This window comes from Ammodytes marinus (assembly GCF_949987685.1).
Source record: "Ammodytes marinus genome assembly, chromosome: 21".
NCBI classification, from domain to species: Eukaryota; Metazoa; Chordata; class Actinopteri; order Uranoscopiformes; family Ammodytidae; genus Ammodytes; species Ammodytes marinus.
In genome coordinates, this window is record NC_137225.1 from 4,750,814 (window position 1) to 4,818,656 (window position 67,843).

Here is a 67,843-nt window from a genome sequence, read left to right on the forward strand (position 1 = left end):
TCAAACAATGGAGTTTTTGGTTTAAAAGAGTTGCTTGACATTCATACGCTTATTAGATTTCTTAATGAGTTTTACATGACATAGATACACCTCTCATTTTCTGTATGCTTAAAAGATTTTAGTTAGCTAAGGTGACATGTCTACAATTAAATATAAAAGCTATCTAAGCTGATTAGCTTAACTCACCAGGAAGAACTGGTTAGCTTTACAACTGTCTTAGCTAAGCAGAAGCCTTGACCATTTAGCCTGGCTCTATCTTTGTTTAATTCATACGTAAGAATGATATGTGTCTGACTATTGCTAAACCAGATGCAGAGGTCCCTATCTGCTACCTCTCAACCTGCTTCCAGTCTTTATTCTAAGCTAAGCTAACTACTGCTTGCTTTAATTTTCTTTTCAACTCCTATAACAAAAATACAAAGTAGACTGATAGGAGGGTGGTGCTGCCCAAAATCACCCATGTGTTACAGGTCAGATATACAGCATAGAGTGGAAAGTGTGCCAACCAACCCCGGTCTCCCCTGATGGGACATTCTCTGTAGCAACTAAAACATGTCAACATTTCAAAAATATTGCTCAGGAGCATTAGTATTCAGAAGTGGGTAAAAGTTATTAACTAATAAGATGGTGGAACAATGGTACGTATGAATTTGGAGCAGGTAAAGAAACCCTGGGGTTCCAAGACCCCAAACAGAACAGTATGTTTAAGTATAGCCTTATGTTCTGTGCCTATTGTTTGGTTTTTCACATTTTCGAATTCTTGTATTTGTTATTTACTCGGATATTGCAGTGCAAGCAAGAATGTATTATGTCTTTATAAAATTCAATAACGATCATAACAAACCCAGCAGCTTGTAATTGATGTATTTATTGTGAGATGGGGAGTCATAAAAAAATGAACAAAAGAAAATAGAGAGAGAAAACATCCAAAAAAAAACAATCACTATAAAAAGATGAGGGTGTTAAAGGCGAGGGGCATATAAAAGTGGGCATGGTCTTGACACTGACATATAAAGTAACAAATTGGCACAAATAAAAACATAAAAACTTACATCAATATTATTTTGGCTTGGCAAAAAGGATAATTTGTGTGGTTAAGGATAATCCTTCAATAAAACAGCACACACTCATGCTATTAGACATACTATTAGTTTTCAAAAGTTCAGTAGCTTCATATTAGAGAGGGGAGAGAAAACTAAACCAACATGAGAATGGATGCAGATAGGTCACAGGTTCCAATTTTCAGGCTTGCAGGGTGCGAGTTTCTTTTTTTTTCTCCAAGAAAAAAAAAAACATAATTTTTGTTTGTTCGAAAAACATACTTCAGTATATCGGAGTCTCATTTATCCAGGCGTGTAGTTATTTGCCTTTGAATCATTTTTTCCCCCATACTAAAATATATTATCGTATTAATACAAACTACAGTATTGTACACTACATAGTGTAATAAATAACCATAAAGAAATATAAAAAATAAGACACATAAATATAAAAGTTCTCTATGACTAAACAGACATACCCATCTCCTTGGGGGTGGGGATAATACTGCCATTGCTGAAAACATACAGTACACACAACAGAACATACAACAACATAAGAGACGAACAAAAATAATACTGACAGGTAAGAACATGGTTGAATGAAACTCCTGGGATTTATATTTGCCTTCATTTTTGTTACCCGGAGAGACGTCTGAGCATTTCAAGGTGTGTTAAACAAGTGCACTGAATAAGCTTTGAAAAAGGCAGGACACAGTTAGAACAATTAGAAAATCATACTTCATCATCATGGGAAGAAATGTGCATTGAAATTCTTTTAGTCGCTCAGATTAGAAATAAAAAAGCAATTTGTCAACAAAAAAAATCTATGATACATGAACATGTGGTGGGCTAAAACTCTACTCTCTCTTTGTGGTGGCCAGCCAAAGTCAACAGTATTCCGGCTTATAAATTCATCTGGGTCCCGGCAATACCTGATCGGAGCTGCTAAGCTTCAACAGCAATATTCAATGGCACTTTTGATATGCATGTTTCTCTTGTTCTAGTTAGATTAGTTTTTTTTGCATATGGGTCGGAGTGGGGGGGGGGGAGGTAAAGGGAGGGTCAGACAGCTTTCTACATCCCCTTTCTGCTCGCTCTGAACATTTAAAGCAACAGTAAGAAGTTTTTGAAAAACACACTTATTTTTCTTTTGATACCACTTAATACTTGTACGATACCAAGGAAAGAAATAACCGTTTTTCCAAAAATTGTCAAACTGTTCCTATAAAACACTGATTTGTAACGAAAACTTTGACAACAATGTGTCTAAAAGGAACTAAATGAGTGAAAAGAGCTGCCCCGCTCTCCGTTGTTTTTTTCTTCTTAAGGCTCACAATCCTATAAACAGAACATCACAAAAAGAAATGTTATGCTAACATCTGCTAGCGGGATCGGCGTGGTCTATCTAGTGCGGTAATACTGAAGGGTAGACAACACAACTCAACTGCTTCATCCATAGGTAAACCAAGCCACTTGTAGTGCACGGGATTTGTTCTCTCATATTTTCCTTCCAACTTAATAAAATACTGACTTTTTTTTTTTTCGTTTTTGTTCATTGGCAATAAAAAGGTATAGAAATATCTCCCAACTGTACAACTTTTTAAAGGTTAAAATATGAGTGATAAAATTAGTAACACTGATAAAAACAAATGACCCAAGGTGTTTTAGTAATAAAACATTATCTAAAAGGTGTCGGCTCTAGCTTCCAAAGTCTGTATAATGCATTTCCTTCATTTGTTAAAATTCGTGTTCATCTTTTTTTCTTTACAAATGGATTTTTTGTTTTTTCTCTTAACAGTGAGAAATCAATCTCCTGTGGAAAAGTCACTAGTATTTCTCTTTTTTTTCAGGCACACCTGGGATTTCTACACAGTAGTGAACTGAAGCTAAGTGTCAGAGTGAGCGGACATCGTCTCCTTGGCTCCTCCCCTTCCAGTGAGGGGAGGAATCTGATTGGGTCTCTGGGAGGAGTTGGATTGCCCTGTAAGTCAACATCTCTTTCTCCTCCTTACTTCTAGTCTCCAGAGACTGTGTTCTTGTCTGTCTCTTCAGTAACCTCGGCCTCTGCTTGTCCCTCTTCCGTCACACCTTCTTCCTTATCCATGGACTCCTTTTCCATTTCCATCGACACAGTATCCATGGCCTCCTCCTCCTCTTTCTCCACTTCCTCCTCTTCCTGAATGATCGCGAGCACTTCCTCCTGCCTGGTGTCGGCTTCCTCTTCCTCCTCTGCCACTTCCATCTCTGTCTCCTCCTCTCTTCCTCTCTCTACCTCTTCCTCCTCCCTCTCTTCCTCCTCGTCTTCCTCCCCTCCCTCGTCCCCGATCTGCACCACCTGTATGTCCTTCATGTCCACCACACCTTCATCCTCCTCCTCCTCCTCCTCTTCCTCACTCTCCTCTCCTCGGCTGCTCCCTCGTTCATCCAGGTCTGGCTGTGAGGAGGTGGGTGTTTGTGGACCCAGGATGTGCTGCATGATGTCGGCCCGGGTAGCCTCAGTGGTGTCGTCCTCTGCGGGGCTGTCACTGCCCGCTCCCCCTCCCTGGCCCTGGGCGTTCTCCTTCTTGCAGTAGGAGTAGCGGTGGTTCATGTGCTGCGAGTAGGAGCCCGAGTGGGAGAAGCGCTTGCCGCACTTGTCACACTGGTAGGGCTTCTCTCCCGAGTGCAGCCGCATGTGCTCGATCAGGTGGTGCTTGTGTTTGAAGGCCTTGCTGCAGATGCCGCACTCGTGTGGTCGCTTCCCTGCGAGAGAGAAAAGATCATCGTGTGTTTATTGTCAAGAGGGTATATTTTTATGTTTCGGTGTTCTGATATATTTATTACTGTTATCATTATTATTGTTAGTATTATTTTTATTACTATGACATGTATTTTATTATTCATTTATTTATTATTTTTCATTGAAGGTGGATCGATTCTGGAGAACTTTGTCAAAATCAGTGAATATCTCTCCTCATGGTCTGCTACCTGTCCGACTGTGGTAAGTGAATGTTCAATTATTTAGAACTCAAGGTGTATGGTTTATTTATCTGTACCTTTCAACTTCATTTTCATTCATGTTCATTCACTTCAATGTCTGACGAGAAAGGAGATTAATGAATACTGTATGTAATTAAAATTTTGGACATGATCATACTTTCCCCTATATTGTTACCCCCCCCCCAAAATGAAATAAAATAAAAAAACTAATTAAAACCTGGACACAAAAGAGAAGAGAAAATAACTGTAGTATGAACATCGCTGTAAAAGCCATAGAACAAAAAAAGGCACAGGCATTGGGAGGAGAGCAACAAGCAACCGTGGTTCAATTGCGGTGAATTCCCCTCACATTGTTGTGTTAAAGGTTGCGAGGCCCATAACAGTATCTATAATCAATGTATCCAGGGAGAATGTTTCAAAACAATACAACACAATCACAGCAATGTGCGCTTGAAGACCTTCAAGGAAACTTTATCCAGACAGGGGAACAGCGAGTCTTCACCTAGGGATGAGGTCACTTGGAGCTGAGAGCTGTGGTTGCGGGCCAGGTATCAGAGTAATAAAGAAAAAGAAAAAGAGGAAGAAACTGAAACGGCTCTCAGAGAGTTGACCTGCACTTGGCTTACGGAATCATCATCTCGAAGCGCTCCAAATCACTAGCAGAGCCTCGCCTGTTGCAACATTCCCCCTGCTTCACACACGAGGAGCTGGCAGTGCAGAGGTGGGGAGTTGGCGGAAAGAACTTCTCAGACCTCTTCTGTGCTATGTTGAGTAATACCTGCTGGAATGGAGGTGTCCACCCTTTTTCTCTTCGCCGTAGCTCAAAAAATCCCCTTCGGTTCACACACACACACACACACACACACACACACACGCACACACACACACACACACACACACACACACACACACACACACACACACACACACACACACACACACACACACACTGACTCATCCTTTCCCAGGACCCAACAGAGTGAGTGATGCTGGTGAGACAAGTTCCTGTTCTGCTTTTTCTTTTTAGAATTAATACACAGTCCATCTGGTTGTGACTTTTGTCTGTGTTTTACGTCAAGGCCCTGGGGGGGGGGGAACTCATGAGACTGTGTGTATTTACCTGTGTGTTCGTATTTGTGTCTCAGCAGAGAGCTGCTCTTCTGGAAGATCTTGTCACAGAGGTCGCAGGCGTACATGCCGCTGTCCGTCTTCTTCATCTTCTTCCTCTGAGGACCAGAGTCTGAGTCGTTCTGGTCGTCCATGGTGGACAGGCCGTCTGAGCCGGGGTCTGGCCTCTCCTCCTGGACAAAGAAGAGACATCACACATGTATTGGTGAGTTTAAAAAGCTTCAAAGGTTTTGTTTTACACAAAAATTAAAAAATAAATGAATACTTCAGAATAGTCCCAGCATTAGTGATCCACTAGTGCGTGTGTATTACAGGAAATGATGCCGTGTCATATCCTACTCATAGCTCTCACCGGAGGCGGTTGTGAAATTGCAAAAAAAAAAAAACACTTAACCAATCTTTTTCCTTGGCCTCAAACATAATCATATTGTCCACTTATGAGCACACGTAGAGTTTCCCCATGTTCCCTGGAGCTGGTAAAACCCATCCACTGATGCAGTGAAAGAGAATGTGAGGCAATATTAAAGGAGAGGAAATATATACACAGCAGGGCTCTTACTTTACAGGGCCGGGTCTATGCCAATCCACTTAACACAAAAGTATAATACAACAACAATAAATCAATGGGGGCCGGCAGAGGTGTGCTGTTTAAACAGATTCCAGCAGATCAATAGGGGGCTATGCAGCAAAGTGCAGCCTCATGTCCTCCTGGTGACAGCACAGGCAGATCACTCACACACCCACACAGATCTACATCCATCTTTACAGGCCCATTCCCTGTCTGCACAATGGACAACTATTAAGGGCTATCCTTTTTACAAAGCACTGGATTCTGACATTTCTATATATGAGTTATTGATTAGATTTTGCATGCAATGGTTTCAGGCTATCTGTCATGTTCCGGAGCTTATGAACAAAATGAAGGAATGATCTGGACTGTAGGGTTTGACTAAAAAGAGAGAAAAGCCAACTGGACTCCAATCCACTCAAAATGGCTTCCAGATTGGACACTGAGAATGGGTTTCAGGGTCAGGTATAAAATAAAATATAAGAATAACATGATGCCTTGTACACAGTGGGCCAGAAGTAACGAAAGAGAATAGACAGGGTGAATTAATGGTTACATATTATGCTCACTTTCAGGTTCAAAATGGTACTTTTGGTTTTGGTCTCTTTAAGCCCCGCCTTCCAAAATGCCCAGTCTGCTCTGATTGGCCCTGAATCTAACTGCTGGTTTGAATCTAACGAGTCTAGTTTGACAGTTTGAGTTATTGTTTGCATACCTTCACTCCATTCAGGTGGATGGTTTCCTGTGTCTCGGTCCCCGCCGGACTGCTTGCTGTAGTGGTATAAGTGTAGGCCAACTGGGGGATCAGGATAGTCGTTTGTTTGTTGTTAGTGGCTAGTGCCCTTAGGCATTGCATTGTGGTGACAATGTCGAGGGGTTTGGCACTTGTCTGGCTGGCGTACAGTGCGAGGGGGCTGCTGCCCATGGCTGAGAGTGGCGATGCCTCTTTCTTTGTGCAAGTTAAGTTCAGGGGTTGATCCACAATGGTAGAGCCGGAGGAAGGGGAGGGCCGCAGGCGGGCTTTAGCCACCGCTCTCTCTGCTTCCTCTCTGGCAGGCTTTGGCAGCGACAGGTCTAGGGGTCCTTCAGTGCTCTGCTGGGCCGGGACAGGACCTCCAGCTGTCAGGTTTAGTGGTGTGGGTGAGGCCGGCGAGCAGTGGGCGCCATTGACCTCTGCTGGGGTAGCTTCTGTGGGGCTGTCCTGGGTCATATTGGCCATGTCCTTCCCTGGAACCAGAGACACCACGCTGTTAGCTTCACAGGTGTCCTCTTCCTCCGAAGGAGGTGTTGGCGCCCCCAACGATATCTGACCCTCCTGCATTTTGTCAAACCACTTCTTAACCACGTGGACAGGCAGGCTGACTGAGTCGGAGATCTTGGCCAGCTCGTCCTTGGTTGGTTCTGCGTTTAAGGCAAAGTAGGCCTTGAGTAGGGACAAGAGGTTCTTGGGATGGTTGCAGAGTCCTCCCCCTGACAGCAGGGCAGTGACAGCAGACTCAGACTTATCTAGGCCTACTCCATTCAGACCCACACCGTCCTTCTTGCAGTGCTTGAGGGCATGGAGTGCTTCCAGCCCGCCGGGACAGTTATCACACAGGAGACAAGTCTTAGTGGTCTTTTCCTCTTTCTCTTTAGTCTCAATGGGCCTGGTGCATTTCATGGTGAGATCTTCTGGGAGTTTCTGGGACTTGAAGGAGTCAGTGGTGGTGTGAGCTGTTGAGAGGGACTCAGGCTCCTCCTTCAGGCTCTGGGCTGTGAGCTGGCCCTGGTTGGGGTCCAGACTGTAGTTTATTATGATCTTTGCATTCCCATCCTGACCCACGATAGGCAGACTTATGGCTGAGAAGAGTTGCTGCTGCGGGTGATGGAGTGTTCCAGTGGTTAACCCTGAGTGCATCTGGCCCTGGGCTTTGGCGTTGTTCTCCAGCACCTGGCGTATGACATTACCGTCCACCGCCACTTTGAGGGCATTCTGCAGGTCTGCCAGGTTGATGCTGATGGGAGACATCAGCCCCATGGTGGGCAGGACCACGGCCTGCACTGTGCCCTGCATACCAGCGTTCATGGAGAGAGGGGACTGCATGAGCGTGGGCTTGTACTCGTAGTCCACGGGCTCGCTCTTGATCTGGGTGATGGGCAGCTGCTCCTGCAGGGGCTTGCTGTGCTCCAGCTTGTCTCTGATCTGGCTGCAAAGGGCCGAGGCCGTGGGAGATGAAACCTGCGTCTGGGCTTTGGCGTTCCCAGAGCGCGCCCGGCCGTTCACAGAGATGACACTGATGCACTTTTTACTGCTGATGTGGGAGCTGTAAGAGCCTGAGTGGGAGAAGCGCTTCTTGCAGTTGGAGCACTCATAGGGTTTCTCTCCTGGATGGATGTGTAGAACAGACAGAGGGGAGAGAGAGAGAGAAAGAGTTTCCATTAGTGAATGAAGCTAAATGAGCAGTGTGGCAGGTAGAAGCTCTAATGCATGTCAATGATGCTTAAACGCTGATGTAATGGCACCGTTGGGACATGCCCATCTCTAATTGCTGTCCCAAAAGAAACACATTATGGCGCATTAAGGAAGAGCACACAATGAAAGTGAAACACCATGAAGGATATCCAAACACAGGGAATTGGCTGAAACATAAATAAAACATAAATATTGGTTCAACAGACACCAAAACATCTGTGGCCAGTGGAGCATCATGGCACAGACGTACACATGGCCTGCTGACGTGCACACACACACACACCCATACACACACACAGAATGCTGCCATGGTGACGGGGCTGTCCACTCACCGCTGTGGATGCGTAGGTGCTCCTTCAGATGGTGCTTGTATTTAAATGCTTTGCCACATTCAGTGCACTTGAATTTACGATTGCCTCCCGACTGTGGGATGTGTCTCTGTGAGGAGGGGCGGAGGGGAGGACATCAGTGAGACACACACAATGAAAACACAACCTTTGAACTGCTACTAATTCATGTCACAGTGTCATTAATCAATCGGGGGGCAAAGGCTCATGTTTATCTAACGTGTTTGCAAGCGAGCTAATACAGACACAGGACCCGAGCTTCCAGGTAGGTTTGCATAATTTAGAATCACTTTGTCATCGTGTAATTACTACAACACTACAGAGAGTGTAGTGTGCCACTGAGACCAAACACAAGTCATCTAGCAGCACTGAGTGTTCGAACGAGAGCATGTCTACTGTAAACTGATACATAAGGATATAAGAATACTAAACAGTGGCAGAAAATATCTTTAATATAACATCTTAAAATATACAGCTCTGGGAAAAAAAACACTCCAAATGTTCAGTGTCTCTTGTTTCTACCAACATTTCTACCAAATTCAAAAAAATGGTCTCTTCATTTTTTTTGAACTGTTGACTAGTTTTCCCACCACCTGGTTTCAGTCAGTGATGCAAACAGTTCACGTCAAAGATTATACTATATTACAGTGCCAGCTGTCAAAATAGGATTCAAAGATTCACGAATGATATAGCTGCATGACATATTTATATCCAAGAAATGGAAGTTTGCTAAAAAAAAACACATGTCCACATACAACCTAGAACAATAAGAAACAAAAACCTACAAATGATCAGAACACTAGTAGGTATCGGGGGAATGGGGGATTTTTTTTTAATCCAAGTCGTTTTTAATCATTATCCGGTCCTGACTGGTTTTTGTCAGTCAGATGTTTACCTGCTCCCGTCCGCCCTTGTGCACCGTCATATGCCTCTCCAGTTGAGCGCGGTAGGCGAAGCTGTAGCTGCACTCTGGACAGTTGAAGCTCTCCTCGGTCTTCTCGTGGCGATACTTGATGTGCTCCTTCAGCGAGCTGTAGCGCTTGTAGCCGCGCGCGCAGTACGGACAGGTGAGTAGCTGGGAGAAGGAATCAGGAGTTCCTGGGGTGAAGGGAAAAAAAGAGTGTTGTAATGACATATGTGAGAGTGAAGGTAAGAGGGGAGGAGAAGAAGGGGGGGGGGTGTAGTAAACACATGGTCAACAGGGAGGGCTCTTTGATGTTACACAAGGCCATGCCACAGTGTCACACTCCTCTGCTATTCCCACCCCCACCCCTCCCCCCACAGGTAAACAGCACCCAGGTAACCAAATGGATAAAGGCTGATTAGCGGTCTGTACTAACGCCTTCCTGTCAATATAAAAACAGCAAATAGCAAACAGGACTGGGTTTGATCTTTTTATACAAAGCCCCAGCCATTACAGCTTCCACGCGTCTAGAAAATTCCATCATTTGATTGCCCATTGTGCGTTTAGAAGTGCTTCAAAAACACCCACGCATGGAAGGGAAAAAAGAGAGATCTGGGCAAACAGCAGCCTGCCTGGCGGTTAACAGAGGGTCTCAGTTGCCCCGGCTCCCACACAGGTAAAGCATTACTTTGTTAACAGGTGATGTATTAAGTTCCCCCTGTGGGACAGGTGAAAGTGCCTCAGGATGGGAATGCACACACACATTATCGCCCAGGTAGCTGTGAGTCAGACAGAGCTCACACAGACGTGACAAATTTACTCAGGTGTTGCAGTTTCTCTTCCTCCCCCCTCCTCCTCCCTCTCTTTTTTCCCTTCCCTTGGTATATAGCAGGTAAAAGCCAAAAGCCCGGGAGCAATAAAGGCCCCCAGTGTGCCGCACTTAACAAATAGCGCTGTGTGTAATGATGTCTCAGAGTGGTGTTAATGGGGTAGAGTTAACACCTGAGGTGGGACGGGGAGCAGGTAGAGCCGTGCCCCAGGGGGATGTGGGTAATTACTGGGTAGGTGCAGCAACGGTGTGAGAGCTCAGTGACTGGGAGCACTCGGGTGGAAATAGTGGAGTGTGTGTGTGATGTAGGGACACACCTCAACGTGCTAGTGTGCACTAATTATGAAGACATTAACGACATTTAAGGCCAGAAACTGCAGGCAAAAACATGTTTTTTTCAAGCACTAATACATTCTAATATTTTTTTTGCTTATAATATACTTTTTTATTAACAAAATGAAAAAAAGATGTTCACTCCCACCTAATCATTAATCTAGATTTTTGGCTTTTTTTTTAAAACGTGCAAATTTAGGATACATATTGTTTAGTAAGATATCGCCAAGTTTGAATATTTATTCAAAGATTTCTAAACAAATTGGAACATAAAAAAAAATATTGCTTTAATGTAAGTATTCAACTGCCAGTAGATGATGATATCTATAACCCTGCAGTGTCTCGCCTTCGGGCAATACGTACAAAACGCACATCACATTTTTTTTTATTTAGGAAAAGTGACTTAGACAGAAATGTTTTTGATGTTGTTTGCGTGGTGATGTCTGGTACCGTTCTCGTCGTGCACGCTGGTGTCGGGCGTGCCCTGGCGCTGGGGCTCGTCCTCCGGGGCTTCTGGGTAAATGACGGCCGTGTCTCCCTGCTGGAGCATCTCCTCCATCAGGGCGTCTGTGCTCCCGTCATCCTCACCGTCTGACACACCGTCCTCCTTCACTGTGAAGGGACAAACACACACACACACACACACACTGGTTAGTGTCTGTATGTATTATCCATTAGTACCCTGTTATTTCAAGCCTTACATGTTTTCTATCGACGTAGGCCGTACATATGAAACCTTAACCTTTGTGTATGAAACGTGATAATTCAATAATGTGACGGGAAGCGTCGTTATAGCTGAACCTGATCTTACAGTCCAAGCCCTTGATCATGACACTGTCACATGCCTGGAATGAGGCATGCAGTGCTGGGGGGAGAGAAAAAGAAAAAAGAATCAAGCATCCTGAATGCTGTGGTTCACAATAGGATGAGAAAAAACTAATTAGCATGAAAGGCCACAGGCTACTGCATGAGCATCACACGCTGAATAGCTAGCCTCTATTCACAATGTTATGTAAGGTACTTGTTTTGACTGGGACTGATAATTAGGTGATGGGGATCTTGTCCTGATGTGTTGCGGTGGACTGACATCACACACACACACACACACACACACACACACACACACACACACACACACACACACACACACACACACACACACACACACACACACACACACTCTGCTCTCTGGAGAGGCTTAGCCTTCAGACTGTGCTTAATATCACCAGCAAATGAAAAGCTTGATCAACGTCACATGAGCCGGGCCAGCTAGTCATGAGTCTAACGAGCGCTAATTAGCGAGCCGCGGCTTTATAGGAAGTGGAAGTAACCTGAGGATGGAGTTCAGGATGCATCAAGGCTTCCTTCCCTCTCTCCCGTCTCCGCTCCCCCAGAGCTTCCTGAAGTGGATACTACCGGAACCATGTATAGTGTGTCAACCATTTAAAAAGCCAGCGTTGTTCCTCTATGGATATGTTAGTGTGGCTATGTGTATCGTTACAGAGAGCTATCAGCTAAAATGACAAGTTAAAGCTGCTGTGAATGCTACGGGCGTGTTTACTATAGGCAGGCAGATGTTCTAGGGTTTGACTTGAGCACTCCCTCTGCTACGGGGAGATTTGAGAATTGTGTTTTGTGAATTGTGTCCGTGTCTGTGTGTAACTGTGTGTTGAGAGACGAGGCCAGCTGTGTTCTCCTCAGAGATGGGAACAGGTGTAACGCTTCATGAGTCACAGATGCACAGTGAATACCAGTGTTCTTACATACACACACACACACACACACACACACACACACACACACACACACACACACACACACACACACACACACACACACACAGCCCTGCTCTGGCTGCTTCCTCTGGTGCACCTTAACAAAGCCATGAAACAATATGAGCACAGTCATTTGTTGCTATGGTTATTAAAGACCCTTCGAAGAAAAACCTCCCGCCAGTAAAAAAATCGGAGAAATGTGTGTGTGTGTGTGTGCGTGTGTGCGTGTATATGTGCCTGTATAAAAGCACAAGCCAACAGCAGGTGCTGAGAAAGTTGAATAGTGGAATTCTCATCACAGAATGGTGTGTCAGGCTCACATTAGGGGCTGCTAACCCCCACAGTTTTTCTCCCATGACCTCAGCAGCCTCAACAACACCCCCGCAGACATGTTGACACATTTTCTTTTTGAATTGGTTCGAAGGAAAAACAACTAATAGCATTTCCCAACTTGCCAAACCGCTCAATTAAACAGACGAATGATCTTAAACTATTCACAATTCTGTTGACGGTTTAGAAGACATTGTTAAACATGTGGGGAAGTGCTGATCCGACTGTGTTTATCTTATGTTCCCCCAGCATCCAAACAGTCAAACGCACCTCTAGGCTACTAAATGTTGAGCATGTGTGTGAAGTCGAGTCCCAGTTGGGGGTCTGCGGTGCAAAGGTATGACAAGCTGTTGTTTTCCCTCTGTGTGTGTGTGTGTGTGTGTGTGTGTGTGTTTGCGTGCATGTGTTTGTCTCTCTCCCAGCTCTTTGTTAAGTACAGAGCGAGGCCAGCAGGGTTGACAGCCCTCTCCCTCTCTCTCTCTCTGTTATCAGGCTGCTCCCCTGACATGAAACATCACACGGGCCATTTATGTGCTGACACAGGGATGTGAACGCACCGCTGCACAAGTTGGAGAAATCAGTTGTCTGAAAAAAATCCCCACAAGGAAAAGTGAAGCCCTGTGAGGTTGTAGCAGGACATTCTGCTGTACTTTATCGTCTTAAAGAAGCAGTTAGCTCTTTATTTGTTTGAAAGTGTAACCCAAACTACAGTACGTCTAAAGAACAATATCAGCAGACCACCCACTCTCTCCTCTTTCCTATTTCCCTGGTTCTCTTTCTCATCCTTCTCTGCCCACCGCATCTCTTTGCAACATGATACGGCCGGTATCCCATGATGCATTTCCTGCCCTGGGCCCAACCTTTGCCCCCGCTGCTTCCTGTGGTCGTGTATTCCAGACCCGGCTTTGTAGATCCTATCTTGGGATGGGGAGAGACACATCAGCAGATAAGGAGATTTTGCACAAGTGAATCAAATATTCCCCAAACCATTAGTGACGATGTAACGCCTTTATCTCTCATCGTACAGGAGGTAAGTAGTCACAGAGAATGGATACGTCCAAGGCGTTTCCCTAAAACTAGGAGGATTTGCTTATCCTTTGGCTTGGCACTATTAAGAAACTTGTGCTGTGTGTGTGTGTGTGTGTGTGTGTGTGTGTGTGTGTGTGTGTGTGTGTGTCTTGAATGTACAATCTCCCTGGAGCTCTCTGGAGAGTCTCCCTCTTCCTGTGCTCAGAGGGGTGGCTCAGTTTTTAAAGCATCACATGGTGACATAAGGCACAGAGGAATGTAGGTGTTCCTGAGTGTCCACACACAGAGAGGGCCTGGGCTGCACAAACCATCCACGTGGATTCAAGAGGAATTCAAGAAGAAACAGCAGTGAAATAGCCAGCAGTGAGGAAAAAAGGTTGTGTCATTGTGAATGAGATCCATGCAACCAAAGCCCACTGCTGGTTGGATACAGCAGTGAGTGCCATCACAACACACTCCACAACAACCAGCCCAGTGACCTCAGGCTTCCACAGCAGTTAAACCCATGGCTTTGGCTCTCTCATTAAGTACCATTGCCACATCCCTGTACGAGAGCTCTCCAGCCTCCACCCTGCTTATTCTCTGAGATGTAATCACGCTCTTAAACAACTCATCAAATGTTACCTCTACCTTTCCCTCCCCTGGAGTTAGTCAGTCAGTAGAGAGTGGGCCTGCAGTTTACTGCGCCGACACTGGGCTGCTCCAACACTACATAATCATTTAGGAGTGAATGAGTAATGACAGTGAGCAGGGGGCCTGTGATACCATATAATCAAGAGGAATGATTCAGAGAGAGAGAGAGACAGAGTGAGAGAGAACAGGAGCGTAGAAAGAAGTAAAAGGAGGAGAGGAAAGGGGAGATGGCACAGCGCTTGTTTTGGAGCGTGGTGGACTCAGGAGAAGGGGTGTCAAGGTTTAGTGTGATGCAAACTGGGGCCGTGCCGAGAAGAAGATTAGTGGGTGGTGGTCACTCCCCAAGGCCGACCCAGAGACTGCTCTCGCTTCTCAGGAGTCAAACCCAACATGGGATGGAGGGATGAGAGAAGCCTGTTTGTTTAAAAGGACTGTGGCTTTCACCATGTTTCATCAGTCCGATCCAGAGTGACAGCAAAGTATGTATGATGTATGAGAGGAGGGCCAGAGACGGCAAGAGAGCTGCAAAGAGAGAGGTGTGTGTGTGTGTGTGTGTGTGTGTGTGCATGCGCACATGAGTGAGTGTAAGAAAATATGCCTGATCAGGCATAACTGTGGAGCGCCGCCAGTGCGCTTGAGCTGTTTCAGTGTAACTCATGCTTTTGAAGTGTTTAATGTTCACAAGCCCTGGCCAAAACCAATGACATTATTCTTCCTCCAACTTTCCCTTTATGCACGGAGGAGGTAGAGCTGGAGAGCGCTGCTTCTAATGACAGCATAGTCTGGGGAATAGGTGGCTACGCTGAGCACAGGTCTGCGGTCTGTGTGTGTGTGTGTGTGCAACCGAAACCTTGCAACTGAAACTGAGGTCAACTCATTGGAGAGGAATTTTTAAAGATCCCTCCCTAAACTGAACGTGATAGGTCGGTGGACATTTCTTGCATGTGCTCACTTGACCTGTGCTAAATGGAAGCCCCCCTTGGTTTCACACATCCCTCACCCGTGAAAATAAATCAAGCCAACATCTGCAAGGAGAAACACCCTTTAATAAATATCTAATTAAATATCATTGGAGTTTGTCACAGTGAATGAATGTGACACAGGCCCGAAACACTCTCTCTCAAACACACACACACACACACACACACACACACACACACACACACACACACACACACACACACACACACACACACACACACATTTATATGCACACGCATTGTGTGTGGGGTTAGGAGAGCAGCACAGAGGCCTTGGTCCAGGTTGAAACAGCGACATCCTTCAGCACCTGCGATTGTTGTTTTGGAGAGAGGGGGGTCTGGGGGTGACGTCAGCCCTTCCTGTGGGCTGCCTCTGTGTCACTTCCACACAGGTCTGAGGTAAAAAGAAGTTCACCCCCCCCCCCCCAATGCCCACCAGTGCCATTAAGCTCTCAGCTGGCTCTTTGGGTTTGTGAGGCTATTTTCTCTGCCTGAAGGTCTCTCCCTGTGTTGGCATTGTCCTTGATTCATATCGTGCTTCCTGCCTTAGTCGCAAAGCCATCACGTGTAGTACCTGTTTCCTTACCCTCTGGGTTTCACAATGAGACAAAGCCTTGGTGGTGCGTAACGGTGCGCAGTAAGCAAGACATTTCTTAACTTAGCCCCCTCATCACTTCAGCTCGGGTCAAAATGAAACAGCGATTGACGTCGTAACAGAAAAATAAAAGATGCTTCATGACATATTTGCATTGATATGCTGGAGGCCGTTTGTGAGCGATGCTCTTCTACTTAGCAGATAGGAATAAGTGTTGCGTTCAAAGACACGTTGCCAGGTGAAGACAGGGCTGACAGTGACAGGGGACACTTCATTTGTCACGCTAAGTCATTTGTTCAGATACTAGAAGTGAAAAAACTCTGCCAGTGTAATCTGGATGATACTTGTGACGAGAAAGAGCGTATACTTTGCCTGTCTAAATGAATTGGCACTTATCTAAAGACAATGTTGTGGCTAAATAGTGAATTTAGCTTCATGTTATCCCCCCCCCCTAGCACAATCTATGGAAATTAAGATTTGAAAGTTGGGGTGTGTATTGTTGCTTGATTGAGTGCAGTGTGGTCTCACCTGGGTCCCAGCAGCGCTCCCTGGGGGGCTCCTCCTCTGGCAGGGTGCTGTCACAGTCAGCCCCGTCTGCCAGGCTGCCCTCCTCCTCCACAATGTGCAGCTTGTCCTCATCGTCCGACTCTGAGCCGCCCTCCACCACATTGTCATATGTGGTCACTGCACCATGGAGAGAGAGATAGAGAGACAACAGGGGGTTTAGAAAAAGCTTGCTCAGACGAGAGGCTATTTAATCAAATGAGTCTTGGTCAACAGGTTATACACGTGTAGTAATCTTCAGTTTTGATAAAAGATAATGGGATGGGTGTACTGTATGTGCGTCTAGATCGTGGGGCAATGAATGGGAAAAGCCATGAGCTGGAGAGTTTAAGTATATTTACCGGAGACTCTTTTTCAAGGGGAGACCTGTTCCCAGTTCCCACGATACCATTTACACACACATTCTGACAGCAGGCTAACTATCGGGAGCAATTTGGGTTTCAGTGTCTTGCTCAGGGACACTTCGACATGTGACGGGGAGACGAGGGATCGAACCCACTACGCCACAGCCGTCCTATAGACTGCCACAATTGTACGAAAAAATAACCCTCTCTTTTTCTCCACCTCCACCTATTCTGTCTCTAGTAGAAACCCCAAATTGCCATTTTGAACCCTGAGAATGATCATAATATGTTCCCTTTAAATGTCAAAGCTATTAAAGGGAATGGTTGAAGGAGGAGTGAGATCAAACACCAATCAAATAGAACATGGCCTTACATCAGTGAAGGAGCAGATGAAATTAAACGTTAAATGATCCCCATGGGGAAAGTGGGTTGATAGAGCAAGAGAGAATAAAACAGGGCTATAGTAACAACAGATTGAATGTAAGCTTATTAGAAAAATACTGCAACTGATTCTGAATGAAAATTTGAGATGGATATCGGTAACAACAGGTTACGTGTTGCAGAGAAACGTGGAAAAATCACACTTGCAGACACACATACAGTGCCAGCGTGTGAGATCATTAGATTGTGTGTGTGTGTGTGTGTGTGTGTGTGTGTGTGTGTGTGTGTGTGTGTGTGTGTGTGTGTGTGTGTGTGTGTGTGTGTGTGTGTGTGTGTGTGTGTGTGTGTGTGTGTGTGTGTGTGTGTGTGTGTGTGTGTGTGTGTGTGTGTGCGCGCTGCGTGGGAGTCGGTGTGACCTGGTCGGTTGTGTTATGGGTTGAAGGAGCCAGGAGACACATACACACGGAGACAGCCATCCCCACAGAGAGGGTTATTACAGGGAGTAAATTTCCCTGACTGCTTGCTTCAGATGGGTGTGTGTGAGTGCGGTAGAGTGTGTGTGTGTGTGTGTGTGTTCCTCTGTCTCCTTCTTCTTTTCATTTTACACACGGTTCCTCCGTCTCTCAATTCCACCTGTGATACTTCCACCCACTCTCTCCCCCCGACCCATGCGCTCCACAGAGAGCTACAGATCCTCTCAGAGGCCAAATCAATTCTCCAATGAGAGCAACCCAGTCAGCAGAGGGCTTTCTGGGCTTGCAGCACTGAAACTACCTCTGCAGCTACTTTATCTCACATCATACACACACACAAACGACCACACAACCTGCATTCACTCTCTGAATATGCACTGTACAGTACAAAGAACTAGATTTTTTTTTCTTCAATCACCCCTCCCAACCCCACTCGCCCACCTCTTTCTGAAGTGGCTGCTTATGTTGGTTTTCTTTTGTCAGGAAGGAGGCGTATCTGGCAGAATCACGATCCTCCGTTTTTCAATCAATGAGAATTGTTTCTAGGAGAGATGTCTCCCTTTCATGGCGCGGGTCATTATTACAAACTGCTATGCGTTGGTTTGCAGAGCCCGGGTAGAACGCAGGGTTCAGGCTGAGGAGGGTGGGCGGGCGGGCGGGCGGGAGGGAGGAGGTGTGGGGGCGGGAGGGATGAAAGGTGCACAGGGAAGCGCTGTTATTTGGCGAGCCGTTTGCACAGGGGTCAACACCGCTGAGCCGCAGCTGTGGAATCCTATCGGGAGAGGGGTTCATCGGGATAGCTATTTCATTCTCAACCTCTTCCCCTCTCTTCACAATATTTCTAACTCCACATTATTATCTTTCTATCTTATTCTTTACTGTGGTGTGTGTGACTAGCTCAATATCGTAGTTTTCAAGAGGTACAACGTTCAGCTCATCCATTGTAGCAGGATGGCTATCCAGGCTATATGGGTTAGTCTACAACCTTAAAGGTGAGTCAGCCATCCTGGAGAACACTTGTTGTCAAAATCACATTAGGACAAAATCAGTGAATGTCTCATGATTCGCTACCTGTCTGTACTGTGTGTGCTCCGAAAACAAATCTGGTGTTGATACACAGCCTAGGCACTGTAAACTGATATGTAAACAAAGGGACCCACAGTAGCTAGCAACATTTTCAGCACACACACACACACACACACACACACACACACACACAGTAAGGACAAGTAGTGGATGAGGAGATATTCACTGATTTTGACAACAAGAATAGCTGACTCCACCTTTAACTGGCTAGCCAATCGAACAATTTGAAGTTGCGGGCCCGACCAAGCTGAGATGCGATTCAAATAAACAGACGATTAGTTGGATTGATGAAGCTTTGTGAGACTAAACTAGTCTTTCCTTGTCCCTCTCTGTCCCTTGTCTGCCTTGCACCATGGCCCTCTCTTCCTCGCTCTCTCTTATTGTCAGAGTGACTGTTCCAGGTGATGTATGGTCCGCAGACAGGGTGCAACACATTGTCAACCAGAAAGTGCTTTAGAAGAGGCTGTCTCAGGCCACAGCCACTCAGGTGTGGAGCTGAGCTCAGCGATTACAAAGGCAACACTCTGCCAGTAGTGTCAAGAGAAAATGATCAAATATGAAGCTGTAGGCAGAAAAATCAATGTGCTGGTGTGTGCAGACGGGAGGTGGCGATGGCCATCAGGGCAGTAAAAGCGGGAGCTGTGAAGTACAGCAAAGGTTTGTGAGGGAAACAGTAAAGGATTGGTGGTGTGGGGGGTTAACAGAGACAGTCTTCCTGTGCCAAATGGTCGGCCGTGTTGAGACAAAACTGTGTGTTCCAACAGGAGATGTAACACCTAGCATCAACAAAGGCTGCAGTCCCTTCTGGCTGAGCGGCCGGGCGTTTGGACAGCTGGCCTCATTAGCGCTAGTATGCTAGCACACAACAGGAGGAGGACTCCTACGCAGCTCACAGAGAAGGCTATAGGTGGAGGAGGTGAAGAACTTAGTTCTTGTGAACGTTTGTTTTCTTCCATAGGTTACAGCGTGCTGATCACCTGAGAAAATAATAGCCCGTTACCATGGCTTTGGCTTTGAGTTGGCCCTTAACCCCTGTCCATAGATCACATTTACATTAGCCTCCCACACAGCCACATTCTATGGATCTATGGAAAATCAATGCCTCAACATGCTATCCTCGTCAAATGATAAGTCAGGCCTTTATCAGTAAAGGTAGTAGCAGATGTGAAATGAAAGGTCACCACATGTTATTTACTCTTTCCCTAGACATCTTTGTAACTTTCTACAGATATGAAAAGGAAAAGGCTGGAGTCCCCCAGTAATACCTGAGTAAATGACTGAAGCCAAAGCCACTTGCATTTCTCCACCGTCACCATCACTCGCCACCCTATTGCCCCCTTGCAAAGGTCCCAGATTATATTGAAAGACGGTGCCAGACCTTCCATGTCAGCCACACCTAAATATGCCTTGCTGGAGAGAGGACTGTGTTGTTATGACACCTGCCAGGCCGTATCAATTACTGGCAGATGAATGGTCGGCTGGTTGGGTTACTCCCAAAACAGGCCCAACGTTGCCCCATTGGAGGGGATCACCTTGGCAGGCTTATCGTCGCCAATCCGTCAGCGCCGCACATGAAGTGTCACATGTCCCTTGACACAAGTTCTTTCAGTAGATTCTACCCTAACCCTTATCCCCTGTAATGGTGTAAACTCCATGGCACTTATTATTTTAGGCTCATCCTTTTTGATCTTCACCTGAATAAGACACACTTCAGGAACATAAAATCACTGTAGAGTAGTACACGTTCGACAGCCGAGGTCTTGGTTTGTGCTTTCATACACTGGGGAGTGCCAGATAGGAATGGCAGTATCTCAACCTCTGTGGGAGTGAGCTATCTCTGTGCTTTGAGGCCCTCAAGGTGTGAGTGACTGGCTTAATAGCCAGACCTTACAGGAGAACACACAGCAACATATATAGTCAGTGAACAAACACATTACCATCTGAAGTAAGCGTTTATCTTGATTCATTACCTATAAGGACATCTCTAAGGAACCCAAAACCTATATGTCTTATGTGAAGGCCGAAAAGCCCCATAGCACAACGTGTAGGAGGTATGTGTGGAATGTCCAACCAAAACACTTTCCCCCCTGAGTTTGGCTCTTAAAGAGACAGATCAAAGGGTGTGCTCTCTCTCCCTGCTACTAATTTCATTCAACTGACCGACACATATCCTTAGGTCTGCTGTTGTTCTGCCTGCGACTAGCCGGATTGACTCATCGTGAACGGCAGCGACTATTTGTCTGCCCTTCTACCTCTCCCGTGTGTCTATGTTTAGCCTTGGTAAAGGCTCCCTCCACTGAGGTACACCACTTATCTTGCTCAGAGCTCAGGGCCAGGCAGGCAGTACTGGAACTACCACAGGCATCCTCAGAAAGTACAGACCCTGTCGTCACAGAGTCTGCCCTTGCGGCTCTGCAAAGCCATTTTCTCAGGGAAGCCGACCACTAAAAAAAAAACCTGCTCCAACCAAAGTAAAACAAAGCCGTGCCATTCAAACCCTCAAGTATGCCGTCTCAAGGTGAGGCGCCTCATTCGGGACTGAGGTAAACGCTGCTGCTTTTCTTAAAACAACAGCCTTCCTCCCACAGAGTCAGGAAGGTCAACTCAAGTGGCGATAACAAAACAAAAGAATTGGGGATTTTTCATGGTTAGCTTGTTTCGCAGGCTGCCTCAAACTTGCTAGGCCATTTAGGTCAGGCAAAGAAAGCCTGTTTCCAGTACTCGAAGGATATAACTGTGGACACATAGCAGTATCCCTTGACACAATCAGTTAGCTGTAGAGGGCACTAGGAGACTGTTTCCCCCAAGCAAGTTTAGCCTGGCCTTCGCAGCAAATGCCAAGTCACTTCACCACAAGTGTCTGTCAACCATACCAGAGGAGGCCAGTCACACCTAGGAGCAGACATATCCTGGATAGTTTCTCCATAGACACACAGCACAACATTCGGCTCCAAATACTCCCCAAACAACATCAAATGACTCTTACTCACTATTCTAACTTTGACTGCCACAGCAAAAAAAAAGAAAAAAAAAGAAAAGCAGAACCACTAATATGGACTAAGACTTGAGGTAAAAATAGACAATGGGGCCATGAGAATTAGTCACTTGTTTTCAGTTCTGCATGCTTGTGCTACGGCTACAAGAGCTGCAAAACGTTACATTGATTAATTATGGCGGCAAATTAAACCAAGTTGCATGATTGGTTAAGATTATTCCATCATAGTTCAAAGTACCTTAGGAACCTGTGGAACAGAGCTCTTCATAGGAATCTTTTCCGGGGGTAAGCTGCAAGACAATAGGGGCCCTTGACTTCCTAATAAAGCTGATCAAGGTTTTAGCATGTGAGCTAACAGGCCTCTGTGGGTCACTCATCTCCCAGCTGATGAGCACTTTCCATGATAACACTGATGCTAATGGAGAATGTTGTTCTCTTAATCTGCATGATGGCACTTGGAAGTGTAAAGGAAGTCAGCGGGTGTTAATGAGTGTTAGGAAAAGACTTAACTGCGCCTTAGAGAGTGGATTGCTTTTCAAAAACAGACCTAAACCTTTGCCTATTGTGTGCTTAGCTCGCTACATGCTCTTATTACTCAGAGTTAGTCCTTATAGTGCTGCTGTACCTAAGTGACACCCACATAAAAAGATAGTATTCATCAAGGCACAGGCTGCTCTGTGTTAAGGATCATAGTGGCATGGGATGGCATATCTCTGCCAGGCTAATGGACACGGTTATGTGATGTGCCCCACACACACACTGTTATACTGGCCGTCTTTCAGAAGGGTTGCTGCCTCTGGCTCCTCTCAGCTCTTCTAAATAAGGCCAGGTGGGCTGGTAGGGACAGCAGGGTGTGATCACACCACACACACACACACACACACACACACACACACACACACACACACACACCATCAACAGCACTGCCCCAGCCACCCAGTTTACACTTGTCTCCAAACCTATGTTTATATTGGAGGTGAGACAGCCCCATCCACGGTAATAACGGTGGTACACCTAAGTGAGAGCGAAGAGAGAGAGTGTGTGTGTGTGTGTGTGTGTGTGTGTGTGTGTTCTGTATGTTAAGCTGTTTATAGGCATGTTTGGCATGTCGAGGGCTTTCAGTCATTATGGGTGGCCACATGACCTTGACTGCATATCCATCAAAGGAGGCCATGACTAACTATTAAAGGATTAACATATTCACCTAACACAAAAAAGTCATACAAAACTGCTGCCTCCCTAGAAAACTCCCACAAACACGTGCACCTACGTAGACCCCTATGCTACCCACTTGAGAGTATCTCTGGGCCCCCCTTCCCTTTGTCCATATTCAGTGGAGAGGCCTGCTCCAGTTCTCCAACACTCAGGCAGGCCAGTGTGAAGAGAATTCCCACCAAGTCAACCAGTCCAGTTATACAAAGTATAGACGAGGTGAGAGAGAAGGCATGCATGTAGTAGAAGGTTTGGTAAGAGGTGGGGAAGAGAAGAAAATAGATTTAGGAGAGGAAATATCTGTTGTACATGGTGGTAAGCTCAGAAATCCTGCACTCACTCTGCTTTTTTCCCCACCTCCACCTTTCTGAAAAAAACCTCTTTCAGATCCCCTTATGATGTCATAAGAGGAGATTCGGAAATGACAGTGTGCGAAATATATACAGTACAGGCCAAAAGTTTGGACACGCTCAATGCGTTTCCTTTATTTTTATGACTAGTTACAATGTAGATTCTCACTGAAGGCATCAACACTTTGAATGAACACATGTGGAATTCTTTGCTAAACCATTTCAGGTGACTCCCTAATGAAGTTCATTGAGAGAGCACCAAGGGTTTGTAGCGCTGTCAAAAAAGCAAAGGGTGCCTACTTTGAGGAATCTAAAATATAAGACCTATTTAAGAGTCATTTCACACTTTTTTGTTAAGTACATAATTCCATATGTCCCTTCAAAGTTTTGATGCCTTCAGTGAGAATCTACAACGTAAATAGTCGTGAAAATAAAGAAAACGCATTGAATGAAAAGGTGTGTCCAAACTTTTGGCCTGTACTGTATATATCTTTTTTGTTGACACTACACCATGAAAACAGTTTCCAATAGAAACCCAAATTACACATTTTAACCTTGAAAATGAGCACAATATGTGACCTCTCTATACACAGGAACAACACCAAGAACAACAATACAAATATTTAGCAGGCACAGGGAACCACACAGTCTCAGATAAACACCTCAATAAACAGTTGTTTCTCTTCCGTTGGTGTCTATTTCGTGTTAAGTGCAAAAACCTCTGTAATAGCAGACAGGCAGCCAAACACAAACCTGGCTAATGTTGCGTTAGCCTCCATGTCAAACCTCATTGGAGTGTCCTGGGCTAAATGAAATGTCCCTGTCACCTCTGCTGTCAGACTCCATTTAGGCTGCGGTTACAGACTGATAGCTTTTGAAAGCAGCTCAGTGGCATAATGGTCTCCTTCCTCTTTTTTTGCCAGTTTGTGTCAAGGGTTGACATGTTGAGCGGAGGCTCTGTGCGGATATTATTAGAGCCACTAGCCTAAAGGTATTCAGCGTGTTTAAATGTAGTCACTTACATCAGGCGCATCAAACTTCAATACTCGGCCTCTTTCCCTTTTTTCCTCCAACCTATTTTGGCACCAATCACAGCGACATGGCTGGCTCAGCGGATAGCGTTTTAGCCCACACGTGTTGTTTAAAAAAAAAATAGTCTGGACAATAGGGCGAATGTATCCAGAGACGTGATAATCATTTGTCGTCAACAAGTGGCAGCAGGGGCCAAACTGTTGAGTCTGTTCTGTGTGTTTGTCAGAAAGCAGAATCCAATTTCACATTTGAGTCCAAGCTCTGTCAAAGATACACACGGGGTCAGACGGCTGAGCGTTTCAAAGCTATGGCTAACACGCAAGATATGCTACCCAGTGTTCTTCTATGCCTGGTAAGCACTGCTCAGCTTAACTGTACAGGATTGTATTTACTATTTGGTCCATTCTTAATGAACAAAGTTAAGTACAACTATAGAACGCTTTGAGTTTTCACACTGTGGGACTGTGGCCTAACAGCTGAACTGGGGGGGGGGGGGGGGGACATTGAGGTGTGTGTGTTTAAATATATTGCAATGAGCAACAACGGTGCTATCCAACCTGCCTGTGTCCCCCGCAGGTCTATATTAGGTTAGTGTAGCACAGGGCTGTTGCATTTTAGGAGCAGGTGACTGGACATTCCTGCCTGTATTAGGCTTGACAGTTTACTGTGGGGGAGTACAGAGCAAGGGGAGAGAATTACACTAGCCTATGAAAGAGGGAGGGAGCTGCACACTGACTGGCCAAACAATTCCTCAACTGGAAAATCTCATTAAACATTGCTTACCTGAAACTGAGCATACCTCGTGCTGCACAGATTCATCACTGGCTGGCATTAGCACACTCAAGCCTCAACACCTCAGTTCATTAGGGAGGACTGAACATTAGCCTCACCGGCGCTGTCATATTGTTACAGCCGTCAATTCTTCACTGTAGTCGGGCCTGTGTTAGTTATGTAGATGAGTACAAAGGTTGTGTGATGTGCGCACGCAAAGACAAAAGAGAGGCAGAAGAAGAGGTGAACGGAGTGGGGAAGGTTGGCGAGGTGGGAGGAGGAGAGCAGAACAGCGCTAATGGCTTAAAAAGACAAAGCTGGCCTGTCACATACGATGCTCATCTGAACTGATGGCTGCCCCCGGGAGGGAGTGTCACAAACTGTCACAGAGAGACTGGGGGAGACATAAAAGGTTGAAACAAGGGTGGTGGATGAAAAGAGGAAGAAATCAAGTGAATAGTAAAATGAAGGTATGAGACAACAAGGAAGTGACAGGGAAGAAGAGGGAGAGAGAAACTACAACAGGAAAGGGCAATGGACATCCTTTACGTTGGTGTTGGTGTGTGTGTGTGTGTGTGTGTGTGTGTGTGTGTGTGTGTGTGTGTGTGTGCGCGCCCATTCTCTGGTTGTCTGCTGCTCAGTAAAGGTCAGTGGTTGACACTGTGGCACTGGCTGACAGATGTCTCAGTGAGGGGACACACCGTAGGGCAACAAGCAGGGCACACGCCACACATACAATACACGCATGGACACACATTTCTACAAACATCAACAGACAGCTGGACGTGCAGAAAAAACCCAGAAGGGCCTTTTTTTGTCTATTGGTTACATCTAATTTAACAAGCGTTTGCAAGTCCCCCCCCCCTCCCCATTTATAGCAATCAGCAGGTCAGCACACCTCAGTGAAGGCCCGGTCCCAGATCCATGTTGACAACCTACTGTGGCTTCACTAATTCTGACACTAACGCGCTAAAGTGCAGCGAGAGCTCTTCCTTTTTTCTGAGTTTTGTAGGAAATCCTCCTCTTTGTGGCATTTTGACAACAGCTGACTACTCTCTCATTCCTCAACCACGTCCACTCTGTCACAAGACACCCCTAGGGCCCAAACGTCGCGGACAACCCCTGACACACACACACACACACACACACACACTCACACACACACTCACACATAACGCATAATCAAACACACGGCCCGGGGCTATTGCTGGGTTGTCACAGTGGTTTCTTGTTATTCGTGTGAAGCAGGGAGAGAAAGGGGTTAACGCCGTAAACTTACATCCACAAAAGCTCTTTTGTCACCTCAGTCCTCCACCAACGGCCCCCCTCCGCCCCCTCACGTCCTTTCCTTTCTCCCCAGGCAAAGTGGCTTTTCCCCGTGTGATCAGGAAGGGTTAGCCCCCCCCTGTCCCCATAACACCAGCCTCCAGGGCGACTAGAGCTGAAGAGCAGTCAACCAGTGCTGCTCACACCATTACCCTGCTGTTAAATGACCATGAGGCTGGACTACTACAGGCAGTGTGTCGGACGGCTACCAAAATCTGTCTTACTAAACCACACAAGCAGTGGGTACATGTGTGTGTAGTGTACATGTTGCAAGACTTGACCTGGTGTGTAAAAGGAGGCCACATTAGCACACCGTGCCCCTCTCAAGTGTTAGGAGGTAGTGAACTGTAACTAGTAGTTAGCTTGTCAAACTCAATTCATATTTGAATGCATTTGCATTTTCTTTCTGGCATTATCTTGTTTGTATTATATTCTGTTATAATTTCACATGGACATAGTCAATTTGATTTTTTTATTTTTACGAGTAGTTTGAACTTCTTTTTAACTTTTCAGCGAAGCTTCCCCAACACTGCCCCTCTCCCAGCTAAACTTTCACTCCCTCACTATGACTGCACCTGATGTGACACATTCACTTTGCTTTGTTGAACATGGGGCGGACGGATGAAAAATGGCATACTGAGTGAGCAGAGGCGCTTGTTGTTAATGCATCCTCTCAGTGCGCTGCTTGATTGGTAAAATGGCTGAGGCAGCAGGTAAACGCAGGTCGTCATGTATTGATGTATTGACGGGCCGCTCTTTTGTCCATTACACCCAGAGGTGCGGGGCCCGGTGCGTGGGTGTGTGTCTGGCCTGCGAGACCATTAGCTGGCTGTGTCAGAATGCGAAGGGGAGTATCGACAGTCCAGCTGGGACAATCGATAAGGTGCGGATCTCTCCCTCTCCCTCTGTTCTGTCTATGGGAACAGGCCTTACACACTGCTGCTATGGGACTGTATCACCTCCATAGAGTGGAGTCCAGCACTGTAAACACAAGAAAACTGAACTGTTGTGTTTGAGCGTAGAGGGGTAGAGTGAGTCAGCAGGATTCCAATGCTGATTGATTGGTCGCTGATGTTAGAAAAGTTGGGACTTCTACGAGTGCCAACCAAATAATGAGCTTTTCTGACTGTGATGTTTTACAGAGTTCCATACAGCTGTCTGGTCCTTCCTTCAGCTTAGTCAGCGGAGTTATTCTCTGATTTGGTCTCCTGCTGGTTGCTGCTCCCTGAGGCTGTAAGAGATGGAGGCCAGACCAGGCCTTTTTTTCTTGGTATAGGCTGCAGCCAACAGGGTGGGAACCTCACATTACCCAAGCACACAGCAATCGTTTTGGAGCGGACTCTGGGGACTTATCCACTGTGATGTCACCCATAATGTGAAGTCATTGAGCAAGGGGAACAGCCAGATGTGTTCTGGGATAGAGCCTCCTTTTCCTTTTCATGTCAAGTATCCCCCAAAGTAGGAACACTTAAAAGACGCCTATCTGATCGGGGCTTAACAACGCTAACACATGTGTCCCCGAAAGTAGAAATAGTTAGGAGTGAATAAAGACATTTAGAGGTGCAATGAAAGTGTATCAAATAATGTGTTTTTTTCCCAGTTAATAACGGGATAACAGGAGATATTTGAAAAGCCAGCAGGATTTCATTTATTTGAATACAAAGAGTTTTCTAGGTTTCTAACTGTGAGCACCTTGTGAGTGTGTGTCCGGCTAAACGGCACAGACATTGGAATGCTCTTTAAGGCATAGTGCTGTTCGGAGTCAATGTTTTATTAGATTGTATTTAAATGAGCATTACATCTCTAGGATGGCCAGAGTCACCTTGAATTGTTCAAGGGAGAATTTCACCAACTTGTGCTTTAGGGCAGCACACATCAGTACTGACAAAACTGGTAAAAAAAATGACTGTTGTTATCAGTTTTGGGCACATTTCCTGACCTGCTGCCATGTTAACGACACAACACCACCGCAGTACAGTAGTGAGGAGAGGAGTGGACTACAGTGGAGACGGGTTGGCGTTTTTAGATTAGAAGAGGAGTTTGCTCTTTGTTTTTCTCTGGCACTACGGTGGCCTAGCTGGGCCAAACAGAGCCGTGTGTTCCTCGTGGTGCTCCCCTGTGGTGGAGGGGGAATTCCAAAGGGAAGAGTGTGACCCTGAACACTGGCCTTCCTGTTCCACTGCTGGGGATGCGCTCTGTAGTCCAGAGGAAGAGCACAGAAAGACACCTCTGTCCGTCCACTAGCTTACTGTCACACCACCAACATGAGTGTGACTTGTGTTGATGGTTGTGTTTGAGCTGACTGTATATATATGTGTGTGTGTGTGTGTGTGTGTGTGTGTGTGTGTTCGTTTGCACCGGTGTGCAGCTGTTGTCACACAGATCAGTGATAACACTCTGGCCTTTAATAAACTGGGCAGCGAGTGTGTATGTGTCAGTGTCTTAGTGTGTGTGTGCGCGTAGCTTTGCTGAAAGGTCCTGGGCGTGTGATTGATGGGAGCTTTAGCACAGTAAACACACACACACACAATTACACATACACATACACACACGCACACACACACACAATTACACATACACACACAGAGACACACACGCGCACACGCTGGGGGCGGCGGTAGAGAGAAGGGAGGTCCTACGCAGCAATGCTCAGCTAACATTATTCATCCTGTGTTCATCTGAGTGAGCCGAGCCCACCACTCCCCATATTGATGAGGCCAGGCGGTGTGTATCAGTCACTTTGTCTACATGGCAACACACACACACACACACACACACACACACACACACACACACACACACACACACACACACACACACACACACACACACACACACACACACACAGGAACACACATTATGGAGCAGAGACTGGAAGCAATTTGAAAGCATTTTGAAAGCTCTTTTTTCTCAAGTTCCTCTTGTCTACTCTTTTTAACTTGTAATATCCTAGACTTGTTACATTTAGTTATTTAGATGATGGGGTGGGCGTGAAGCACGGAATGTAGCTGAGAGAATAGAGAGAGAGATAGAGAGAGAGAGGGAGAGAGAGAGCAGAGAGAGAGAGGGAGAGAGAGAGAGAGCAGAGAGAGAGCAGAGAGGTTATTTTGGAGTCTCTGAACTGTAATCACCACCTACAGCTGCTTCCTCCCAGGTGCATGGACTGGACAGCAGCGTGGAGAGGGAGGGAGAAAGTTCAAGAGGAACAACAAGTACTATCAGAGCCGAGGTACTACTGCTGTTTGTCTCATTTTATAATGCGCCTGCATTTTACATTGTATCAGCGCGTGTCTGTCTAACCTTAACCACAGTGTCATATCTCCCTGTGTGTGTTTTCCACTGATCTGGTCCTATGCTGAACCCGAGGGGAAGTCTTATCTAGAGGAAGAGAGGGAAGTTGAACGGGGGCTATCACAGAGCTGACACCACACTTCCACTAATACCTGACAAGAGGAGACAGGATGGTGACTATACGTTCAGAGGAAGCTATAGTCAAGCAGTGTATGACTACATTCATTTAGAATGAAATAAACAATTGATGTATGAGCCTTAAAGGTAACATGTAATGGTCATTTTCAGCTCCAAACTTGGGATTAGGCATTTCTACTAGAAACTGTTTTCATGGTGTAGCGTCCAGAAAAACCCTTTATATATCTCACAGTGCCATTGTTGAATCTCCTCTTTTCAGCCCCTGTCTGAAACGCTCAGTTTTAGAGCTTGTATCTTTAAGTCCCGCCTTCCAAAAAGCCCAGTCTGCTCTGTCGGTATCTGGGGGGGGGGGGGGGGGGGGGGATTGGGGGTGTCTATCACATGTGGAGGTAGTGCTTAGTTAGGTTGGTAATTAGTGGGTGTGGCTTCTCCCCTTTTGACATCATATGGGTAGGGATATCTGACTGGGGTTTTTGAACACAGGTTTTCAGAAATGCGGAGGTGGAGAACAGAGAGAGGGTTATTTTTTTCTCATACTTTGGGAGTCTCTGGTCACACTGGAGACCCATGTTCATGTTGAAAAATCATGAAAAAGTGCATTTCACATAATAGGTGACCTTGAAAGTCTACTTGAAATGGGTTCAAACACTCCGCAATAACAAGTTCTGTCCCTATATTGTGGCACTAACATATTAGCCGGTCCTCACGTGAGATGTGCTCAAAAAGTTGCTTACAAGCCGAGGTGTAAAAACACTCTCAAACTCAAGGACATCAAAGCACAAGAAGTAACCAACAAATGTCTTACCGCTGGCGTTCCACTGTGCATCACCTATGATGCATGTTTTTAAAAAATCTGCCACTTTGATGCACAAATGCAATCAATCATACAACCCAACTGACGCACCCACTCCCAGTTCTAGGTGTTGCTGAGCGAAGCCGCATTAGAGGGCCAGGAAATACATCATACAGTGGTTTGAGCGCATTATAGCAAATAGCTTCCATGGTTGCGCTTTGTGTTCAAATAAAAGCCCCTCCATATGGACGCTTTCTGCGGGCGCGTCCCTGTAAGTCATCCACGGCTGCCTCACATTATTGTCCAATAAAAGCAGTTGGCGCCACGTGAGCTGCACATGTCACCACCCAACTGTCTGCTGCATTTCCAGCCTGCACACTGCAACACACACACCAATATGGATTGATAAAGCCACTATAGGGAACAACACAAAACCAACCGCCTCAAGACAGATTACAGTGAGAGATAAAGAGGGATGTGGGGGGGGTGGAAGAATACCTGAAAGACAAATAAAATCAACAATGCGTTCTCATGTATAATGCATGGGGAGGGAGCCTGCCGTAGCATTTAGCTCTGAATTACCAGCACGCATTGGGAATCTTTTATCATGAACAAAACAGCACAGCACCGTAAAAATCCACATCTTAACAAGAGACAGTTTGAAGACTCAAGCCCAGCCCAAATGAGTCATTACAACAACATAGGCATAGATTTCGGGTAGGATGCAGTGGATAGGTCCCCCTCAATATTTAAAACGAGATACATTTGTCCCACTCAATAAAGGGGGGGTTGAAATATTTGTATATTTTTCTGTGGAAAGACCCTCCACTTAATGTCCCCCGCCAAATGTTGAAACGAAACCTAAGCCCATGGATAACAATATTTTTGTTTTGTCATTCGCGGTCACAACTAAAATGTCTGTGCACAGTCAACACAACAGAACATGGACCCATTCACGCACACATAAGATGAGCAGCAAATGCCACAAAGAGCGACCCTGGAAATAAATTAAAAAAACACCAAAGGTTAATCGTGCACCGCTGTCATCCTGTTAAAAGCAGCAGCGCACCGAGCCTGGCCAAACAAACCTGGCCCCGATAAGCACGCCGTTGGCATCAAAGCCTCGCACAGATTATAGATTACCATCAAATCAGCCCGTGCACTGCTCTCCCATGGACAGGCACCTGCTACTTTACTGTAATGCCCCTTATACACAGGGCTGGTGATTAGGCCAGGAAGTGCGTTGAGTGTGTGTGTGTGTGTGTGTGTGTGTGTGTGTGTGTGTGTGTGTGTGTGTGTGTGTGAGTGTGTGTGTGTGAGTGACTCTGTACACAATAGCTTTTCATTAATGTGAGAGGTCTCTGTGAAACAATAGGGATGGTGGGTGATATGTGGTAAAGCTGGACTGTTTATTTATTCATTGTTAATGTTAAGCTCTCTGATGTTTGCGTGGCTGTGTGTGATTGTGTGCCACTGCCAACATGTTTTTGCAGATCCCAGCTTTTCGGCACAAATGGAAAGGGTTAACATGCATCTGTTACGTGGATACCTATGCGCATTATTTACTTAGGTGTGTAGCTATGTGTATACCATGTCATCCCAGCAGCGAGGCTAACTTGCTGCTAACTGATAAATGATTACTGTCCAGTTTTTTAAATATAGTGGCACAGTGCCAACCCCCCCAATCCCCTCCCATAACATAGTGACACAGGAGTGCAGTTTGCTGCCTTCTCCTGCCAGCAGCAGTGTGAGGATTAAAGGAAAATCCCGACCTCTTCATTCACCTCTCCTTAATGCCTGCTCTCGTTTTAAACAGCTCTTCCACAAGTAACTGGACAGATTACTGCTCAGGTGCTTGCCCAATCAAAACGCTCCCCTCACCTCCGCTGAACACAACACAACAGCTTGTGTACACTCATCCAGCCATGCACCCACATGACACCATTTCCTCACACTCAAACATGGTATTTTTTCCATTGCAGTCTGCAGCTGCTTGTAGTGATGATGTTAGGTGATTGAGAAGCAGCAGGTAGAACAGGTCACTGTGGGTTAAGAGAGAAGGAAAGAGGGTGGGGATGACAGTCCAAAGGATATGCTGATATTCAATTTACCTGCTGTGCACCACACACACACGCACGCACGCAAGCACACACACACACACACACACACACACACACACACACACACACACCTCCCCACGCTCTCAAAATTCCACCAGCGGAGCAGAAATGCTCCCTCCAGTCTGTCTCCCTGGCAGAGTCGCTTGCGTAGCACTTTTCTCCATTTTCATGGCCATTCTTAACCTTTATCTGGCTGCTCCCCCCATCGTCTTCTGTCCTCCTCTCTTTATCTCTCCCTTTTTTTCAAACGAGGCTCCTCACGGGGAAACAAGGTTGTAAAGGTGGGAGATGCTGATATTGTTGGGCCTGTGTGTGTGTGTGTGTGTGTGTGTGTGTGTGTGTGTGTGTGCACACTCTACATGAAGTACTTTAAAAGAGAGCCTTAGGGGCTTATATCCTCAAGATGATTTTGGCACACAGCCATTTAAATGGCACTGCTGGAGGCCATTTGTGGGCACTTGTGTACTCTATGAGCGTGGTATTGTTTTTTTGTTCCTTTGTGCCTCAGTTTTTACAGTGTAAATATTTAAAGATGACTGATTTCAAGGTGGTACCAGCTTTTACAGTAATGCCACTTTGAAATCAGCATGAGGCCACATTTAATGGTGGAGTCAGCGAATCTGGAGAACGCTTGTTGTCCAAATCAGTGAATATCTCCTTACAATCCAAACTACCTGTCTGTGCTGCAAGACCAATCAGGTTTTAATATGAATGCCTCGGCTCTGTCAACTGGTAGTTTACAGAGCCTAGGCTGTGTATTGACACTGGATTGTGTTTAGCACACACACAGTAAGGACAGGTAGCAGTTCGTGAAGAGATGTTCACTGATTCTGACAAAAAGCTTTTTTGACAAGGAGCATTCTCCTGAATCACTGACCTCCAATAGAAAAGACAACATTAACAGCTGTATACGTTATAGAACATGGATCTGAACTGCAGCATTACATTCTCCCTGGTCTAATAAAAAAAGACCCATAGAGATAAAAGAAATTCACTCAAAACATGTAAAGACACCATAAAAAGTCTTACCGACTATAACCCTGTACTGTAGTTGTGTCTCCATACATCCTCACTGTATGCTTCTAACATTCATACTGGACTCCCAGATAGGAGAGGCCCCACATCATGCATATTTATTTCCTGACCAACTATTAGTACAGGTACACTGGGGCTGTGGCCGTTTGTCTTTCTAATGGAGGGGGGGGGGGTAGAGGCGACTACAGGCAGAGACCGGCTCTCATGCTCCTTTAATGGGGATGAATAAGGGATGAGTGGAAGCTCAGACACCAGGTTAAGACGCTATTTAGCACCTCTGGCCCAGCGCCCGCTGCAGGAGGCCGGGAGAGGGACAAAGAGCTGGATGAGAGGGAAGGCTTCAGGTAGAATATCAGGGTATGCTCTGGTAGGCCGGACGGACAGCCATAGAACAGACACTGCTGATTTAAGTGTGACATGATGTAAGACCAAGGCATAGTGGTGAGTAGTTGCACCAGGTTTAAGAGACAGAGACTGACTGAGTACAGTATATAAAGCCCATTAGTTGTGAGGGGATTTACAGTAAGCTTTTTTTGGGGGAGAAGCAGGGAAGTCTGGTTCCATACGCCTCCACAAGACCTCTTCTCTTTGATCCACCTCAGGAGAAAATGAAAGGCATTGGAAGAGAGAGAGAGAGAGAGAGAGAGAGAGAGAGAGAGAGAGAGAGAGAGAGAGAGAGAGGGAGAGAGAGAGAGAGAGCTGGGAAAAGGCATCTGAAGCAGTGCCTTCAGTAAAGAGTGCTGGTGTTTTTGGTGTGAAGGTAGGCATGCCCAGGTCATAGTGGGGACTCTAATCTTAGCCAAGTCAACAGTCATCATTGAGAAGTAGGACAGGCTGTGGGGTACAAAGTTGGCTGAACCTGCCATGGCTGTTACCTCAGACGCAGTCATAATGGCTGCCACCTGCCCTGGGTTTTTTACAGCGTGGAGAAAGAGCTCATGGCAGCAGCCGGCAGCACCTGTGCCCAACAGTCACATCACCACATCAAAACAGGCCTCGAGGGTTTACACTGCTACTGCTACTAAGGGAGTGGAGCGGCAAAGGCCAAAGCAAGTTAAAGGTGTACAGAGCCTAGGGTGTGTGCATTATACCAGATTTTTTTTTCAGTGCACAAATATACAGATAGTGGATCATGAGGAGATGTTCACTGATTTTGACAACATGTGAATTTGAAAACAAGCATTCTCCTGAATCACTGACACCGCCTTTAATTAATTTTAGTAGTGTACCATTAACATAGCGACCAAGGCTTCACACTTCACAAAACACCTGTCAGTTTAAAAATGCAACCGTGATAGTAGAGATACAGTATGTATCAATGGAATATCATAGATACTCCTCACACAAGGTGGTAAAAAAGCCTTAAGTATTGTTTGCTGACACCGACAGCTACCCCATCGATTTTGCTTCCCACAAATAATGCCAACCAATGCGCAGGCAGCCCCCTGCCCTCTCAAGCTCTCTGAAGTCCGGGGTGTATTTGAGGAGCTGTGGGTGATGGCTGGTGCCATGTGACACGGTGTGAGTGCATCTTATTTTAGAGTGAGAGGTTGAGATAAGGTGTTGGAAGGAGGGGAGGGAGAGGAATGCAGAGCCGGCCATGTTAGCCTCCATGTCATCTCCACCGACCAGGTTAAAATGCTTTGATTACAACCACTGAGGGATCTAGCCTGTTATAGTCTGTCCCTCTTCTTTGACTGACCTCTGCAACCACACTCTGTCTCTCTCCTGTCCTCTTCTTCTGTCGCTCTCTCTCTCTCTCTCTGTCTTCCTCTGGGTCTGTGTGTGTCTCTCTCTCTGTCTTACTCTGGGCCTGTCTGTCTCTCTCTCTATGTCTTCCTCTAGGCCTGTCTCTCTCTGTCTGTCTTCCTCTAAACCTGTCTCTCTCTCCGTGCCCCACACAGCAGTTTATTTAGCTGCTGTGTTTACATTCCTTTTCAGCCAGCCTCTCCCAGGGGAGGATGACTGGATCTCTCTCTCTCTCTCTCTCTCTCTTTCTCTCTCTCTCTCTCTCTCATGGCTCAGTCAGTAACATGATAGTGACTACAGATAGTGGTGGCCGACACAGTCAAACACACAGTCAAGACTGTGGCTATTTTTCTCCAGCTAACAAAGAAATATGCCGATACAAGCGTGAAGTAATACTTTTTTTAAGCAAATGCAAGCAAGTACAACAAGGAACTTCCAAGGGCACAACATCAATCAGAAACGTGTCACTGTACTTTCCAGAGGCACTCAGTTGATATTTTGAATCCACGAGGAAACCTAAAGATGTAGTGTATTGTATTGGAGATGGGATGCATACTCCATTGCCAGAATCTTCCTAGAGACAGGTCCCTGCTCCCCCCCAGGTATATCCAAACAGCATGTTCTGACTTGGCCCTGGCTGGCTGTATTGGTGCATTAAGAGGTGTTCTTTGTCATTGGTATAGATTTTGTATTGTTTTTTAATGTTTATACGATGAATACTTGAATGAAAACAAAACAAGAAGAAGGAGGTGCCTCTCAGCTGTCCTCCACTTCTCAGAGCAACAGTGTGTCTGTGGGCGAGGCCTGTGGCTAATTGGGCTGGAGCTGTGGGCCGTCCTGACTGAGTGCTCATGGTCCCCCTCCTCATTAGACTGACTGGCTCCTGTGGCCTGCAGGCAGAGTGCTGTCTGCACGCCCTAATGACCGCTGACTCACTCCGCACTGAGCAGCGCTGCCCTGCCGCCACATTACTGCAGCCCAGAATAGCCCCAAATAAAGAGAGATGAGAGGGGGCGTACAGGGGATGGTAGGCGCCCCCAACAGTCTTGTAAGACATTACCGGAGGCCACTTAGCGCTCACTTGTGCTCTATTCTCACCTTGTTTTCATGTTTAATTCAGGTCTTGACAGTGTCTATTCTGTACTATATCGTTCATGTTGGTATATACTCAGTAGCATGGTGTACAAGCATGTGTGGAGTTATGGCTAAGTCATGATTGATATGATGCTAGACCCTGCTGGTAAATACAGAGGGAGTCCACTAAGAATACAAGTTACGTTTTGATTATGTATTTGTTTTTGCAGTGTCATCAAGTCATGAAGGAACGTGTGCATTAAAGTATTCTAATGTGACAGGGACTGAGATCATTTTTTGCAAAATACAAAAGTATGTTCCAGTGAGAATTATTCTGTTGTACAAGTGTGTACAAGCGAGTTGTTGAGCCTCTGATGAGTTTTTAATCTACCCATGATGCAGTGGGGTCAGATAATCAGAGCTGCTTGTGCTTGATTGAGCAGAGAAGACAGACATGAAACATCCTTCAGCATCTCTGCACTGCTGTGGATTGGAACATGTTTTTGGTTCAGCAATAAAGAAGGAGCAATGACGAGTTAACGTTGTAACATAAATTGTAATACAGTAGTAAATAGTTTTCACTACTTTCTGACCAAGAGATAGACGAGAATGTTGAGACCACTGTGAATGGCTCTATAGTAAAAAGAAGAAAGAAAAGCTCCCCAAAATATCAAATTATTCCTACAAGTGACTGAGCAAAAGTGAGATAGTGAGCGCACTAAGTGAAACAATACAGAGGCTGGCTCAGCAGATAGCTATGGGTTAACCGGGCTGTTAAACCCACATGATGGCAGGACAGAGGGCTGCTCTGTGTTCAACGGACCATGGGGGGTCGGAGGAAGCTAGTGAGAGGGAGGGAGGGAGACAAGGGCTTTGTACACTTTAGACACCACATGAGAAGAAGTACATAACACTGCATAGCAATCTAACAGGTGTTTGCTTCATACTGTATATGTTGAAATACATTCTGTTTGCATGATAAACAGTCTTAACTGAAATATAAAATATGAAAAAAGCTATTTTATAATAAAGGGCCATTTCAGCTTCTGTCAGGAGAAAGAAAGGGAGCGAGTGTGAGAGAGACACGGCCCGTCTAAGATACCCCGAAGGAGTGCAGTATCAGCCAAAAATACTCCTCCTAACAAAGTCAATAGTGAGTATTGACTACTACTGCACAGGGCTTATGCAACATCACCACCTCGGTGTACAACCATGATGAAATGACTGTGTGCAGGCCGGGCTGTGCACAGCAACCCGGCTGCCCTGTAGAGACTGGGCTGGATGTGTTTCCACAGGGTCTCTCAATCAAACGGCACAATGTGAAGTAATGGCCTGGAAAAGCCAGAGAGAACTGGGCCCACATAGACATGTATGGGAGAAGGACAGACGCAGAGGAAGAGGAGTGGAGGCCGGGGGCTCTAGAGAGGCGCGGGTGTGTTTAAAGGTGGACTCAGTGATTTCAATATCTCCTCACGATCGACAACCCAACCCTGAAAAGAAATCTGGTGTGAAGATACAGCCTATGCTCTTTAAACCGGCATGTAAACGAAGGGGGCCCGCCGTGGCTAGCAACATGCCTGTTTACGGAGCCTAGGCTGTGTAATAACACTGTTTTTTTTTCTCAGCGCACACAAACACAACGGACAGGTAGCGGATCGTGAGGAGATATTTATTCAGTGATTTTGACAAAAAGTCATTTTGGCAAGAATCGTTCTCCAGAATTGCCGACTTGTGAGCGAGATGCAGTCACCGTTGTCTCACCTGCTGGTCCCTTTCCCCCTCCTCTCTTACGCCCCCCCCCTCCTCCTCTCTTACCCCTCCCCTCTCCAGCTCCATTCCCAGCGGGCCTGTGATGTGAGCCCGGAGACGGCCGCTCTTAATCGATAGTGCCAGGTTGCCACGACAACCTTGATTTCCTGTCGGCGCTTTTGCCGAGCGCCGGTGATTGTGCCGGGTGTCCGTTGCACCTGCCGCCCTCTCCCCCTCCTCCCCCTCCTCCTCCTCCTCTTCCACTGTCTCATCAAGCGCTCCTTATTCCCCCCCCCAAAAAAAACACACAGACAGACAAAGACACACACACACACAAGCACACACACACATACAGACCCCCCCCTCTCTGCCATAGATCCACCATAGACAAAAGAGGATGACAGTTCCACAATGGCAAAACAGATTAAACCCAAGAGGTTGGGATTGATCAATCAAAACACAGTACTAAGTGTGAGGCCACAAGTACACACATACATACATACATACAAACATACAAACATACATGCAAACACACTAAAACAAACACACTATCATATACAGCAAAAGTGGGCCGTGACAGCTATCATAACCACCTTGGAGGGTGATGTCATTGTACCTGGGGAGCGTTTACTATCAACCCCCGTCACACACACACACACACACACACACACACACACACACACACACACACACACACACACACACACACACACACACACACACACACACACACACACACACACACACACACACACACACACACATCATCCCCCTTGCCTGTGTCTCCCTCTATCCAGTGTTTTTTTATTCATTAATGGAGAGCTCATTAATCGTGGCTGATAACGAGGACGTGGGACAGGGACATGATTAAGGGTCTCTCTCTCCTTACGATGGGCGCCCTTGGGGGATAAACAGCCCAGGTGTGTGTGTGTGTGTGTGTGTGTGTGTGTGTGTGTGTGTGTGTGTGTGTGTGTGCTCCTGTGTGGGCTGCATGTTAAAACAGGTAAAGGACACACACCCCGTGCTATCTGGAGGACATCAGTGTGGATAAGATACTACACATGTTTTCACTTTTTTAGTGATTATAGCCACAGTCAATTAGGATCAGAGGAATACCACTGAGAGTTGTTTCTATTCATCAGGGTTCCCTTTGCGCTTCAGTTGAATGCTGAGGGACATCTAGCCTTGAAACTAAACTTACCCTGCATTCCAATACCCATACTTCCCTTCTATTTAGTATGCCAGAAAAAGATTTAGGATGTCCCAATACATGCACGTCAATTGTAGTATGCTGGCCCTAAAACTCTTCTGTCCGTTAGTATGTAGTGCAGTAAAAAGAAAAAGTATGGGATTTGTTTCTTAAGCATGTGAGGATAGTGACTACTGTGTGCAGGTCTGGGGGACCACTTACAAAAGCTCACTGCTACCACTAGTCACACTTCAAAAGACGTGCCATGAGAATAATCACTAAAGCAGGATATTATGATCACACCAACCTCCTGTTTGTTACATTCCCGTATCATAGAGTTCAATGTCACCTGGTTGAATATCAAGTGGCACAAACCATGTTTAAAGCAAGAAACAAACTGCTACCAGGTAACATTCAAAAACTTCTTTTTGACAAAGAGGGGGGGGGGGGTATAATTAGAGGGAACAGTTTAACTTTAAGATGCTAGCTGTTCGCACAACTTTAAAATGTCAATGCGTCTCAATCGGTGGTGTGAAACTGTGGAATGGTATGAAAAAAAAACCATATTAACTACTGAGCTTCCCAATCCAGATGGAAAATGAAATGAAACTAAATATGAATAGTTTGTATAAAAAAGAATAACAGTTTAATAACATAAAATACTGTTTGAATCAAAGTCCTGGCTTTTGAAAAAACACCTTTTATCTAAGTGCGTTGTCTAGTAACTTGTCAACTCGATAGTGCGTCAGCGCGGAAATGGAGCTGTGCTAGTTGTGCCACAGAGAACAATAATGTATTACGGGATGGGACTAATTCTGTCACGCACGCTATAGACTATGAAATTGTTGATTGAAAGTTAAGACAGATTTTTCTCTTTGCAAGTCTGTGCTGTGCTGTGTGTGTGTGTGTGTGTGTGTGTGTGTGTGTGTGTGTGTGTGTGTGTGTGCCTGCATTCTCCTGTTTTGTTTTGGTCCAAATTGATTTGTGTCAGACTTCAACATCCCTGAGACGTCTCCAACTGAGTACTGATGGTCTCCTCAACAGTGATGTTAAATGCAGGTAGGCACAGTTTGCTTTTTTATAAAGGCATCATTTGCATTATCTTGGTACCTTGTTCAGTGTTGCAAAGGGCAAAAAAACAGCTTGTTACAGGTTCACAGTTATCATGAAACACACACATGCATATGTAGGAAAGTCACACAAACAGTACTGTTTGATCACCCCTGATCCACAACATTGTCTTTTCTGCAGCGGCAGCAAACTCTGACAGGTGGCCGTGGAAATGTCTTGCAATGACAAATGTTCCTTTTAATAGTATGTAGGCCTATGTATTGATAACATTTGGCTTATTTTACTACTCGTTCTATTTTGGTTTAAAACACTTCAGAACAACAGTCTATTTTTTGCCACAAAAAAAGGCAGGACAATAGAAATGTTACTAAGAGATAGTCAGAAGGCAAGTTTGATATATTACTGTTATAATGATTGTGCAGGCTGTAACTTGGTGGTACATCACTACAGAAGATACATAATAATAAGATGTTCCTTCGTACCAGGTCAGAACTGAGACAGAAATGTCCTGCTTGTAAGTGATCCACACACCCAGCAGGATGTCTGAGGCAGAGATCAGCCTGCACACACATAAGAGCTTTGTAATACACCAATCGTTTAGTCTTGCACACACATTACATCCAATCTGTCTGGACCAGGACCCTAATCCCCTCTCCACAGCCATGGAGACACGCAGACAGTAATCCTCCATATTTGTATATTAATAGCCGCCGTCTCACAGGGGGCCTCTCCATATATCCTGATGTATGTTTTATTAGTTGCTTAATCTGCTTGTCCATCGAGAGGACCTGCTCCATTTAAACCTGGGCTTTAATAAAAAACACAGCCTGAAGGATAAGCTCCCCAAGGACAAGGGAAAGAGCATGGACCTCCTCATCAACAATAAACAGCTTTACAACAATGTTATCTGTCACGGGCCAATACAATTATTAGGTGGAATCCAGCCCTAGGCTTTACCTAAGAGGTGGGCTACATAAAGCCATACACACATATAAGCCTGCTACCTTGTTACCTAATGCGTGTCTCAATCAACTCTAATGTTATGTATGAGGGCGTGCTTTAGTTTAGCTTTTTAGTTCAACATGTTTTTATTTTTAGCCTGTTGCCTCAATCTCGGGTTCAAGACAAGGCAACAAAAACCATTCCTTTAACTGTGGGTACATTTTTGAAGAAGAAGTGGGCAAAGGTCGCTCATAGCTAGTTAGCTTAGCTCAAATGCAGGTAGTCAATAGGATCCGTTAGCCTGCCTCCGCCATCAGTCAGAAGATACACATTACAACATCACTAAAAGGTTGTGTGTGCTTTTTTGGACTTTGGGATGTTGCTCTTTATGTCATTTCAGAATCAAATGGAAAGAAACAATGTTGTAAATGAACAAGTCCCAACAAGCACACAGGACTATTAAGTAATGTTCTAAAGTTTATCTTCTGACTGTCGGCAAAGGCAGGCTAACGCTACCCATTGACTACAAGTATTTAAGCTAAGCTAACTACTAGCGATGAGCTAAAAAAAAATTAACTATTCCTTCAAGAATCATTTTGTGTGTCCAATAATCAACATTGTGCGGAGACACTGAGGTGGAACAGATTTGGTTAAGCAGACACAGCCAGCTCAGTACAGGAGAGCACAGGGGGGGAGATTCCTCTGGATGTGAATCAAGTTAAGAGGAGTCCTGTGCTCTCGTCTAGACGCTGTGTCACGGCCACACCCCACAACCCACATCTGTCCTGATTCACTAGATGTATCAGACAGCCATTGGATTAGAAGGGCACTGCTTTAAATTAGCTGGCCAGTCGGTGGAGTGATGGAGCTGGGCTGGACAGGACGACCATTATACAGCCTAGGGGACACTGTCCCTCCTGCTTACCAATGGACCCACAGTCACCAGCAATCACTGTAATCTGTTCATCTTGCAAGGGCAGTGGACAACCGCTGAGTCCCATTCATATGATTTGCTCTTAAATATTTGACCATGATACGGAGGTGGATGTGGCATCGGCGGAGCAAGGCCCATGTTTTATGGTAGGCATCAATCAAAGTGACTTCCATTGGGGGGTAAACAAACAAACAAGCCTTTTACAAACATCTGGTGAGGAGAGATAGAGACAGGCACCCTAGGGAGATGGGTGGTTTTCCTGTGAGATCTGTTGATTGGGAGGAAGGATGGAGGGAGGGAAGAGCCCAAAATGAAACCACACAAAAAAAAGGAGAGGAAGAACCTCGGAGACGGTTCACCCTCGGGTCAGGATATTCAGGTGGAGGTCAGGAATGCACTCACAGACCACACTGAACACACAGGAGCACACACACACACACACACACACACACACACACACACACACACACACACACACACACACACACACACACACACAAACACACACACACACACAAACCTGGCCTTCAAATGCTTTGCTTTCAGCCCCAACCATGTGACTCTCACGGGGTATAGTCTCATGGGAGCATCCCCCCACCCCTCATCTCCTCATCTCCCTGATGGACTAGAACAACAGGAAGTCAGCTCGGCCTGCAACATCACACCACACCTAGAGATGAACTGCTGCCTCCCTCTCACTAGCGCCACATATTAACACAGACACATTCACACCCATACAGATGGCACCATAGGCACCTCTATATCGCACCACTCCAGAATCACTGGATCATTCCTATGTTACGTTCGTGGCCACCATTTGACAGTCATCACTCTTTAGACACAGTTTAATCCCTCTGAAAGTGTGCAGAAGAATCAGTGGCATGTTGCCCGCTGCTGCTGGCATCGGTGGCGAGCGAGACGCCGCTGCAGCCTGGCACTGAAACAAGGAGAGGCCGAGGCTGGCAGGGGGGGGTAGGGGCTTTCTGTGAGTGAATAGGCCTTGTTTGTCTAGGCCCCTCTGGGAAGTCAGGACACTGCAGTGAATGGGAGCCAGTTAGCAGCGATGGCACAATAAGAACTGTGGGTGGGGGGGGAGGGGGGTCATTGAAATTCAACTCAGGCTACCAAGAAGACAAACCCTCCCCACTGCCAGCTGTGGCAGCAACTCAAAGGAGCAAGGGAGTGTAGTCTTGTGGTTGAAGTTTTGGGTGAGCGGCAAAACTGATGTGTTGCTTACTCGTCAAAAAAAAATAACCCAAATGAGAGGTGTTGAAATGGAGAGGAGGGATCTTTCAAAAGGCACACTGGTGTGGCCGAGTTAAGTCATAAACTTCCTCAAAAGGAATGACACCAACATGAAAGGCCTACAGAACAGGACTTCTTTCCTCTCATTCTGGGTCCAGGCTCAGTATGACAGCCTATCCAGGTCTACCTATTAAGTAAAAGTACAAATTTCCCTCTGAATGTAGTGGAGTCAAAGTAGAAAGTCGAATCATACTTGAATAAAGCAGAAGAACCCCAAATGTGTATGAAGTAAATGTCCTTAGGTACTTTCCATCAGTGATTGGGATCATCATGTTAACACATAGTCAAAGTGTCTGTCAGTCTCAACAGGATAGCAATGTGCGCTGCAGGAGAAAAGAAACCTGGGCTAACACAGCCAAATCTTTTGAATGTGTCTGAAAAGAGATCCTGTTTTTTTTCTTCTTCTTTGCCCTCTGTGAAACAGCCTAGCAATAGCATGGATTCTTTCACCAGGCCTTTCATGTATTCTGGCCCTGGTCTGTGGTCTCCTTTGGCCCTTTGCTGAGGAGCCTTAAAATAGTCTTCCACAGGTGCTGGGGGGCCCGGGTAGGTGAGGGAGGGGGGGAGGTAGCAGGGCCGCAGGAAGCCTCTTGTTTTCACAGAGATAAAGGGGCTTTCAGGTTGCATCCTGGGCCGTAATCTCTCACACACTTCCTGGTTTTGTTCCTGGCTAAAGGCAGGAGCGTACGAGGGACTAACCTTCGCCCTGAGAGGCTGATCGATAGCTTGTGATGAAGACAGGATGTGTGTCTGTGTGTGCTGGTAGGGCTTTGGAATGACAAAGAGAAACAGCCCTCCGTTTGATTTGTCTTCATTAATAGTTCTTGATTTATGGCTTCATTTATTCCCGAGTGCTGCTTCATTACAGGTGATGATTGTATAAAAAGTGTGCACGTTATTTCTTTCCTGACCTCTTCATTTCCTTTTAGAGCATAATTAACATTGTTCCACGAGCTCTTACATGCCAATTACAGAAAAGATAACGCTCCCTTCCTTTTCCAATTCAAGTTCCCCCCCGCCTTAACCAGTTAGTGCTGGCCTTGTGTTTAAAAAAAGATCCATTTACTAGAACATTTGCATGAAAGGGGTTTTATGGAAAAAAGTCTGCTTTGAGAAGTGCATAACTTCAATAGAACAGGCAACATGTTTGCATATTCATAGTAACACAGAAAAAGGCTAACATTCCTGATGTGTTCTCTGCTGCCTTCACATTCTCTCTCTATTCTCTGTACATGTGCTTGTTGAGAAGGCCGCTGTTTGACCGTGAGCCACACCCTGTTCTCCTGCCAAAGGGAAACTTTCAATCTCCAGCTTCTCTCTCTCTCTGTCTCTCTCCCTCCCTCTCTCCCCTCTCTCTCTCTCCCTCTCTCTCTCTCCCTCTCTCCCTCTCTCATACTTTAGTCAGGTGTTATTTATGAGTGAGCGCTGTATAGCTGGGTTGCTGCATGCCTACAGCACCTGCTGCAGTTAGAGACTCGGAGCCAAGGCAGCTGCCGTAGAGAGGAAGGGGAGGAAGAGAGAGGAAAGAGGGCCAGAAGGAAAGAATACACAGGGCACAAGCAGGAGCCACACAGAGTGAGGGAGGAGACACACAGAGTGAGGGAGCTTAATGAAGTAAAACTATCAAAAAAACTACTAGGGCTCAATGGAGGAAAGTTGTAAACCTGTTTCAGCCACTGAAATGAAGATGAAAACTTTGCTTCGAAGCTAAAAAATATCCCCACGGTATAAGGGATAATTAGGACCAAATTATTGAAATAAAACGTCAGAATGACAAGATAAGTCATAAACATGAGATATCACGTTGACGTTATGAGACAGAAAGTCCAAACTATTGTAAAAAGTCAGGATTATGATATGCAAATTATGGATTAAAAAAAATCATAATTATGAGATAATAATTGTAACTTTTTATCTCATAATTATGACTTGCCCATTGGTATAGTTGTATCATCAGGGCAAATGTTTTAATCTTATTATTTCTATTTTTTTACTGGCTTCCATAGGAAAAGGGGAGGACAGTCTGTTGCGGATGGTGCGGCCGATAGCATGTGGCTGTGTTGATGCTGCTGGCTAACAGATCGTACCACTGATGATGGCTGTTCTGATGGGTAACAGTAAGACAACACAAACAAACCAGTGACCACGCAAGCACTAATTAACGCTGTGGTACAACTCCAAACGTGATCAATTAAAGGCTGTGCTTCATTGACTTGCAGGCAGCAAAGTGCCGGTGCAGTGTAACAGGAGAGGGGAGGGCACTGTCAAGCCTGAGGAACAAACATGTACCAATACCTGGCTATGCTGAGCTGAGCAGATCACTACCTGCTACACACACACACACACGCACGCACGCACGCACGCACGCACGCACGCACGCACACACACACACACACACACGCACACACACACACACACACACACACACACACACACACACACACACACACACACACACATGTACCGAGAGGCCCCAGTGTGTTTTCACTGTAAACACCTGAACGCAGGGCCGGGACAGGTGGGCTGAGGCAGGTCAAAGATCGCTGGCTTCATTCCAGTTCTCTTAGTGCACTATGTACTTTGCTCCAGAACGCTGTCCATATTGTAGCACAGGTGCTTCGTGGGTAGACAGCTTCACATTACAGGTTGGTCAACAAGAGCACAATCACAATCCCAACCCTAACAAGTGTGCACTGGACAGGTCAAGTAATACAGCAGTTCTATTATTAGGAAATACAGTCAACGTGTATAGTATAGAAAGAAGAAGATTGTTTTGGTCTGTTTGATGCTGTAAAGGCACAGTGTCTATGTAGTCCGCGCTGCATGTAACGTTATTCCTGTGGCCTTTGCCTTTCATCCATGCTCTGTTTGGTATTTTTCATTGACAAGACATACTGTAGCTCCTTGCTCATGTGTCAGTGCTTGGCTGCTGCCTTGGGTTAGGTCAGAGTGGCGGGGTCATGGGGAGCTCAACAAAACGCTCATGAGTTAAATGGGGCGATGCGGATGCTCTATGCCTCCCTCCCTCCCTCTGTTTTCAGCCCGGCCATTCTCCTCTCATTAATCCTGTGTGGATGTTTATCCATGTTGACGTTCAACATAGCAGCCGCCTTTCTCTCTCACTATAACAGGGTGACTAAGGTTTTTTTTTTGTTGGAGTAGTCCCAGGGCTGGCCTAGCTTCCGTAGCTCAATACACAGGCACTGGACTTGTGAGTCACGTCACAGGCCGAGCTGTGCAACTAGAATGAGAATGTGAATATGAATGTGTGCTCCCTCAGGAGGGCCATTATCAGTTATGTGTGCTACGGAGAGGAAAATCAATATGGTCATCATAACATGCTGGCAAAGAGCCAGCCACTCCACTGTGTTCAAAGCACAGTAACATGGCAGCGGATTACTCCTCATCTGATGTCATCTCAGTTCATCCCTGCAGACAGAGACACTGTGGGACCGTAATAAGGTCACACGTATTTCAAAGGGACAGGACGTGTATGTCAAAAAAGACAAGAGAGAAAAGGAGACAGAGACACACTAACTGACAGAGCGGTGGCCACAGCAGAGCTTTACCCTGATGAGTGTTTGCCATAAACACAAGCTGGTGTGCGAGCCCCTCGCCGGGCCCACCTTCTGCCTATTGTGTGCGTCCAGTCTTTTTCATTAACCGCTCCACTGAGGGCCACACGGAGGGGAGGGGATGGATGGGCGGGAAGGGGGAGAAGAAGAAGGAGGTGCTGGTGGTGAGGAGGGGTCACAAACACACACACCCAAAGGGACTCTGCAAGCAGCCACCAAATACATGATTAAAAACACACATCAACAGGCCGCGCTCAGCACACCGTACACTGTATTTACCTTCGCCAGGACGGCAATTTAGAGGTAATCTCTCCCTCAAGTATAAGCACTGCTACAGAATATTATCTCTCACCCCCATACTCGAAGGGAGGGGCCGAGAAAGGAGGGAGGGAGGGAACAAGAAGGAACGAGGGACAGTTAGGATGAAAGAAAATAAATTAAAAGTTGTAGAGTTTTGCAGCTTGAGGTCATCTTGTTAACACACCTGTCTGCCTGGTGACTCACAGCTTTGGAGTCAGGAGAGGAAAATGAGGGCAGAGAGAAGGCTTTTCTGCATACTTAGCCCCCATGATACAGTAACTGGTGTTCCCCTCCCTACACTACACTGCAACAAATACTTGCCTACACCACTAACTTGTTTCAGTGTCAGTGTTTAGGCTGTAGCAGACCAACACATCTCACTAAACAAAAACAAGCATGTGTGTATCATTCTGTTGCACATGGTGTGTGTCATTAAGGCAGCAGCTGTGGTTACTACAGGACCAACATTTAAAAAGGTTCTTGCTGATGAGGCACAGGCCATGCAGCTCCTCTGGGGGAGACGGGGGGACGGGGCTGTTCAGTTCAGTGAGCTGACGCGTTGCTACAAGCTACTAATATTTGTCTTCTTTCAGACAGTGTTGTGGATGTGGGGATGTCTGTGTCATTGTCAGTTGGGGTGCCTCCGAGGCGTGTGGCCCCCGTCACATTGTCCTGTCATGCAGATGGAGCCCTCCTGGCCCATGCTAGGGGATTTGGCCAAAGGAAGCCTTCATCCCGACGTGACAAACAGCACACTGCGTAGCACATTTTAAAGCCCACTTTAAAATACACGGGACAGAAATACCACAGGGATGCGTCGACGGTGAAGTTAAGGCGAGCAAAGCGGGACACAAATGAAAGTTACATTTGCGAAGACAAAAATGTCAAGCAGAGTGCTGCAGAGCAAGGCCCTGGAGGGCCAGAGCCAGGGCTGCGTGAGAGAGGGATTTGATGAATTCTGCAAACGTTCCACGGATTCCTCCCTCGCGGGGACCTTTGGGAAAAGAATGGCTCATATGCAAATGGCATGCACAGTATGGAGGAGAAGTTTCCCACAAGCCCAGTGTGAAAAGGGCTCTCCCTCCCCATGCCGGGCCCGCTGAAAGGGCCTTTTCTTCTGCCACTGAAAGTGTATGAGGTAGAGCAGGCAAACTGCAAAGGTAACTAGGCTCTTTCTCCTCAGGCTTTCTCACTAAAGCCTGAACACACAATGGTTCATTTAAGCATTCAGTCACACAAACCCCAATAAAGCACATCGGAGCGCAGTTAAGGGGGTTACTGAAAGTGACTCTGGGTTTAGAAGCGCTTCTTTACGGAGGGAGAGCACCTTTTTATAGGCTAATGCTCTCAGCCTCCACAGGAGCAGCTAATCATTAAGCTGCCTTCACTGAGGTGGGAGTGTGTGCTCATACATCACAGCATTTTAATTCTGCTGAATGGTCAGATGAGGACAGGCCTTTTCCCACCATGATAGACACCTTAAGGGATCAAGCTAGAGAAAATAAAGCTATTACCCAGATGCTTCATTTAAAACAAAAACTTTCCATTTTGATATCTACCTATCAAATACGTACTCTTACTGTAAAGCAACAACTAGACTTTCCACATAATCGTTCTAAGCACTATTCTGAATGTTATTTCAGAAGGATTTGCTCATATGTTGTTAATTGACCTGATTTATGATTTTCTTCTTAAAAACATGCTGAAAATGCATTGTTAAGGCCTATATATAGTATTTGTTTGTTTATAAAATGAGAAAAGTCTGTACACGTGAAATAACGATGTTAACTTTATCCAACATCCAGCTGTACGTTTTTAAAGATATGCAAATGTATACGAATAACTCGTTCGATATTGCCATGTTTGCATATTTATTCAAACATTTCAAAAAGATAACAATTGTTTTGATGTAAGCTATCGACTGGTAAAGTTTCATGATGATATCTATACGTCTGAACATGTTAGCCTGTTCACCTGCAGTGTCTCGTCTGGGAGATAGCTGTCATGTGTGTCGTGCTATTTATCTGCCAGCACCAATCACCCCAGTTGTCACCTGTTGTAAAAATTCTCCTGCCATTTCTCAACAGCCCCTCTCTCTCTCTCTCTCCCCCCCCCCTTCACTCTATGGGAAACATGGAGCCCACAGTTTAAGAGGTCAGAGAGGGAATGGACAGAGGGAGCGGAGGAAAAGCTGCAGCTCCAACACCCACCCTCTCCTCCTCCTCCTCCCCTCATCCCCCTTTCATTCAACAGACTTAAACACAAACACAATTGGACATGCTGGACGCCTCACAATGGCACCGGGAGGGGGGAAAGTGAAGTCATACTCTAAGCACGCATGGGTGCCTAGGTCAGGGGGCAATCAACAGCACCCCCTGGCTACTGTGTCTCAACCCCCCGAAAAGAAAGGACCAGCTCTGGGGAAAGGAAGGAGGAGTGGGAGAGGGCAAGAGACAGAGAAAGAGCGGAGGCGGGGATTGAGTGGGTGGAGGGGGGTGGGGGGGGGGGGGGGGTGTTGGTGGTGGATTTTCTTCTTACTTGGCACTTTCAAATGAAGCTGCTGCTGCTGAGGAAGTTGGTGAAAGGCAGTGTGAGAGATAAATGAAAAATGTCCTCCTCTGCTAAACTCTTCACACAACAGGAGGGGGGGCGGGGGGGGGGGGGGGGTGTTTCAAAGTAAACAGATGTCTTTCAAAACACACACAAGTGGCATATGGATGGAGCTACGGAGCCAACAGCCTGACACGGTGCTTTGTTCCAACAGACAAACTCTACTTATAGGCCAAACCATTGTTTTTTTCCTTCTTTTATTGTCCTCGCACAAACTTACAGCATGTGGTTGTCCTCCATGGGGCTCTAGACAGCGAGGGAGCGAGTCCAGGACACTAAGTATAGTTTAAGTATAGTTTTACCGGGCCAATAAACATGCTCTTCAACTGACATTACATGAGATGTTGCCAAGTGGCCAGGCCCACAACCTCATTTTCCCCTATTTGATGGATGATTCATCAAAGGTGCAAGTGTGCACGCGCTAGTGTGTGTGTGTGTGTGTGTGTGTGTGTGTGTGTGTTGTGTGTGTGCATGTGAGCAGGCCTCAGAAAGTGAGAGGGACAGATGCAGAATGAGCAGAGAGAAAGAGAGCGATCAGGGGATGAAAACAATTACCCCTTGTGATATTGTCAAATAAATAGAAAGCCTTGCTGCATGTAGACTATGCATGTGACACAATGTTTTGTCCCGTCTCCCTGCGCACAGGACGGGCACAGAGCGGTCCCTGCAGCAGCACAGCCCTGTTTATTTTCTGCAAAGAATGTTAACACCGGGCGCATTCCTCTATTCCCAAATTGCTGTGTTAAATTACCGTTGCAAGGGGAACGGCTGCTATTCCTGAGGGGACCTGAGTAGGGGAGAAGCGACAAAAGGAGTCTGGAGTTAGACCTACAGCCCGCCGATTGCAAACACCTGTCGTCCTGCGGGCTGTTAACACCTCTCTGTTTACAGCGCGGAATGGAGCTCACCTTGATCTCAGCTGCCCCTTTGCTAGAGCACAGCCACTGACCAACAACCTGGGAACAACTTGAGCCTAATGATAAGAGCCCCAGCAACCATTATTTTTTTGTTTTTTTAAATTGACCATTACAAAGCAGAGTTGCTATAGCAAGCCCATAAGCAAGTTGTTTTAGACTATGACCGCGTGCAAAAGGCAAATCAAGACTTCATCCTATAACCTTACTTGGAATTCCATTGGAAAAGGCACAGATGTTGATTTGCATGACAGATCACCAGTTGTCAGAAGGTAGTATAGGAAGTGAGGGGCTTAAAGGCAGCCCATGGTGGCCCCTTTGAAGCCAATGCAAATGAGGCAAAGTGAAAGAGAACACATCTGTTTGGTTAAGGATGTGACTTTAAATATCAATAGGGGCTGTTTTGCTATTGAGAAACCGTTTAATAAAAAGCCCTGTTTAGAGCTAAAGTGAAATAAAACTACAAATGACAGGTAGTGCCTGTGGAGTAAGCGAGACTCCCTTCCTCTAGAAAGGCGGAGAGATCTCCAACTCACACCTGGACCGCAGGACCCTTATCTGAGGTGTGTCCGCACCTTGCACACACATTTATCTGCGCACACACTGCACGCTCTAGAGACCAAATGAATGCATGCACACGTCCCATAATAACACATCGAAAAAAAATCATCGACAGGCAGCACAAGCAGATATAGGCTACGCCGCTTTTCACATCAACTCATCAGGCATCCGTAGAAAATCCACCCGACAGCAAACCCATGAGCGCAATAAAACACCGTCGCCTCTCCTCCCACGAACAACCGTTTTTAGCGCGACAGAAGGTGGCAAAGCTCGCTCATCTCACCTCTGATCAGGCGTAGGCTAGAAGGGACTGCTTTTTTTTTAACAAAATAACTCTGAATGACCTGAATCACCACCAATTCCTTCAGACTACACTGCGCGGCACGACACATGAACATGACAACACATGCTGCCAGACCCGAAACAACAACAATAACCACCACAACAACAACTTTGACAACAAAAAGGCTTGCTTTCACAATACAATCATTATATAAATAGCAAAGAGTGTGCTTAATTGTCGCTATGGACTGATTCACAGCAGCCTTCGACGTAGCATAAATGTAAATAGTCTATGTAATAGGAAGAACAGACACTAACAACTCAAAAAGTCCTTAGCATTCGTCTAAACATATAGCATACGTTTGTAATACTAACGGTAGAGAAAATACGTAAAAAAGTATCCTTTACGCGAGCCCAATAGGCTACATTGTAACCCTATCAATACTCGCACCACATTAAGTTGGCTGAAAAGCCGTTAAGATTCGCATACCGAAACGCAAGCAGCTCACGTGTCTACTTGTAATATTAATGTAGGCCTATCGCTGTATTAAAATAGGATAAGCAATAGCAGAATAAACGAGAAAAAACGGAGCGGGGTTTAAAGGTTCGCTCGCCTCCACAGTCGCAGACGAGAATCAGGATTCCCAGCGCGCGACTGGAGAGGATCCGCTGCCCTTATATGGGCTGCGCTCGCCCTGCTCACACAAACAGCGCGTGAGCTATCCCTCGTTCCCCGGAACCTCCGTTACCCCCATCCATGTTTCAACCAACTGATCTTTCTGTCGTTACTTTGCTACCAGACAAAAACCATAACACGTTAAATGTGAATGCGCACGATCTATAGGCTACACAAGTGAAACATTTGAATGAGTAAAAAAGGTTGAAGAAAAAATAGAAGAGCTCAAAGCGTGCTTCAACACACAACAACGTGATTTTCTTATTTTCCTGCCTTAAAACACGTTAGTGTAGTCGTCGATAATACTTATAAGAACAGGTAGCCTATTTAAAGCTAATGGCAGTCTTGACTGAATGAGGCAAAATGCATTTGGTCAACCCGTGTAGTGCAGCAACAGTGTCCTGTCGCTACCTGCTCCGAGTGAGTGAGCGAAAGAAAGCAAGAACAAACCAAACAGTTGCTATCCCCCCTATTTCACAAACACAAACGACGTTTTGTCAAAAGCACAACCATAGGATATGTGAGGTTTTTCTAAACCCAAATTGTGAAAGAAAACTAGTCCGTCGAGGTCCGCAATAACAATCAGGTAGCCTAGTTCCCCACACAGAGGCAGGTCCGAGTTTAGTGGTGGGCTCCAAAACTCGACAGAATGAAACTAAATCAATGAACACAGAGTTCAAACAAAGGGTCTAAGTGTGTTAAAATGAATAAAGATGTGTAAAGTGGTGACAAAAGCGGCTGCACTCATTATTACATGGGTGAGGTGCGTATAACGGTTTCTGATAGCGGACCGCTAGGCGGAGGGAGAGACGCGACCCAGGTATAACGGTACACCACATAGGGCTGTAATACAGCGCTCACTTGCTACTTCCCAGCACTTTCAGTTACTAAAAAAACACACTTTTGGGCTCCCAAACTTTTCGGTGAAATTACCGGGAGACGGACCAGGCTCCGGACCGTTCCCCCTAATGAAAAGCACCGCGTCGGAAGTAGTTTAACTCACCGTTGTTCCTCCTCGGGTTCGCCTGCTTTCTGCGCTTACACCTGGGGCCATCCGCCATGATCCTTTCGTTGTGTCTAAATGCTGCCGGAGAGTCACCTCCTCTCTCACCCCCTCTCCCCCTCCTCCTCCTCCACCTCTCTCCCTCCTCCCCTACACCTCCCCTTCTCCGCACCTGGTTTACGACACTCGGCTTTACGACATCACCTTCCCTACCTCCCCGACCCACGCTGCCAGAAGAAGCATTCACAGTAAGTATGTAGAACTGGAAGTGAGAGGGATGACTGCATGTACGCCACACAACACCGTACCTGCCCAGTGTACTAATGTGTCATGTATTTAACCTGTGAAATAGGCTACAGCTTTTTCTCTCTGCCTGTTGATAGCAGGAAGTTAAAGGTGTATGATAGTGAATTTGGGGATTGAGTTAGTTTGCATTGTTTATAACATCACAGAAGTATGCTTACCTACTATACCTGTAAACATTTTTTTTTTACCTGAACTCAATGCAGTTTTTATTTTTCGTTTTTTCCAAGGCTTTTTCCAACCCTTGAAAAGTAATATTATATCCCAACTGTAATTGGCAATTTGTAATACCTACCTCTTCTTTTTATTATTATTTTTATTATTATTATTAGCCTATTTAGCCTCTGCTTCTTCAATTCAGTGATGATGGGTGTGTTTATAGCAGAGTAAATATCAGCATAGGCTATTTGTTATATAAGTTAGTGAGTAAGTAAGTAATTAAAACTTAATAGCACTTTAAAAAAAACAGTTACAAAGTGCTTCACGCATACTTGTGCAACTACATGTGAACAGGTCAAAATAAACATGAATTACAATACAAAAACAAAGCACAAAGGGGCGTAGCCCTCTACAAGAAAGCTAAGGTGGGTTTTTAAAAGACATTTAAACAGTCCAAAGATTCAGCCAACCTTAATATCACTAGTATTAGGATACTCACAAAGGTATAGGTACACTGAACATTGTTAAAGGAATTTTCTAGTCATAGTTATATTTCTATTACAGACACATTAATAAGTAATTAGGTCAAGATGAAGATGAGGGTTTATGTGACATAATCCCTGGAAGTGATATGATATGAAAAGCACCTTCAAATATAATAATAATACTAATAATAATAATAATACATTTTATTTAAAGGCGCCTTTCACGGCTCTCAAGGACACCGTACAATCAGATTAAATATACAGTACAATCAAAGCAGGTAAGAAACAATTGAATTAAAAACAGTTCAAATAAAGTGGGCGATGTATAAGGGTGATATGTTGAAATGGGAAGGGAAGATCAAGAAGGGGTATGCAAATTTAAAAAGGTGAGTTTTGAGTTTAGATTTGAACTGTGATATGGAGTCGGTGTTGCGGATGTCGGGGGTTAGTGCATTCCAGAGCAGGGGAGCAGAGCGGCTGAAGGCTCTGCTCCCCATCGTCTTGAGACGGGCAGAGGGGACAGTGAGCGGAGTGCACGGGAGGGAGTGGCAATTGTGAATGAGGTCTGTTAGTTATGTGGGTGCAAGGTTATGGATGGCTTTGAAGGTGTAGAGGAGGATTTTAAAATTGAATACGGAAATGAACCGGGAGCCAATGGAGCTGGTGCAGGACAGAGGTGATGTGGTGAGAGGACGGAGTTCTGATCCTTGCTGCTGAGTGTTGAACCAGTTGGAGTTTATGGAGGGTATTTTGGGAAGGAGGGAGTTGCAGTAGTCAAGTATAAATATAAATATAGTTTAGGAGTATAAATATGACGTCTTTCTATCCAATGCTGACCTGCCGACTGGTTGTTGACGTGACATGATTGTGTGTAGTATGTGTGTGTGTGTGCCAGTGTGTAGTATGTGTGTGTATGCTTGTGTGTCTGTGCAGGACAGTAGTATATGGAGGCAGCAGACAGAGCGTTAGTGTGTTAGAGAGAGAGGAAGAGGTCATGAGACTGTCATCCCTGATTCAATCCTCCACCTAAAGAAAGACCCTGCTGTTCTCCTGAGCCTAGCTCGCTCACTGATGAAGAAGATGCGGACAAACCTCCGCATGCACACACACACACACACACACACACACACACACACACACACACACACACACACAGCACTTATCACTGTAGGCATTGTGTGTCTAGAAAACAAAAAAAATCCTGGATCACATGTTTGGAGGGGAATTATCCTGGAAACTGTGACAGTTTTTCGATCTGTCGGCACAGAATGGAGGTCACATGATGAGCCATTATAGGTCAGAGGAGGAGCAGTTGCTGCGAGGCTGTTGCTATTCCTGAAGCGGATGACTATAAGGTTTCTGGTGCCTGGACCTCTGGCATGTGAGGTGTTGTCATCATCAGTCAGCCCATTGTGGGAGAAAGACTGTGTGTTTGTAGCCTAGATTTGCCTCAGGTTGGGTGTCCTGAGTTGGCAAGGACAGACTGTTTAACAAGGCTGTGACATTTTGTAATCACAAAGTGATTTAAGGAGCGAGCAGGAGTCACCACTTTGACTTCTGTCTTTCTTCAGGATTTATTCGGATTGCAGTTCCAACATTTTATTATGTAACCATATCATGTCACCATCACATAACCTTGATATAAATCAAGTATTTAGGCAAGGAAAGTCCTGGTTGCCAGACAATCAGCTTATCATTCAGCTACACGTGACAGCTTGTATACATAGGATGGCAGATCTCCTGGTTGAATAATTCAGTAGCAGCCGAGCAGTCCAGCTCTCGGGGCAGCCTGCCCAGACAGAGAGTAATAGCTTTAGCATAAACAACACCTCCCAACTTGCTCCAGGTGGCCTCTTCCACCAATAGACAGGCTTGCCCGAGGGGGGGACACGGTGAGGGGGGGGGGGGGGGGGGTGGGGCTGCCCCCGACTCCCTCTGTGTGCCTTCCCTCTGATGAAAAAAAGCCCCAGAAACAGTCAGCATCAGCAAAGATCAATGATGAGACGCTAGGCTAACTGTGCAGTTGTACTAGCGGTGTGTTCCCCTGCACCCCGAGTCCTGGAAAAATAGGGTGCTTGTTATCCAATGGAAAGTCAGATCTTTTTCCCATTTTCCTTGGATCGTGCCGCTATTAGCGTGAAGTCATTCTTCAGCGTCTGCGGAAAAACAAAGAATAACAATTCTGCGACCACCATTAATAGGAAATAGCCTGAGGTCATCTCTGATGTGTTTCTGAGGAGCTGGAGTTAAACAGGGTGATTAAGCCTGTTTTGTCTGGCAAACCGCTGTGTGATTTGCATCGGAGCAAATTCATACACCATCAAATAAGAAACACATAGATTTGCTGATGATGTGGATGAATGCAGGGTCAGAGAAGTCAATTACAAGACATTAGTGTAATTTAAAGGTCACAAATTATGCTCATTTTCAGGTTAAAAATTGTAACTTGGGTTTCTACAAGAAATTGTTTTTATGGTGTTTTGTCCATAAATGTTTTATATTTCTCAGTGCCATTGATTAATCTCCTCATTTCATCCTCTGTCCCAAATGCTCCGTTTTAGAGGCTGTTCCTTTAAGCGCCACCTTCCAAATAGTCCAGTCTGCTCTGATTGGCCCTTAATCCAACTGCCAAATAGATTCAGGGGTATCTCGGGTTTTGCTTATCACAGGTTGAGGTAGTGCTAAGTTAGGTTGGTAATGGGGGGGAGAAATCTAACTGGGGTTTTTGAACACAGGTTTTCAGAAAGGTGGAGGTGGAAAAGCAAAGATCAGGGTTATATTATCTCATACTTCGGGAGTCTGTAGTCACAGGGACCCATATTAATGTGGAAAAAAACATGAGAAAGTGCATTTTGAATAATAGGTGACCTTTCATAAAAACAGCCACCTCTCTCAGCTAATAAAGAAAGAGGTGTTTTTAATTTTTTTTATCATGAAGACCCTTTTCTCCTAAGAATTACATACAGGTACTACTCACCCGAGTAATGACATCAGCACCAAAACCTAAATTGTCTTAACTAAAGTGGGTCATGAAATACGATCAAAGGCTGACTCCTGCTCTTCCAATGGGGAGTTGAAACTGAGGCGAGCAAGGGGGGTGGGAGGGTGGAGAGAGAGTGAGGGATAAGCAGCCATCCTCCACTACATTAAGGGATCATGCTGCTCCCTGAAAATGAGTATTGATCCTCTTTGGTCCGGGATCGTTTAGGAGATTAATGGGAGTAGTGGTTGAGCTCCATGGATGCTCCACACAGGACCAGGGGGGATCAGCTCGGTGGGACGGCCCGAGCCCAGGCAGCCTATGGGTGAGAGGGGGACAGAGGGGGACAGAGAGGGGCGGGAGGAGTACATCCAGCCTCAACTAGCTCCGTGCCATCTGGGCTGTTGCCTGAGAGAATCAGCTGGATGTCTAGGGGGTCGAAGGGGCGGGATAGAAAACAAGAGGAGGAGGCCATAGGTTGTCAAATAGAAACAGTGCAGAGGGACTATTGATTTCATTTGATATGAAACCTTTATTTAAAATCTTGGAAAAACGTTGAGGTCTCCCTCATTTTAAATGATGCCGAGATATTGGAAACAAACGCATACATATACAAAATAAAAATAAAACAAAAAACAGTACTCAATGAAAACAATTGCACACTGACGTGAAATGCTTTGACACAATTGTCTTGAAATGTCCAGGAGTGTCAATCCTAAATGAAACAGGCGTAGGTGGTTCCATGCTTTTGGTGAACAAAAACTAAAAGCACATTTACCAAACTCATAGTTGAAGGTGGAGTCAGGGATTTTGGAGAACGCTTGTTGTCAAAATTATTTTTCGTCAAAATCAGTGAATATCTCCTCACTATCTGCCTGTGTGTACGCCGGAAAAATCCAGTGTATGGACACAATCTAGGCTCTGTAAACTGGCAGTTTAAAATCCAGTGTATGGACACAATCTAGGCTCTGTAAACTGGCAGTTTATAGACTTTTCAGCGCACACACAGTGCGGACAGGTAGCGGATCGTGAGGAGATATTCACCGATTTGGACGAAAAGTGATTTTGACAACAAGCGTTGTCCAGAATCACTGACTCCACCTTTAACATGCGGAACTTGAAGCAGATTGTTGAGCGAGTTTGGTAAGGTCCTGTAATCCAGTTCAGCATAGACCTTATACACAGTATGGTGGTGACAGCCCGACAAGAGATGTATGGATGAAAAGATAGAAAACCTTGAAATAGCTTAGAGTGTCAGGCAGGAGGGATAGAAATAAAGAAATGAAGTGAAGAAGGGGTAAGAGAGGAAATGAGAGTAGAGGAGAGGAACAGAAAGTGTGAGAGGAGGATGACAGAGAAGGTACACCCTGCCCTGCTCCAAACACACCGAGGACAGTCAGCAGGCAGGCAGTGACAGAGAGAGACACAGCAAAAGACTAAACTGCTTAATCTCTCCCAAGAGACGGCGGCTAAATGTGAGGTCCCTCGCTCCTCCTCCTCCTCCCCTTCTCCACAGACCAGCAACCCCCCACACAACACTCTCCCAGCCACGGCACTCTGCTCAGCTGCAGTGGAAGCAGTTATCTAGCGCAAAGAGACACACACACAAACACACACTACTTTAAAAAGTGCTCAGGTGGTACACTGCAAACCGATACGGTGGAGAAGAGAAAAATATCAGTTTCAGCATCAGCTGTGAAGCTCCACGCTGCACTAAAAAGAGCTGTGAGAAGGAGCGTAGTTTAAAGGGGCAAGCCTAACTCTTTGATTAGCATATCCTGCTGCTGCCTTTAACAGTCTGTCTCACAGCAAATAAAAGGCTCTGGTCGCGAGCGCCTGAGAATGTTCTCATGTCCCTCTGTCGGGGTCAAGTCGGCTCCCTTGGGGAAACTCCCGAAACAAATCTCAGCGGAGGTATTCAACAGTTAGCTGAATGGCATGCTGTCAGACTCTGCAAGCCACACAATGCAATGTTTTGAGGACTAGATGTCAATCTCTCACTTTGTCCTCCGGAGTATTCTCCACTGGCTTCCGTCTTCTTCTACTGTGGATTTTTTACTCAAGACAGGAAGTAGCTGAGACACTTATTGGAGTGAGCCACACCCCCAACATCTGACTTGGTGGGAAAGGTGACTAGGATAGAAACCAAAACACTACAGTCAGATATTCCAAAGTTTTCTAATGCTTCTCTATTAAAGGGACACTCCGCCAATTTTAGGCACTTCAGTTTACTTTTCGCCAGCAGGAGACTAGTGTTTAATAATGTCTGAAGGGAGTCACCCTCACTTTAAGTCTGGACAAAAAATATCCCCTTTTGCTGTTATCAAGCTTCGGTTAATTTTTCCTAAAATAAATCTTGCATTAATCACTGCAAACATGCGTTGGCAGAATAATTAAGTACAATTATATAGTATAATTTTAAGCAACAGTTCTTGTACTTGACTTAAATATTTCCACATCATGATCATTTATATGCTCCAATAAAATACAGGTGGAAATCTATGAATTAGCTTACAATATGATGATGCATAGCAGAAGATTCAACTACGTAAAAATAAAAAAAATTCCAGAAACAAAATTGCCTTAAATTACCTTACATCAGGAAATGCCGCTCACACATTAATATGTTGTATTGCAATGATTGTAATGTATGATAATGCTATTAACAGTCGCATGGGCATGTTCAGGTTTGGTACTTTTAGTGATCACTACATTTAGCCAATAATAGCCTATTTGCTTTGACTTACTCAATGATTCTATCCAAATTAATTTTTAATGTAAGACTTTTACTTCTAACGTTTCCACGGCGGTGTTGCTATACTTTTACTTAAGTTGAGGATACTTTTACCAAACTAGCAGGGTCTAATTAAAGATGCTATCTAAAGGCATAATTGGAAGTGTAGGATTTCTGGTTGTTGATTAATAGGGCGTAGGCTAATAGCAGTAAATGCTGCTTTGATTTTGATCAAAAATCGTCTCTTGGGAGTCCCCTATCTTCATGGAGGTGCAATACTAAATGGAAGTTCCCTTTGAAGGCGATGCAACAGGATGTGATTGGCTTGATGACATCATCAGGGCTCATTTTGTCAGCACTCCCATGGCAAATACACTGCTTTGATTAGTAAAGTTAGCGTTTCACATCGTGAAATCTAAGGAAACACTGTAGGGAACAAAAGAAGTCCTTAAATTCCTTGTTCCCTTCCTTTATTCATTTAATGAGTCGAATCATGAGATAATAGCTCTGTGGGAGGAGTGGCCTGTGAGAGGGGAGAAGCCCCCCTTTGACACTTAAAAGTTAGACAAACAAACACCCCCCCCCACACACACACACGCACACACACACACGCGCACACACACACACGCGCACACACACACACACACACGCACACAACACACACACACGCACACACACACACACACACACACACACTCATTCTCATGATTCCACAGGGGTGGGTGGCCACGGGGCTGAGAGCTCCTGACCCGAGGGTGAACGTAACGCTGCCTGTCTCCGCGGAAGGCCAAGATATATACTTGTTTTGGCTGAGGCGGGTGTGTGTGTGAAGTTATCCTGACACATGCGTGCACATACACACACACACACACACACACACACACACACACACACACACACACACATGAATAGGCCCTAAACGCGCGCGCAAACCTCCAGCGCCTCAGCTTGCCCCCGTCTTCTCCCCCTCCTCGTGTGACTGTCAAAAGGGAGACAGCCATCTTCTGGAAAAGCCCAGTGTAAATTTATACTGTATTTATTGGAGCGCCTGTTGCATTTTACTGTTCATTTGTCCTTGCGGCTGGAACAACAGCCCTGTGCAAAGACGTCAAACTCTAGTCTATCGAGGTGTTATTTTTGGAGGCATCTTCTCTCGCTAGTCTGAAACCGGTGTGTGGTGAAACGATACGTGTGAACCGAGAGGCTCCGCAGTGACGAGATGACATTATTATCAGGTGACGCAGCAGAGACACATGTGTTCTTTTGTTTATCGTTCTTTTCCGCTCCTATCTCACAGACAGTTTTCTGTTTTCTGTGCGCGGGTTTTGAGATATCTGTCTCGGAGGTGGAGGGGAAGGGAATTTCATGCTTTGTGCTGAAGACGTTGCACAATGGCCTCACTGTGAAACTGTTCAAAGAAATCAACACATTGGGCTCTGTTTTTTTTTTGGTTTCTACCAACTCATGAGGAAAATGTCAGTTTCTTCATCTGTTAAATGCTCCACCATGTTCATCAGCTTATTGCTAACATTGTTCAGCTTCCAAGGTCGATGAGAGCCGCGGGACTCAACCAAAACATTTAGATAAAGAAGCAAGAAAGCTAAGTCGAAACTGAGGAGTACTGAAGAATTGGCTGATAACTCAAGGCACCGTTTTCATATCACATACACTCATTTGAGAGAGTGTTAAAAAATAAAAGAAGAAAAACCAGAAGATTATTACGGCTTTGTGTGCATTTGTTCAGTGTTGCGAGCACCACACATAGGATGCCATTGTAGTGGAGTGTAGGCATACATTTCAGAGATTAAATTGGCCCGTTGTCTCGAAGCACGGGGCAAACCACTTGAGATGATTGAGCATTTCATGATTTGTATTCTAATGGCAGAAATGTTTTTTTCCTGTGTACTTCCTCCTTCACTTCACAAAAAGAATTCCCGTGGCAGCCTTTACGAAATATGATGCAACTCTTTTCCTGTGTGACCTTTTATTGCACGTTAATAAGTTGCATTCCCCTATACATACCAGTTGTGTTTGGGTGTATACATCACATTTCCATTACAAGGGAAACACATCTGAGACTGCGTGGTTAAATAGGTACAATGGCGCGGCTCTGTGAGTGAATAGTGTGTGGGTGGTTTAGGTTTGTGTATGTGTATGCTTATGTTTCAATCTGAGATAGGCCACTGCTGTTTTCACTGGGTGAATAAGAATGCCACACACCTACTCCTTTCCCACACACACACACACACACACACTCGCAAGAACATCAGAGCATTTCTCCCCCTTGTACATCATGAATAGCGGCAGAGCACTATAAATGAACATCCAAAAATGCCAGCCAATTACTATGGTGTCCCTTTACTCAACCTCTCCATATTAAGCCCCGGTTGTCAAACAGATTGTCTCCGGTGCTCCGAGCAGCCCCTTGCACGGTGAAACAGTTTTCATTAAGGGAGGCTTGCCATGGGCCTTAGGCTGGCGGCTTAATGTAATTTCACAGCTCAGTGTCCGTGCGGCCACTTCAGGGCTCTAACCGTGGCCACCCACACCTTTACAAGAGCCGGCGAGAGGTGCTGAAAGGGTGACGGGCCGCTAGTAAGGTTTTTTAGGAGCGAAAGGGGAGCCCCAAAATGAAATTCCAGCACAGGAAATGACTGCAATAATAACATAACAGCCAGTAAGGCTTTTGGAAGTAAAGATGTACAGAGATAGTCCTCATTTAGTTTGTCTGTAAGGTAAGTGTTCAGAAAAGGGGGGAAGCTCGGTGGGCACGTTTTAAGTAATCTGAGGTGGAAAGATTCTCGCAGTTTTATTATGGAAATGATCAGTGATGCATTGCAAGATTTGGTTTAAACACTCAATTCCTTTAAAGCGTTTTCCTGGCTGTATTTGAAAGGACAGTATTATGTAGTGGCATGAAGCCTTGGAAAACTATCAAGAAGATATAGACAGATGTTTATAAAGTTGTTGAAGGACAGAACTTACTTGCATCAACACATCACTAAGTATGATGTAATGTCTCAGGTGTAATAGACGCTCATGCAGATTTGTACATGTGTATTTGAACATGACGGTTCAACCCTCGATCACCTCTTGAGTATTTACCTCATCAAGTTAGCCAAGCAAGCGTGCTCCAAAAAAGTCCTAGAAACAATATGACATCTGGACGTAATACTGAAAGTGAGATTGAATTGTGTTGTGTTTCATTTTCATGTTTTACAACATTGGAAAGAACCAGACGGCCTTGGTTCAGAAGGGAGAGGAGGTCTAGGCTTATTAAAACCTCATCAAACAAATAGACATACACATGCTAGGAACGCTAGGACACACTACACACTTAACACAGCCAGAAAAAATGACATTTTAATTTGTAACTTCCTTCCTAATGGGAGGACTATTTCTGGAGCAGTGACTATAGGCTTTACCTGGAGTATTGCTATGAGACAACCAGCAGAGACTAGAATACAGAAAGTCAAAGTGCAAGGCCAAGAAATAGCCCAGCATGTGATCACGAGTAAAAACCACAAAATGTTCCTTTGATCTTTTAACAGATTCAACACTGTGTTAATGTGTGAGCTCTATAGTATAATAGTGGGCTTAAGCATTTCTTGAAAATATGTTCATTCATATTCATTTATTTGCAAAAAGTAATATGGAAGGATCAACACCACTGGCATAAGCCGCGTTTCCACCACAGGGACTAGTTCCTGGAACAAGGAACCTTTGCAGGAACTATGCGTGTTTCCACCACAGGAACTATAGGCTCTAAACTGTAGGTCCTGGAACCTTTCTTTCCCCAGAAAAAGACCCTGCTCGGGGGGGGTTCAGGAACCTTTGAGGTGATGGGGCTGCAGTGCTGAAAATGTCTGGTTGGTGGAGTTGCCTGCTGGCAGCTTTTCACCCGCAATGTTCAAATCTCTGCTTAGCGAGCGTCTCATTTCCTGGTTTGGATTTCATCCATTTGCTATGGTTTGCGTTGTAGTAAAAAGCGAAAACAAGCACAACATGAGCGTCCTCCGTACTATCGCCGGACCACACATCATGCATCTGCTCTGCTTGTGTTTGCCCTTTTTTTCTGCTAAATTATGCTACTACCTGCTAGCTGTAACTACATATTCTGTAAACCTACAGGCTTCTTATAGACATGTGAGTGTGGCATGGATGTTCTAATCCACTCTCATTTTTAGTATTTCGTAAATTGTTCCCTTTGACAAGGCCCCTTTGAAAGATGTAATACTCCTTACATGACCATAAAAGCATACACAAAGGGATGTGACTTTCATGATGTCAGGCAAATTACACCTAAGGCACCTCTTCTACCATCTGCTCATAATCCAGAGCACTGGCTCATTATATCACGGTTGGAATAAGGTTATTTTGAAAAAAGAACAAAGAGTCCAGGTAGTGTATGTCCTTTGTCTATATGACAAGGGACGATTCCTTGGCTAAAACAAAGGATGACGCAGTAAACGAGTCAAAAGGACGAGAATCAGCCCAGCCTTCACCTTCTGAGTCATGAACAGGAGACGCTCATGCTTATTCAGTGTGTCCACTGAGGTGTGACGCCTCTTCATTTAATATTTCCATAAGGTTGCATATGAGCGTATATACGCCGTGCAATCCCCGTAATAAGGAGGTAATGTATTCTGCGCCAATGGCAAAAAAGGTACGCTTGAAACATCCCTCACCGGAGCAGTCGTTTCCAACATGACAGTGGACACATACATAATTAAGCCAACTAAAAAAAATGAATATTTCATCTCAAAGCATTTTCATCTCCAAACATCAAAACACCTCAACGTCTCCCGTAATGAGCAAGGTAAATGACTTGTTATTCACAGAGGGAATACGCAACAAGGAATGCTCACTCAGAGGACCTTGCCTTTAAAGAATAAGAAATCAGCTTGGAAAGGAAAAGGAGGACTTAACTCCGTTGTTTTATATTTTTTTGTATTTTGCCAGTATTCCCTGTGTCCTTGGAGGAACTGGTTGTTTTGGCATGCAAAAATGACTTAATTCTTTCCCTACGATTGTTTGCTTAACCCTTTTTTTCCCCCAAAGCTGTAATTGTGTTATTATGTTATATTACAGTGTCAGCCCTTAATGCTTTTGTAGCCTGATCTGGCTATAACTCATACTGACCTGTAATTCATGACGTGTCATCCGTGAGTCGCCTGAGGACTTTTGGGTTTTTGCAGTGATGTAGGCACATGCCAATGGAGAGGAGGAATTATTCCATAACCTTGCAGTGGATGAATTTTACTAGTGCGGTCTATGTCAAGCGTTTGCTTTTTGCCAAATGTTTCTCCATTTCTTGTGATGGCAAAGAGACTCTAATATGTCTGAGTTTCCAAAGGATGGGTTGTAAATTATATTGCAGTAGCATAAAATGGCTGTGTTTTACAGGGGGGAAGGTATAGCTGCTGTGGATGGGGATATTACAAGAAAAACAGAGGGAGAGAGAATTACTTTGACCGTCAAACCTGACTCAGACTAGCTCCTTGTACCTTCACAGAAGGGAATTAACCTGCCTCTGCTTGAAACGCTTTGCCGAGCGCTGGTCGATACTGTCATTATCCTAAAGCAATTCTTAATTCTATTTGGCCCTGAGCTAAAGATCCACGTATTGATCCCAAAGTCAGGATGCCACAACTACTTTTTTCTAGAGTTAAGACCTCTATGTTCCCTTTAGCTCGTATAGTCCAGACCTCAACATGCAGGCACATGCTTTGTACTGAAGAATCATTTATTTTTAATGTTTAAATATATGTTTATTTAGGAGTGATGCTGGATGATATAAAGGTGGAGTCATGGATGCTGGTTGTCAATTTTTTGTTGTTGTCAAAATCAGTGAATATCTTCTCACGATCCGCTACATAAGCGCTATAGGCTCTGTAAACTGGTATGTTGCTCGCTACTGTGGGTAGCCTTTGTTTACAAAACCAGTTTACAGATCCTAGGCTGTGTATTAACACTGGATTTATTTTAGGGGGCACTGAGCGTTCTCCAGAAATGGCTGACCGGCTCCACCTTTAATGGAGAGTATACAGTCATAAGGGCACACATGCTACTGAGAGTGGTAGCCTACCTCAGTGTTTTATCAAGGGTTACAGCAGAAGGCAACTCTCTTTCATATCCTGTTTTGGGCGATGACAAGTGTTGATATTAGTGGCTGAGCAGCACTATCAGCATGGAAGAGAACCTTTCAGAAGCACACAGTCACAACACCTGTGCTGGAGTTCCTGATTACATTACACCTCTTTGTTCTTGTTCTGCTAGACTTTTTTTGTCGGCCCTGCTGCCTCTCAGTATATGCGAGAGAGGGACTTCTAAACAGAGAGACAGAAAAAGACAGCAAGCAATCCTTAGGTCTTCGTCTTTTTTTCTCTTTTAATCTGTCTGTTTGTCATTCACACACACACACACACACACGCAAGCAAGGCAGAAAGCATCGCCACCTGCCACGCACTATACACTGTGGCCTGTGACAGTGGTTAACTGAACAGGACATGTGTAGCCCCAGGTGACTCAAATTGCAAAACTAACAACACCATGCCTCATTGCACCAAGAACACGCTGTGAAATACCAGCAGAGAGGGCGTATGTATGTGTGTGTGTGTGTGTGTGCGTGTGTGTGTGTGTGTGTGTGTGTGTGTGCGTGCGTGTGTGTGTGTGTGTGTCAATGTACATGTTTGTCTGAATGTGTGGGTTTGTATGTCAGAACAGATTAATCCTATAATGTGTCCCAATAACTAGGCTAATTTGGACTTAATTAGGATTACAAATGCTGACTAAAAGCCCAAACAAACAAACATAAAAAATACGAGAAGGTAAAAACTGTAATTGTTTCGGAGTGGAGGTGTAATTATACATTTTTCTTTTATTATTTCAGTGAGAATACATTATTAGTGGGGCCATTGCACCAGGCCTAACTAATGTTACCTGACAGCTGGGTTACTTGGCTGAATCTCTTGTTTTTCTTAGTTTAAGCTTTAAGTGGGACTATGCCTATACCTCCACTACAATTAAAAGCTGATTTATGGCATGGCATCATAAAACAAATCCAATAAGCCTAATAGAATATAGAGCAACGTGACAGTGCAAGAGCAGGCACTTGTTTTTACTTTAGATAGCCTAACATTCTGTACGTAAAGTGGCCTATTCCACAAATGTAATAGGCCTACCCTATTTCAAATTCAAGCCTTTATAGTCTTTGTACTTTGCACATAGGCTACATCGCTGCTCCTGTGTGATGCATACAATACATACATTATAAAAACAGATAGGCTGTAGTGTAAAAAATATATGATAAAAGCGTTCAAGTGCACAAGGAGTTGAAATCGGTGGAATGTCTCTTTGACTTAAAATTGAAATGACTTTGCATTTTGCCCAATGCAAGCTATCGCTACTTTAAC

The 67,843-nt window shown here is 45.3% G+C and overlaps 1 protein-coding gene across 1 annotated transcript; it reads right to left on the minus strand.

The window, feature by feature from the left end:
- Positions 1 to 871: 871 nt before the first annotated feature.
- zeb1b (zinc finger E-box binding homeobox 1b) lies at positions 872 to 53,863 on the minus strand. The gene is made up of 8 exons (XM_080050284.1): positions 53,768 to 53,863; positions 16,451 to 16,606; positions 11,031 to 11,192; positions 9,410 to 9,612; positions 8,500 to 8,605; positions 6,431 to 8,079; positions 5,140 to 5,320; positions 872 to 3,782 (listed from the first exon to the last, which is right to left on the minus strand). Exons 1-8 carry the CDS (start codon positions 53,823 to 53,825, stop codon positions 3,055 to 3,057), a joined length of 3,243 nt encoding a protein of 1,080 aa, XP_079906410.1. The 5' UTR covers positions 53,826 to 53,863; the 3' UTR covers positions 872 to 3,054.
- Between the last annotated feature and the right edge of the window lie 13,980 nt (positions 53,864 to 67,843).

Excerpts from the sequence above, each read along its gene's own strand:
- zeb1b (XM_080050284.1), bottom strand. The coding sequence starts at position 53,825 with ATGGCGGATGGCCCCAGGTGTAAGCGCAGAAAGCAGGCGAACCCGAGG. Across the intron at positions 16,607-53,767 it reads GAACCCGAGGAGGAACAACG|TGACCACATATGACAATGTG; the intron begins GTGAGTTAAACT and ends TCCATGGTGCAG. Across the intron at positions 9,613-11,030 it reads CAGCGTGCACGACGAGAACG|GAACTCCTGATTCCTTCTCC; the intron begins GTACCAGACATC and ends CCTTCACCCCAG.